This window comes from Globicephala melas, chromosome 1, assembly GCF_963455315.2.
Source record: "Globicephala melas chromosome 1, mGloMel1.2, whole genome shotgun sequence".
NCBI classification, from domain to species: domain Eukaryota; kingdom Metazoa; phylum Chordata; class Mammalia; order Artiodactyla; family Delphinidae; genus Globicephala; species Globicephala melas.
This window is the reverse complement of record NC_083314.1, coordinates 163067690-163129624: the sequence shown is the minus strand read 5'-3', so window position 1 is coordinate 163129624 and position 61935 is coordinate 163067690. Positions and strand designations below refer to the sequence as shown.

At 47.4% G+C, this 61935-nt stretch overlaps 2 protein-coding genes across 4 annotated transcripts; one reads left to right on the top strand and one right to left on the bottom strand.

Annotated features, from left to right (window-relative positions):
* Positions 1 to 29964: 29964 nt before the first annotated feature.
* On the top strand, positions 29965 to 41471 carry HCRTR1 (hypocretin receptor 1). 2 transcript variants are annotated; one of them, XR_009566006.1, is made up of 9 exons: positions 29965 to 30501; positions 31707 to 32044; positions 32234 to 32412; positions 33592 to 33835; positions 34232 to 34347; positions 36215 to 36441; positions 37370 to 37491; positions 39184 to 40312; positions 40418 to 41471. XR_009566006.1 is itself a non-coding variant. In XM_060308731.1 (8 exons), exons 2-8 carry the CDS (start codon positions 31846 to 31848, stop codon positions 39372 to 39374), a joined length of 1278 nt encoding a protein of 425 aa, XP_060164714.1. In that variant the 5' UTR covers positions 29965 to 30501; positions 31707 to 31845; the 3' UTR covers positions 39375 to 41471. The 2 variants fall into 2 exon arrangements, 1 of the variants encoding a protein (XP_060164714.1); XM_060308731.1 differs by having other exon boundaries at positions 39184 to 41471.
* A 787-nt stretch (positions 41472 to 42258) lies between these two features.
* Positions 42259 to 59396, bottom strand: PEF1 (penta-EF-hand domain containing 1). Of its 2 annotated transcripts, XM_030871524.3 has the most exons (5): positions 59122 to 59365; positions 50198 to 50516; positions 45609 to 45764; positions 44985 to 45128; positions 42259 to 43273 (listed from the first exon to the last, which is right to left on the bottom strand). In XM_030871524.3, the coding sequence occupies exons 1-5, from the start codon at positions 59143 to 59145 to the stop codon at positions 43044 to 43046; spliced, it is 873 nt and encodes a 290-aa protein (XP_030727384.1). In that variant the 5' UTR covers positions 59146 to 59365; the 3' UTR covers positions 42259 to 43043. The 2 variants fall into 2 exon arrangements, with proteins under 2 accessions (XP_030727384.1, XP_030727393.1); XM_030871533.3 differs by lacking the exon at positions 44985 to 45128 and having other exon boundaries at positions 59122 to 59396.
* Positions 59397 to 61935: the final 2539 nt, after the last annotated feature.

The window sequence follows — 61935 nt, the reverse complement described above, 5'->3', positions numbered from 1 at the left end:
TTTTTTTTTTTCTTTTCAAAAGTTGAAGTAGGACTTCTCTGGTGGCACAGTGGTTAAGAATCTGCCTGCCAATGCAGGGGACACAGGTTCGAGCCCTGGTCCAGGAAGATCCCACATGCCGCGGAGCAACTAAGCCCATGTGCCACAACTACCGAGCCTGTGCTCTAGAACCTGCGAGCCACAAGTACTGAGCCCACGCACCACAGCTACTGAAACCCGTGCACCTAGAGCCAGTGCTCTGCAACAAGAGAAGCCACTGTAATGAGAAGTCCGCGCACCACAACATAGAGCAGCCCCCGCTTGCCACAACTAGAGAAAGTCTGCTCACAGCAACGAAGACCCAACGCAGCCAAAAATAAATAAATAAAAAATTTTATTAAAAAAAATTGAAGTATAGTTGATTTACATGTCATGTTAGTTTCAGGTGTACAACACAGTGATTCAGATAAATATATATGTATATATATCTGAAATATACATATGTATATATATGTGTGTGTGTGTATGTGTATATATATATATATACATACATACATACACACATACACACACACACGTATATATTCTTTCTCAGATTCTTTTCCTTTATAGGTTATTACAAAATATTGAGTATATTTCCCGGTGCTATACAGTACCCAGTTTATTTCTTTTTTTTTTTTTTTTTTTTTTTTTTTGCGGTACGTGGGCCTCTCACCGTTGTGGCCTCTCCCGTTGCGGAGCACAGGCTCCGGATGTGCAGGCTCAGCGGCCATGGCTCACGGCCCAGCCACTCTGCGGCATGTGGGATCTTCCAGGACCGGGGCACGAACCTGTGTCCCCTGCATCGGCAGGCGGACTCCCAACCACTGCGCCACCAGGGAAGCCCCCCAGTTTATTTCTTGTAGTGTAAAAGTACCAGCTCCAAAAGATGTATCATGATTTGGTCTAAGCCAATTGTGGAATCTCATTTCTCTTGGTCAATGATTAGGGAAAATGTGCTCATGTGACCCAGTTCTGGGAAATGAGATGTATAAGGGAAATCTTCTGGGAAATGTTTCCGTCCTTTTCCCTTTCTCCTGCCTGATACATGGACACAATGTCTGAATGAGTAGCAGTCTTTTTGCCATCTTGACATAGCGCATGTGAGCACAAAGGCTCACAAGCTAATGCTGATGAAGAAGAAATGCAGAGCCAGCCTGGGTACATGATGGCATCACAGAACAGCTAAAATAATGCCAACAGGAGTCTAACTCTGGAATTTTTGTTGTTTAAAGGAAATATACCCCACTTTGTTTCAGCCTTTGTAGTTGAGGTTTGTTATTTGCAGCTAAATGCATTCCTAACAGGCACATCAGATGAATAATAAGCCAAAGGAAACTGGTGTAGCTTTAGAAATATCAGATGAAATGCACTTTAAGTCAAAAGGTATGATTTTGAGGATGAGAGGATCATTACATAATGGTCAACAAGTAAATGTTGCCAGGGAGATATAATTCTGAACTTCTTTGAATCTAACAGCATGGCCCTCAGATTATATTTTTCCTATGAAAGGACAGATAGTAAATATTTTAGACTTTTCAGGTAATACAGTCTCTATCTCAACTTATCTTCACAATAGTAGTAAGAAAGCAACCACAGATAACACATAAGCAAAAGAACATGGCTGTGCTCCAATAAAGCTTTATTTACAAGAACAAGGAGTGGGCCAAATTTGGTCCACATACCATAGTTTGATACAAAGCAAAACTTGAGACAATTTCAAAGAAAGATGAATGGATTCACAACCCTCCCAAGTATTTTATCTTTCCTTTCTCCATAGTTACTAAATCAAGCAGCCATAAGATTAATAGATATGCAGAAAATTTGAATAGCATAATTAAGAAGCTTGTTCAAACAATCAGAAAATTGACATTCTTCTCATACAATAAGGGAAATTTTATAACAATTGATCACATACTAAGTCATGAAGCAAGTCTGCCCACAGAGTGAAGAACTGATATTGTATAGGCCATCTTCTATGATTACAATAAAATGAAATGAGAAACCCATCACAAAAAGATAACCCTAAGTTTGAAAATTAAAATCATACCTCCAAATATTTAATAGGACAAAGAAAAAATACAAAATTAGGAATTGGCTGACAATGAAAGCATTACATTTTGAAATTTGAATGCAGCTAAAGCAATCCTTGAGGGGTTCTTAAATACATTTATTAAGGATTGCACATTAGTAAAGACTTCATATTAATGAGCTGAGCATCCAACTTAGGAAACTGGAAAAAAAACATAATAACATCCTCTCAAATAGCAGAAAACAGTGACAGACTCTGGGAGGGCTCATGCCAAGGAGTACTTCCCAGAACTTCTACTGCCAGTGTCCTTGTTCCCACGGTGAGCCACCGCCCTCCCCACTCCGCCTCTGCAGGAGACCCTCCAAAACTAGCAGACATTAGGAAATCATTGGTCTCTAACTGTGACAAACATACTTCATGCATTTGTCACTGGTCTCTGGCATTTGAAGATGCTGCTGCTGAGAATGGTTACCACCTACATGTGCAGTTGCAGCTACAAATTCTGAGCAGTGAGAGAAAAACCTCCAGGGGAATATTATTGAGAATTTTACACAATGGCAAACTATCAGGAAAGGCCAGTCCACGTTAAGGAGAAAGAAAACTGAGAAGAATTGTTGGAAGTCACTTCACAAAGTCACTTCACAAATTGCTGTGAACAGAGGAGATAATTTGAAACCAAGAGCTCCTAGAAAGAAGAACATTCTAAATATATGCACAGCCATCTCACCCTCAGGAGTCAATACTGAGTTTGAAGTGATTGAACAATTAGCCTTTATGAATAGCCTGCATGGAATAACCACAGATTCTCCAGAGGGCAGACAGCAGAAGCAAGAAGAACTACAATCCTGCAGCCTGTGGAACAAAAAACACATTCACAGAAAGATAGACAAGATGAAAAGGCAGAGGGCTATATACCAAATGAAGGAACAAAATAAAACCCCAGAAAAACAACTCAATGAAGTGGAGATAGGCAACCTTCCAGAAAAAGGATTCAGAATAATGATAGTGAAGGTGATCCAGGACCTCAGAAAAAGAACGGAGGCAAAGGTTGAGAAGATGCAAGAAATGTTTAACAAAGACTTAGAAGAATTAAAGAACAAACAAACAGAGATGAACAATACAATAACTGAAATGAAAACTACACTAGAAGGAATCAATAGCAGAATAACTGAGGCAGAAGAATGGAAAAGTGACCTGGAAGACAGAATGGTGAAATTCACTGCTGCAGAACAGAATAAAGAAAAAAGAATGAAAAGAAATGAAGACAGCCTAAGAGACCTCTGGGACAACATTAAACGCAACAACATTCACATTATAGGGGTCCCAGAAGGAGAAGAGAGAGAGAAAGGACCAGAGAAAATATTTGAAGAGATTATAGTCGAAAATTTCCCTAACATGAGAAAGGAAATAGCCACCCAAGTCCAGGAAGCACAGTGAGTCCCATACAGGATAAACCCAAGGAGAAATACGCTAAGACAAATAGTAATCAAATTGGCAAAAATTAAAGACAAAGAAAAATTATTGAAGGCAGCAAGGGAAAAATGACAACATACAAGGGAACTCGCATAAGGTTAACAGCTGATTTCTCAGCAGAAACTCTACAAGCCAGAAAGGAGTGGCATGATACACTTAAAGTGATGAAAGGGAAGAACCTACAACCAAGATTACTCTACCCAGCAAAGACCTCATTCAGATTTGATGGAGAAATCAAAAGATTTACAGACAAGCAAAAGCTAAGAGAATTTAGCACCACCAAACCAGCTCTACAACAAATGCTAAAGGAACTTCTCTAAGTGGGAAACACAAGAGAAGAAAATAACCTACAAAAACAGACCCAAAACAATTAAGAAAATGGTCATAGGAACATACATATTGATAATTACCTTAAATGTGAATGGATTAAATGCTCCAAACAAAAGACACAGGCTTGCTGAATGGATACAAAAACAAGACCCATATATATTCTGTCTACAAGAGACCCACTTCAGACCTAGGGACACATACAGAGTGAAAGTGAGGGGATGGAAAAAGCCATAATATGCAAATGGAAATCAAAAGAAAGCTGGAGTAGCTATACTCATATTATAAAATAGATTTTAAAATAAAGAATGTTACAAGAGACAAGGAAGGATACTACATAATGATCGAGGGATCAATCCAAGAAGAAGATATAACAATTATAAATATATATGCACCCAACATAGGAGCACCTCAATACATAAGGCAACTGCTAACAGCTATAAAAGAGGAAATCGACAGCAACACAATAATAGTGGGGGACTTTAACACCTCACTTGCACCAATGGACAGATAATCCAAAATGAAAATAAGTAAGGAAACAGAAGCTTTAAATGACACAATAGACCAGATAGATTAAATTGATATTTATAGGACATTCCATCCAAAAAGAGCAGATTACACTTTCTTCTCAAGTGCGCACAGAACATTCTCCAAGATAGATCACATCTTGGGTCACAAATCAAACCTCAGTAAATTTAAGAAAATTGAAATCATATCAAGCAACTTTTCTGACCACAATGCTATGAGATTTGAAATGAATTACAGGGAAAAAAACATAAAAAACACAAACACATGGAGACTAAACAATACATTACTAAATAACCAAGAGATCACTGAAGAAATCAAAAAATACCTAGAGACAAATGACAATGAAAACACGACAATGCAAAACCTATGGGATGCAACAAAAGCAGTTCTAAGAGGGAAGTTTATAGCTATACAAACCTACCTCAAGAAACAAGAAAAATCTCAAATAAACAATCTAACCTTACACCTAAAGGAACTAGAGAAAGAACAAAAAACAAAACCCAAAATTAGCAGAAGGAAAGAAATTATAAAGATCAGAGTAGAAATAAATGAAATAGAAACAAAGAAAACAATAGCAAAGGTCAATAAAACTAAAAGCTTGTTCTTTGAAAAGATAAACAAAATTGATAAACCATTATCCAGACTCATCAACAAAAAGAGAGAGAGGACTCAAATCAATAAAATTAGAAATGAAAAAGGAGAAGTTACAACAGACACCGCAGAAATACAAAGCAACCTAAGAGACTACTACAAGCAACTCTATGCCAATAAAATGGACAACCTGGAAGAAATGAAAAAATTCTTAGAAAGGTATAACCTTCCAAGACTGAACCAGGAAGAAACATAAAATATGAACAGACCAATCACAAGTAATGAAATTGAGACTGTGATTAAAAATCTTCCAACAAACAAAAGTCCAGGACCAGATGGCTTCACAGGTGAATTCTATCAAACATTTAGAGAAGAGCTAACACCCATCCTTCTCAAACTCTTCCAAAACATTGCAGAGGAAGGAACACTCCCAAACTCGTTCTATGAGGCCACCATCACTCTGATACCAAAACCAGACAAAGATACTACAGAAAAAGAAAATTACAGACCAATATCACTGATGAATACAGATGTAAAAATCCTCAACAAAATACTAGCAAACAGAAACCAACAACATATTAAGAGGATCATACACCACGATCAAGTGGGATTTATCCAAGGGATACAAGGATTCTTCAATATACGCAGATCAATCAATGTGATACACCATATTAACAAATTGAAGAAGAAAAACCATATGATCATCTCAGTAGATGCAGAAAAAGCTTTTGACAAAATTCAACACCCATTTATGATAAAAACTCTCCAGAAAGTGGGCACAGAAAGAACCTACCTCAACATAATAAAGGCCATATACGACAAACCCACAGCAAACATCATTCTCAATGGTGAAAAACTGAAAGCATTTCCTCTAAGATCAGGAACAAGACAAGGATGTCCACTCTCACCACTATTATTCAACATAGTTTTGGAAGTCCTAGCCACAATAATCAGAGAAGAAAAATAAATAAAAGGAATATGAATTGGAAAAGAAGAAGTAAAACTGTCACTGTTTGCAGATGACATGATACTATACATAGAGAATCCTAAAAATGCCACCAGAAAACTACTAGAGCTAATCAATGAATTTGGTAAAGTTGCAGGATACAAAATTAATGCACAGAAATCTCTTGCATTCCTATACACTACTGATGAAAAATCTGAAAGAGAAATTATGGAAACAATCCCATTTACCATTGCAACAAGAAGAATAAAATACCTAGGAATAAACCTACCTAGGGAGGCAAAAGACCTGTATGCAGAAAACTATAAGACACTGATGAAAGAAATTAAAGATGATACCAACAGATGGAGAGATATACCATGTTCTTGGATTGGAAGAATCAATTCTGTGAAAATGACCATACTACCCAAAGCAATCTACAGATTCAATGCAATCCCTATCAAATTACCAATGGCATTTTTTATGGAACTAGAACAAATCATCGTAAAATTTGTATGGAGATACAAAAGACCTCAAATAGCCAAAGGAGTCTTGAGGGAAAAAAACAGAGCTGGAGGAATCAGACTCCCTGACTTCAGACTATACTACAAAGCTACAGTAATCAAGACAATATGGTACTGGCACAAAAACAGAAACATGGATCAATGGAACAAGATAGAAAGCCCAGAGATAAACCTATGCACCTATGGTCAACTAATCTATGACAAAGGAGGCAAAGATATACAATGGAGAAAAGACAGTCTCTTCAATAAGTGGTGCTGGGAAAACTGGACAACTACATGTAAAAAAATGAAATTAGAACACTCCCTAACACCACACACAAAAATAAACTCAAAATGGATTTGAGACCTAAATATAAGACTGGACACTATAAAACTCTTAGAGGAAAGCATAGGAAGAACACTCTTTGACATAAATCACAGCAAGATCTTTTTTGATCCACCTCCTAGAGTAATGGAAATAAAAACAAAAATAAACAAATGGGACCTAATGAAACTTAACAACTTTTGCACAGCAAAGGAAACCATAAACAAGACAAAAAGACAACTCTCAATATGGGAGAAAATATTTGCAAATGAATCAACAGACAAAGGATTAATCTCCAAAATATATAAACCACTCATGCAGCTCAATATTAAAGAAACAAACAACCCAATCCAAAAATGGGCAGAAGACCTAAATAGACATTTCTCCAAAGACATACAAATGGCCAAGAAGCACATGAAAAGCTTCTCAGCATCACTAATTATTAGAGAAATGCAAATCAAAACTACAATGAGGTATCACCTCACACCAGTTAGAATGGGCATCATCAGAAAATCTACAAACAACAAATGCTGGAGAGGGTGTGGAGAAAAGGGAACCCTCTTGCACTGTTGGTGGGAATATAAATTGATACAGCCACTATGGAGAACAGTATGGAGGTTCCTTAAAAAACTAAAAATAGAATTACCATATGATCCAGCAATCCCACTACTGGGCATATACCCAGAGAAAACCATAATTCAAAAAGACACATGCACCCCAATGTTCATTGCAGCACTATTTACAATAGCCAGGTCATGGAAGCAACCTAAATGCCCATCGACATATGAATGGATAAAGAAGTTGTGGTACATATATACAGTGGAATATTACTCGGCCATAAAAAGGAACGAAATTGAGTCATTTGTTGAGACATGGATGGATCTAGAGACTGTCATACAGAGTGAAGTAAGTCAGAAAGAGAAAAACAAATATCGTATATTAATGCATGTATGTGGAACCTAGAAAAATGGTACAGATGAACTGGTTTGCAGGGCAGAAATTGAGACACAGATGTAGAGAACAAACATATGGACACAAAGGGGGTAGAGTTGCGTGGGGGTGGGGGTGGTGGTGTGCTGAATTGGGTGATTGGGATTGACATGTATACACTGATGAGTATAAAATTGATGACTAATAACCTGCAGTATAAACAAACAAACAAACAAAAAAAACCCAACAATACTAAACTTTCTTTGGGTTATTTGTATGGAAATATGTTAATATAAATGTTTCAGACATTACATGAAATTTCTAAAAATCTTATATGTTCCAGTATAATGTTATAAGTCATAATTCCAGTTATTACTTTAAACTGTATATTTCAGAAATAACTAAATTTCCTTGTCAATTGCATTATTATGAACTTTCATCAAATCTTTAACCGTGGTCATTTTTAAGTCTTTTGTCATTTACAGACAGTTCTGGGTGTATTCTGATGCTTTTACAAATATGTTCCTATAAAAGGGTTCCATCTTCAAGGAATTCATGGTAAAGACTCTGACAAGTACAGGTTTCTGGTAACTGACTATACTGCTGAACTGAATGAATAAGCATTTTCAGAACTCTAATGGAAAACTGACGAATTTATAAAAGTGCTAACAGGGCTTCCCTGGTGGCGCAGTGGTTGAGAGTCCGCCTGCCGATGCAGGGGACACAGGTTCGTGCCCCGGTCCGGGAAGATCCCACATGCCGTGGAGCGGCTGGGCCCATGTGCCATGGCCGCTGAGCCTGTGCATCCGGAGCCTGTGCTCCGCAACGGGAGATGCCACAACAGTGAGAGGTCCACGTACCGCAAAAAAAAAAAAAAAAATATGCTAACAAAAGATCTAGATGAAAAAAAATTAATTACATGGGACTGAGTGAACTGATGAGGATGATTATAATTTTTGTGACTTTCTGTTTGAATAATAATAAAAGAAGAAATCCCACAAGGACTCAGAGGCAAAAAATATACAAATCAATTTTCACTGCAATGTAAAGGAGCTGTTACGGTGGAGGATTACTGGACTGAATGTCAATATTATGAAATAGTATGAGTGTGTTTCGTGTTTGGTAATTGCAATCATTGTTGCTATTGTTGTGGTCATCCATTTACAATGCTTGGTGTCAGTTTATTTATCTCTTGTAAAAATAAAATACAGTATGTGTGTGTGGAAAAAAAGTGATAAAAAAACTAATATAGCGTTATCTGTCAATTATATCTCAATAAAAGAGCAAAGTAATAGTTATTAAAAAATAGCAGAAAATAGTAAAGATAAGAGAAAAATTGATAACAAGAACAGAAACAAAGAAACAATACAGATCAATAAAACAAGAGTCTAATAAAATAGATACATTTCTAGCAAGACTGATTAAGAAAAAAGAGAGAAGGCCCAAATAAATAATGAAAAGAGGGAATTAATTAGAGCAAGATTTTTTTAAACCATAAGAAATAATTTTATGCAAATAAATTTGAAAATGTACATGTAATAGATAAGTGTCTATAAAATATAGCATCAAAACTGACTTAAGAAAGGGAAATGAGAATAAATGACAACATTAAAGAAATAGTTGTTCAGATTGTTCTGTTTTTCAGCTTTTAAATCTCCCCTGCATGCGTAGTTATCATATCTTTTTCATTCTTTTTTTTTTTTTCTGCAGTACGCGGGCCTCTCACTGTTGTGGCCTCTCCCGTAGCAGAGCACAGGCTCCAGACACGCAGGCTCAGTGGCCATGGCACATGGGCCCAGCCACTCCGTGACATGTGGGATCTTCCCGGACCGGGGCACGAACCCGTGTCCCCTGCATCGGCAGGCGGACTCAACCACTGCGCCACCAGGGAAGCCCTCGTTCTTTTTTTTTTAAATTTATTTTTAACTTTTTAAAATTTTATTTGAGTATAGTTGCTTTACAATGTTGTGTTAGTTTCTGCTGCACAGCAAAGTGAATCAGCTATACATATACATATGTTGATGAACATTTGGGTTGTTTCCAGAAATGTGTTTTTAAATTTCCAAACATGTGGGAATTGTTTATTGTTATCAATTCTTAACTTAATTGCATTTTGGTCAGAGAATATGGTGTGTATGACTGATTCTGGACAGTAAGACTTGCTTTATGGCTTGGTATGTGGTCAGTGTTTGTAACTGTTTCATGCGTGCTTGGGAAGAATAAGTGCTGGGTGCTGAGCTGCTTTGTGTCAATAAATCAAGCTTGTTACTTGCGTTGTTTAGACCTTCCATACCTTTACTAAATTTTTTCCAGTTAGAAATATCAGTCAATAATGGAGAAAGGTGTTTTGAACTATCCCACTTCAAACTGTGTATTGTTGACTTACTATTATTACGAACGTATTTGAGTCTCCACCATTTTACCATTTGCTTTCTATTTGTCCCACTTTTGCTCTGTTTTTTTTTTTCTCCATTCTTATTTTTTTAAGAGTAGACTGAATTTCTGTTTTCTGCATCTTTATTCCCGTTTAATGTTTCTGACACCATATTTTGCATCTTTTTGTTTCGCATATGCCTTAACTACTTATTGTAGATATAGATGGTTTTACTACTTTTGTCTTTTAACCTTCCTACTAGCTTTATTTTTTATTTGTTCTATTCTATTTTATTTTTTATTTTTGGCTGTGTTGGGTCTTTGTTGCTGTGTGCGGGCTTTCTCTAGTTACGGCGAGCAGGGGCTACTCATCCTTGCAGTGTGCGGGCTTCTCATGCGGTGGCTTCTCTTGTTGTGGAACATGGGCTCTAGGTGTGTGGGCTTCAGTAGTTGTGGTGTGGATGCTCTAGAGCACAGTGTCAGTAGTTGTGGTGCACGGGCTTAGTTGCTCTGCGGCATGTGGAGCTTCCTGGACCAGGGATTAACCCGTGTCCCCTCCTTTGATAGGCAGATTCGTAGCCACTGTGCCACCAGGGAAGTCCCCCTACTAGCTTCAAAAATGGTTGATCTAGGGCTTCCCTGGTGGCGCAGTGGTTGAGAATCTTCCTGCTAATGCAGGGGACACGGGTTTGAGCCCTAGTCTGGAAGATCCCACATGTCGCGGAGCAACTAGGCCCGTGAGCCACAACTACTGAGGCTGCGCGTCTAGAGCCTGTGCTCCGCAACAAGAGAGGCCGCGACAGTGAGAGGCCTGTGCACCACGATGAAGAGTGGCCCCTGCTTGCCACAAATAGAGAAAGCCCTCGCACAGAAACGAAGGCCCAACACAGCCAAAAATAAATAAATAAATAAATAAATTTTTTAAAAAAATGGTTGATCTCCTACCTTTACTGTGTTTGCCTTTACCAATGAGATTTTTCGTTTTGTAATTTTCATATTTCTAATTGTAGTATTTTCTTTTCCACTTAGAGAAGTCCCTTTAACATTTCTTGTAGAGCCGATTTCGTGGTGCTGAACTCCTTTAGCTTTTGCTTGTTTATAAAACTCTTTAACTCCCTTTCAAATCTGAATGAAAGACTTTCTGGGTAGAATATTCTTGCTGTAGTTGTTTTCCTTTCATCACTTTGAATATATCACATCACTCTCTCTGGCTGGCAAAGTTTCACGAAAAAGTCATCTGATAGCCTTATGGGTGTTCCTTGTACATAACTCATTGCTTTCCCTTTGCTGCTTTTGAGATTCTCTATCTTTAATTTTTGCCAATTTAATTACAATGTCTCTTGGTGTGGACCTGTTTAGGTTCATCTTGTGTGTGACTCTCTGTGCTTCCTGGACTTGGATGTCTGTTTCCTTTCCCAAGTTAGGGAAGCTTTCAGCTATTATTTCTTCAGATAAATTCTCTGCCCCTTTCTCTCTCTCTTCTTTTTCTGGGACCCTTATCACGCAAATGTTAGTACGCTTGATGTTGTCCCAGAGTTCTCTTAAACTAGCCTCATTTTTAGAACTTTTTTTTCCTTTTCTCCATTCAGTTTGGGTGATTCCCACTACTTTGTCTTCCAGTTTGTTGATCTGTTTCTCTGTATCATCTAATCTACTACTGATTCCTTCTAGTGTAGTTTTCATTTCAGTTATTGTATTCTTCAGCTCTGCTTGGTTCTTCTTTATATTTTCTAGCTCTTTGTTAAACTTCTCACAATGTTCATCCATTCTTCTCCCGAGTTCATTGAGCATCTCTGTGATCCTTACCTTGAACTCTCTTTTGGGTAGATTGCTTATCTCCCCTTTGCTCAGCTCTTCTGGGGATTTATCTTGTTCCTTCATTTGTAGCATATTCCTCTGTTGCCTCATTTTGCCTAATTCTTTATTTTTCTTTCTTTCTTTTCTTTTCCTTGTCTTTTTTCTTTCTTTCCTTTTTTCTTTCTTTCTTTTCTTTTCCTCGTTTTTTTCTTTCTTTCTTTCTTTTTTTGGGGGGGCCATGCTGTGCAGCATGTAGGATCTTATTTCCAGGGATCGAACCCACGCCCCCTGCAGTTGAAGTGCAGGGTCTTCACCACTGGATCACCAGGGAAGTCCCTCTATTTTTATTTCTATGTGTTAGGTAGGTCTATTACATTTCCTGATCTTGGAGAAACGCCTTCATGTAGGAGACATCTTATGTGGCTCAGCAGCACCCTCCCTCTGGTCACTCACCATGTGCTCTAGTAGTGCCCCCTACGAGGGCTACATGGGCCCTTCTGTTGCGGTGGGACTGACTACTGTAGGCACACTGGTAGGTAAGGCTGGCCCCTGGACCCGTTGGCTGTCAGGCTTTGCCTTGTGTGGAGGCTGCTGGCCCACTGGTGGGCAAGACTGGGTCCTGGTGCTAATGAGCTAGAGAGAGGATTCCAAAATGGTCCTTGCCAGCACCAGTGTCCTGGCAGTAAAACAAGCTCCCCACAATGACTGCTGCCAGTGTCTGTGTCCTCAGGGGGAGTCCCAGCTGCCTCCTGTCTCTCCAGGAGGGTCTCCAAGATCAGCAAGTGGGTCTGATCCAGGCTCCTTTCAAATTCCTGCCTTTGTGCTGGGTCTTGAGCCCGTGAGATTTTGTGTGCACCCTTTAAGGGTGAAGTCTCTGTTTCCTATAGTCCTCTGGCTCTCCTGTACACAAGCCCTACTGGCCTTTAAAGCCAGATGTTCTGGGGGCTCGTCTTCCCAGTGGGAACACTGGGCAAGGGGGCCCGATCTTGAGCTTGGACCCCTTGCTCCTCAGGGACAACCTCTGCAATTGTGATTATCCTCCTGTTTGTGGGTCGCCTAACTGGGAGGTGTGGGTCTTGACTGTACCTCGTGTCCACCCCTCCTACAAGTCTCTCTGTGGTTCCTTCTTTATATCTTTAGTTGTGGAAAATCTTTTCTGCTAGTCTTCAGGTTGTTCTCATCGACAGTTGCTCTGTACATAGTTGTAATTTTGGTGTGCCTGTGGCAGGAAGTAAGCTCAGGGTCTTTCTACTCCATCATCTTGGCCACAGCCTGAGTTTCTGTTTCCTTACTCCACTTTTCCTGTCTACTGGCTTGAAAATTAACTCTCATTCCTTTGAAATCATTGACTCTATTCTTAGAGGGCTTATTTTTAAAATTTTACATTGCACACGTAAGAAAGCCTGAATTTAATATTCCAGCTCACTTTCCAAACAATACAAGAACCTTGGCATACTCTAACTGCAATGGCTGTCCCCTTCTACCTTGCAATCAAGTTTCATTTCAGTCTGTCCTTTTTTTTTCAGCCCACAAATTTGCCATCATGCTCATTATATTATAAAACATTCCTTTAGATTTATCTACATGTTTATCATTTTCTTTTCTCAACAATCCTCCTTGCATCTCAGGTTTGTCTTCTTCCATCATTTTTCTTCTTTCTAAAGTACATACTTTAGGGAATTCCCTGGTTGTCCAGTGGTTAGTGCTCGGCACTTTCACTGTCGTGCACCCAGGTTCACGCTCTGGTCAGGGAACTAAGATCCCACAAGCCACACGCTCCCCACCCCCCCAGAAAAAGTACACACTTAGACATTCTTTTAATGTTGGTCTGTTGGTGGCGAATTTTTTTAATGTTTATTTTGAGATAATTGTACCTGGGAACTAGGGAGAGCCGCTGACCTGAAATCACTTTAACACACTTCCAGGGTCCCTGTTCAAGCTGGAATCTCAGACTCAGGTCTCCCCACTTGCTACTGGCCCCATCTGTGCTCCTGACTGTGGTGTTGAATAGGCATTCACCTTTACCTATCACCCCTCCCTAAATGTGTACCCCCTCATAGATGTGCGTTCAGGTCACAATTTTGTTTTGTTTCATCTCCTTAGGGATTTCACTTGCTGGGTTATAAAATAACAAGTTATTGGGTTTTGTTTGTTTGCTTGTTTGCAGCATCTGGTTCTTTTGGAGTAGGAAGGCCTTCCAGAGTACCTAGTCCACCGTACTGCTGGAAGTAGATGTCCTATTTTTTTTTTTTGAAGTATAATTACTTTACAATGTTGTGTTAGTTTCTGCTGTACAACAAAGTGAATCAGCCATATGTATATATATATCCCCTCCCTCTTGGACCTCCCTCCCATGCCTCCATCCCTCCCATCTAGGTCATAACAGAGCACCAAGTTCAGCTCCCTGTGCTAAACCGCAGGTTCCCACTAGCTGTCTATTTTACACATGGTAGTGTATTTATGTCAAAGCTAATCTCCCAATTCATCCCACCCTCCCCTTCTCCCCCTATCCACACTTCTGTTCTCTACATCTGCATCTTTATTCCTGCCCTGGAAATAGGTTCGTCTGTACTATTTTTCTAGATTCCACATATTTGCATTAATATACGATATTTATTTTTCTCTTTCTGACTTACTTCACTCTGTATGACAGACTCTAGGTCCATCCACATCTTTACAAATGACCCAATTTCATTCCTTTTTATGGCTGAGTAGTATTCCATTGTATATATGCACCACATCTTCTTTATCCATTCATCTGTCAATGGACATTTAGGTTGTTTCCATGACCTGGCTAATGTAAATGGTGCTGCAATGAACATTGGGGTACATATGTGTTTTTGAACTATGGTTTTCTCAGGGTATATGCCCAGTAGTGGGATTGCTGGGTTGTATGGTAGTTCTATTTTTAGGTTTTTAAGGAACCTCCATACTGTTCTCCACAGTGGCTGTATCAATTTACATTCCCCCAGCAGTGTAATAGGGGTCCCTTTTCTCCACACCCTCTGCAGCATTTATCGTTTGTAGATTTTTTGATGATGGCCATTCCAATCAGTGTGAGGTGATACCTCATTGTAGTTTTCATTTGCCTTTCTCTAATAATTAGTGATGTTGAGCACTTTTTCATGTGCCTCTTGGCTAATTATATGTCTTCTTTGGAAAAGTGTCTATTTAGGTCTTCTGCCCATGTTTTGATTGGATTGTTTGTTTTTTCAATATTGAACAGCATGAGCTGTTCATATATTTTGGAGATTAATCCTTTGTCCATTGAATCATTTACAAATATTTTCTCCCATTCTGAGGGCTGTCTTTTCATCTTGTTTATGGTTTCCTTTGCTGTGCAAAAGCTTTTAAGTTTAATTAGATCCCATTTGTTTATTTTTGTTTTTATTTTCATTACTCTAGGGGATGGGTCCAAAAAGATCTTGCTGTGATTTATGTCAAAGAGTGTTCTTCCTATGTTTTCCTCTAACAGTTTTATAGTGTCTGGTCTTACATTTAGGTCTTTAACCCATTTTGAGTTTATTTTTGTGTATGGTGTTAGGTAGTGTTCTGATTTCATTTTACACATGTAGCTGTCCAGTTTTCCCAGCACCACTTATTGAAGAGGTTAAATCTCCTGCATTCCTATACACTAACAGCAAAAGATCAGAAAGAGAAATTACGGAAACAATCCCATTTACCTCTGCACCAAAAAGAATAAAATACCTAGGAATAAACCTACCTAAGAAGGCAAAAGACGTGTACACAGAAAACTATAAAACACTGATGAAAGAAATCAAAGAAGACACAAACAGATGGAGAGATGTACCATGTTCTTGGATTGGAAGAATCAATATTGTGAAAATGACTATACTACCCAAAGCAATCTACAGATTCAATGTAATCCCTATCAAACTACCAATGGCATTTTTCACAGAATTAGAACAAAAATTTTACAATTTGTATGGAAACACAAAAACCACGAATAGTGAAAGCAATCTTGAGAAAGAAAAACGGAGCTGGAGGAATCAGGCTCCCTGACTTCAGACTATAGTACAAAGCTACAGTAATCAAGACAGTTTGGTACTGGCACAAAAACAGAAATATAGATCAATGGTACAGGATAGAAAGCCCAGAGATAAACCCACGCACCTATGGTCACCTAATCTATGACAAAGGAGGCAAGAATATACAATGCCCTTCCCATTTGAGTTTTTATAATTTTGCTCTTCTTCTTTTATCCTTGAGCAGTTGATAGTATTGTTTTACTTATTTTTAAAACTCATATAAAGTTATCACATGGCACATATCGTTCTGCCTTTTATGTTCAGTATTACAGGTGAGATTTGTCCAAGTTAACACACAGCACCTCCCTTAGATTCAGGCCCTCCTCTAGGGGTTAAAGTGTCAAGGATCAACCAGGAGCCTTCCCTGGCCCTTCTAAACCACGTCTGGGTACCCAGGATCCTGGAATTCCCTTGCTCCAGGGGCCCAGAACCAGTTTCCAAGACCACAGCAGTCATTTCACTAGTTTTTCTCCTGAGGTTGACCATGAGGCCATGTACCCCCTAATCCTAAGGGGTGTCCAGGTTGGCTGTTTTGGAGGGATGGGTTTGGTGGACAGAGTTTAGACAAATTGACTGATGTGTGAGGTCCTTCACTGTGTGGGATGGAGCCAGAGTGAGAACAGAAGAGGCATGTGTCCTGAGCCTCCAGATTATTCTTGCCCTTGGCCTCATAAATGTTAGGGGCAGGCCTGTCAATAAATACATATATAGATTTTTCAGTGCATTCATCTTTATCTTCTTTTTTAGCTCTAATATGATTTAGTTATGCACCATTCTATTGTTTTTAATTTTTCACTACACACAGCATTGTAATGAACATTCTTATTCTTGTCAAGAGTTAGAATTTATTTCCAGAAGTGAATTGCTAGGTTAGAAGGTATGCAATGTTGAACTTTACTAGATTTTGCCATATTGTTTTTCAAAGTGGTTAAAAGTTAAACCCTCTTTAGCATTAACAGGAATGTCCATTGTTCCACACGCTCACCAACACAATATATTCAGCCTGAAAACGTTGCCAATCTTCGCATTACCAATTTGAGATATAAAATTATATCACATTGTTGCTTTAATTTGTATTCCAAAAATTTCAAGTAAGGTTATAAACATTTTATATATTTGTGTGGTTTGCCTCTTTATGTTCTTTACTCACTTTTCTTATGAGTTGTTTATAATCTTTTATTGATCTGTAGTTCTTTATGTAACATGGATACTAATGCTTTGTTGTATGAACCACATATATCTATATATATACATCTTCTCCCAGCCATGAGTCTTGGCTTTTAATTTTGTTTATATTTTTACTATACAATACTTTGGAATTTGAATGTAGTCAAATTTATCTGAGGGTCAATCTGAGGGTCATTCTCCTCACCTTGTATTTTCTTGTTTATGCTTCTTGTAGCTTGAAATCTTTACATCATGACATCTAGAAAAGATTTTCATTTAAAAGTTTAAAATTTTGGGGCTTCCCTAGTGGCGCAGTGGTTGGGAGTCCGCCTGCCAATGCAGGGGACACGGGTTCATGCCCCGGTCCGGGAGGATCCCACATGCCACGGAGCGGCTGGGCCCGTGAGCCATGGCTGCTGAGCCTGCACGTCCGGAGCCTGTGCTCTGCAACGGGAGAGGCCACAACAGTGAGAGGCCCGCATACAGCAAAAAAAAAAAAAAAGAATCTGCCTGCCAATGCAAGGGACACAGGTTCGAGCCCTGGCCGGGGAAGATCCCACATGCTGCGGAGCAACTAAGCTTGTGCTCCACAACTACGGAGCCTGAGCTCTAGAGCCCGCAAGCCACAACTAGTGAGCCCACGTGCCACAGCTACTGAAGCCCGCACGCCTAGAGCCCGTGCTCCGCAACAAGAGAAGCCACGACAATGAGAAGCCCGTGCACTGCAACAAAGAGTAGCCCCCGCTCACCGCACCTAGAGAAAGCCCGCGCACAGCAACGAAGACCCAACACAGCCAAAAATAAATAAATAAAAATTTTTAAAAAAATGTTAAAAAAATTTTTTCACATTTAGTATCCCTCTGCATTGACTTTGGTAACCAGAATGATAGGAGGGTGCAAGTCTCTTTTTTTCCACGTGGAAAACCAAATTCTCACCATTTATTGGAGGGAACTGGTTTAAATATTATCTCTAACATATGTTGAACCTCCAGTCTTCATGGCTCTGCCTCTGAGCTCTCAATTCTGCCCCATTTATTTATTTGTACATCATTCTGCCAATCTTTCCTTGTCTTAACTACTTTAGCTGTATAATAAGTCTTATTATCTGAGGGTCATTCTCCTCACCTTGTTCATTTTCTTCAAATTTGCCTTTGCTACTCTTGGCTGTTCTTTCATATGACTTCAGGATAAGCTTGACATGTTTCTGAATGCATTTTTTTCTGAAAACATTAATTTTTTTAAATAAATTCATTTATTTTGTTTATTTATTTTATTTTTGGCTGCGTTGGGTCTTCGTTGCAGTGCGCGGGCTTCTCATTGCCATGGCTTCTCTTGTTGTGGAGCACGGACTCAGTAGTTGGAGCTCGCGGGCTCTAGAGCACGGGCTCAGCAGTTATGGTGCACGGGCTTGGCTGCTCCGCGGCATGTGGGATCTTCCCGGACCAGGGCTCGAACCCGTGTCCCCTGCACTAGCAAGCGGATTCTTAACCACTGTGCCACCAGGGAAGCCCCTGAAAACATTAATTTTAAAAACATTTTATTTAACCCTTTGAAACTGAAATCGATTTATAGATTAATTTGAGGAGAACTGACATGTTTACTGTTGAGTCTTTCCTTCTACAAGCAAGTTGTACTCTCTATTGATCTATGTCTCTTGAATGACCACCAATCAAGTTTTCTAATTTTCTCCATAAAAATCTTGCACATCTCTTAGATTTATTCCTAATCACTTAAGAGTTTTATGTGCTTTTATGAATGGTATCTTTTATAAATAGCATTTTCTGTATGTTGCAAGTATTTAGAAATGAGATGGCAGAACTGCCAAGAATGTGAAGGGCCTGGGATTTCGCACTACTCAGACCCTTAGCTACCACTGTGTCCTGGATGCTGGCTGAAGACGTGAGACTCCTGGGTCAGAGACAAAGGACTTTGTTCCTTGTGGCTCAGCAAGCAGCATTAGCTTCATGTTTAAGTCAGTGGTTCTACTTGCCTTCGAAGTCCCACAAGGATGCAGCTCATGCAATGATTGCGTTTGCATAATTGCCGAGGACCCCTGAGTTGAGGGGACCCAAATGTCTGATCTTTGCTGCAGAGGGAGATATTATCTTCATTACACTGGACAGTAAGCAAATCTGCCTTCTGTTCCGGAAGGAGACACTTACTCTGTATTCCAAAGATGGTTGACATACAAACATTCTTAAAGAGATTGTCAAGAAAGAGACCAAACAAAGTGCCTCTGTTTGGAAGTCATCCAGGAATGCAACAGACCCGTGGAAAATTGCCTCTCAATGTGAATTCTCTCAAGTGTTTTACGAATTTGTCTGTAGGATCTCTTAGATTTTCTGGGTAGACAATCACATGACCTACAAATATATAATGACTATTTTGTTTCTTCCTTTTCAATGGTTTATACCATTTATTTACTGTTTCTTTTTCTTATTGCATAAGCTAAGAAAGCCGGTACAGCTTTGAAGAGAAAGAGGGATAGTGAACATCCTTTTTAGGTTTCTGACTTTAAAGGGAATGTTTTTTAAGTTTTTATCATTAAGTGGTATGTTTCCTGCAGGTTTTAGAACGATCCTTTATTATGCATCACGTTAAGGAAGTTCCCTCCTATTCCTAGTTTGCCAAGAATTTTAATAAATTGCTTAATTTTATCAAATGCTTTTTCTCCATCTGTTTTACATGATCATAGGATTTTTGTGTCTGTTAACCTGTTAATGCTGGGACTTAAAATGACAATTTTCAAATGTTGAAATATTCTTGCATCCCTGGAATAAACCCAACTTGGTCATTATGTTTTTTAAAATATATTGCTGTATTTAGTTTGATAATATTGTGCTTAGGGTATTTGCATCTATATCCATCATTGAGACAGACCTAAGACCTTTCTGTCTCAAACTGTCCTTGCCTGGGTTGAGTATCACGGTTCTTCTAGACACATAAAACGTAGTGGGTTGTTTTTTCTCTCTTTTTAAAAATTTTTTGAAGCAATTGGTATACGTTATGGACTCTCTGCTCTCTGAATATGTACCTGAGCCCAAGAAACTTGGCTGTCATAGTCACATGCCACTAAGAGTAAAAGGGAGAGAAAGAACTGAGACTCCGAGCCTATGACATGGGAAATTGGGGTCAAACCATCTATTCATCACGCAATGACGGCTGTGACGAGGATTCAGTTAGCAGATCCCTCAACTCACACCCTAAGCTGAGGCCTCCCACTTTACATCATCAACAATAAAAGTGATCTTTTGTCTCCCATAATTACTCTTTTACTTTATTCCCCAGCATGTCAGAATCAGGCCAAGGAGGAGAGGAACTCTTTAAAGGAGCCCCACTTGGAGACCCAAACTGGCAGGTACACAGAGAAGGCTCAGACAATTGATTAGAAGGTAATCAACATGGTAATTAAAGAAATATTTCCTAAAGTATGGTACATGCACCACTGCTGAGGATGATATTTAGTGGTAAATAAATAAACCTCTGTTATCTTTTTTTTATTTATTGAAGTATAGTTGATTTACAATGTTGTGTTAGTTTCTGGTATGCAGCAAAGTGATTCAGTTTATATATATACATATATATGTATATGTGTGTATATATATATATATTCTTTTTCACTATGTAAACTTCTGTTATCTTAAGAGTTATGTGCTTATTTTCATATAGATTAGAAGATATAACTGTATATATAACAAGCAATAAGAGATATAACTATAACATCACACTTGCAATTTTACAGGCATAGTGTAGAACTAGGACAGTCAATTTAAAGAAAAATAATGCTATAAGTAAATAATAATGTAGATAGTAAGAAGATATGGCAAAAAATGAGATGGTGTATGTGAATAACCAAAGTCTGGAAAATATTCAAGTAAAGGCCTGTTTAGTAAATAACGAGCCAGTGTCAGCTACCAGCTCTCCCCTGCAGATGCACTCACATCAGGAACATACAGGGAGAGTGACAGATTAAAAAGCGAGAGAGAAAGAAGACATACAGATGGCCAACAGGCACATGAAAGATGCTCAACATTGTTAATCATCAAAGAAATGCAAATTAAAAGCACAATGAGATATTACCTCACATCTTTTAGAATGGCTATCATCAAAAAGACCACAAATAAAAAATGTTGGTGAGGATGTGGAGAAAACAGACCCCTTGTGCACTGTTGGTGGGAATGTAAATTGGCGCAGTCACTGTGGAAGACGGTATGGTGGTTTCTCAAAAAACTAAAAATAGAACTACCATGTGATCCAGCAATTCCACTCCTGGGTATAGATCTGAAAATAATGAAAACACTGATTTGAAAAGATACATGCACCCCAATGTTCATAGCAGCATTATTTATAATTGCCAAGATACGGAAGCAACCTAAGTGCCTGTCAACATATGAATGGATAAAGAAGATGTGGTATATATATACAATGGAATATTACTCAGCCATAAAAAAGAATGAAATTTTTCCATTTGTAACAAAGTGAATGGATTTGAAGCGTATTATGCTTAGTGAAATAAGTCAGACAGAGTAAGACAAAAACAATACAATATCACTTATATGTGGAATCTAAAAAATAAAACAAACTAGTGAATATAACAAAAAGAAACAGACTCACATATATAAAGAACAGACTAGTGGTTATCAGTGGGGAGAGGGGCAAGATAGGGGTAGGGGATTAAGCGGTACAAACTACTATGTATAAAATAAATAAGGTACAAAGATATATTGTACAACAGAGGGAACATAGCCAATATTTTATAATAACTATAAATGGAATATAACCTTTAAAAATTGTGAATCACTATGCTGTACACCTGTAACTTTTAATACTGTACATCGACTATATCTCAGTTTTTATTAAGTAAAAAGTTTTTTAAAAAGGAAAAAATGACCAGGGCTCCTATTCAGAGTATCACGGTCTAGAGTAAATCCCTTCTTATTTGGCCCAGGGTGGGAACCCCGTGTCTAATTTCCTATCTGCCTCCCTTCCACAAGCCCTAAAGTGAAGCCTGCTGGTTGACCTCCCTGTTCAGTAAGCATAGAACAAATTAAAGACATTTTCAGACACACAAAGATTCAGAGGCTTTTCTCCCAGGTACCCCTTTTTAAAATGTTATTTGAAGATATACTCCAGTAAAACAGAGACAAAACCCAAGAAAGAGAGAGCTAATAGATTCATGAAAAAGTGGAATTAACCCAGGAGTGCAGCGAATAGAAATACCAGAGGTCCATAAAACCATCAGTCGAAATTAGAACAGGAAGTCAGAGGGTTTGGAGAAGAATGAACTTAAGAAGAAAATGGGCTTCATTCAACAATAATGTAATTAAGAAGCTGGAAGATTTTAATGACCTGATTAAAAAGGCATATGTTTCTTTTCACAAAAAGAGAAGAGAAAAGCAGTTAAAAACTCCGGGAGAACAAAAAGTTGTGTAAGAAAGTCATGGCCCAAACGTGAAGCAAATTAAAATATAACATGACTTTGAGTATCTGAAGGAATGTAGAAAAATACATTTGAACTTGGAGCCTGGAGCATTTCTTCTTCAAGAGCATTTAAACCATAAGATTATAGCTCCTTCTGTATAGGTCCCAGGATGCTAGTTAGCTCTGCAGAGAATAATGTTTACATAGTCATAATATTTTTTAAAGACACCTTATTGATTTTTCAATTCTTGAAGCTCAGAGATAGACAACACAAAAAAACAGAACATTTTAGTTATGGGTACAGGACCAGATGAAAATGTAATGGTTTAGCAAGAAGGGGGAGGAAAAGAGTAATCAAGGGCATCTCATCTTACACAGCCAAGAGTCAAGAGATACTGCATAAAATTAAGAACACAAAAAAGATGAGCTGGAAAATGAGTAGCTATCCAAACTCTGGGGGGAAAGTACCTTTGCTAAACTTCTCGTCTTTCAAAGTAGGACACTGTTAACTCCTCAATAGCCACCTTCCCTCCTTCCTTTAGTCCTAGAACCCCTACCTTTCAGCCGGACACATGGCTACTCAGAGAAAAATTATATTCCTCAGCTTCCCTTGCAGCTACATGTGACCAGGTGACCAAATTCAGGCCAACTGGATGTAACAGAAGTGATAGTCCCCTCTACTAGCTGGAATACGGATGGGACTGGCCATCTCTGACCCAAGCCAAGAGTTTTTCCATTAATAATACTAGCTAAGACTTATGTGTAGGCTTTGTGTCAGGCACTTTTCTAAGTGCTTTGAATGTATTAACTCATTTAACCTAATGAGGATGTGTATTTCCTATTGCTGCTATAAAAATTACAGCAGTGTTGCTCTAGAGCCCACAAGCCACAACTACTGAGCCCACACACCGCAACTACTGAAGCCTGCGCTCCTAGAGCTCATGCTCTGCAACAAGAGAAGCCACTGCAATGAGAAGCCCACACATCGCAATGAAGAGTAGCCCCCGCTCGCTGCAACTAGAGAAAGCCCGCGTGCAGCAACAAAGACCCGATGCAGCTAAAAAACAAATTTTTTAGAAGTTAAAAAACAAACAAAAAAAAGTATTAAAAAAAATTACGGCAGTGATTTAAAACAGAACTCTTATAGTTCTGGAGGTCAGAAGTCTAAAAGCAATGTGTCAGTTGGGCTCCTTCCATCTGGAGACTTAGGGAGGAATCCATTTCTTTGCCTTTTCAGCTCCGAGTGGCCACCTGCAATTCCTTGGTTCGTGATCCCTTCATCATATCACTACAGTCTCTTGCTTCCATCATTGCATCTCCTATTACTACTTTGATTTCCTGCCTTCCTCTTAGAAGGACCCTTGTGATTACATTGGGCCAACCCAGGCAACTCAGGATAATATCTCAAGATTGTTAACATAATCTCTTCTGCAAAGCCCTTTTTTGCCATATAAGGTAACACTCACAGCTTCTACGGGTTAGGACGTAGACATCTTTGGGGGAATATTATTCTCCCTATCTTAGAGTGGAACTATATTATCCCCATTTATCAGACAAAGAAATTCAAGCACAAAGTTTAGTATGTCCACGGTCACACAGCTCATAAGCAGCAGACCCATGATTTAAACCCAGACAGTCTGGCACCAGAACCTGTGCTCAAAACTGGGATACTGGGCTTCCCTGGTGGCGCAGTGGTTGAGAGTCCGCCTGCCGATGCAGAGGACACGGGTTCGTGCCCCGGTCCGGGAAGATCCCACATGCCGCGGAGCGGCTGGGCCCGTGAGCCATGGCCGCTGAGCCTGCGCGTCTGGAGCCTGTGCTCCGCAACGGGAGAGGCCACAACAGTGAGAGGCCCGCGTACCGCAAAAACAAACAAACGAACAAAAAAACTGGGATACTTTTCTGTCCTGGCAGAATTCTGGGTTTCTGATGATTGTAGGGTCACCTTGCCGGCCCTGGATAGCCTGCAGAGAAAAGTCAATGTCCATCTTTCTAAGGACTGTCATTTGGGGAATCTTTGTTATAGTAGCTATATTCTTATACAGGAACCGATAGCTACTCTACATAATTAAAAATAATGATTTTATGTTATTCTGAGTGGTTTGAATCTTTTACAAGGAAAACGTACTCTTTATTCATTTCAAATGTGTTCCAGTTGGAGGGTATGGCTGCCAATCTGCCCACATCATACCCCCACTCACAGCTTTCAGGGACTCCACTGCCTCTGGGATGGAGTCCGAGCTCCTCAGCCTAGACTGAAAGCAAGCCCTTCACCCATCTTTCTGTTTCTCGTTGGTTCTCTTCCTGGGATCACCCTCAGGCCAAACTAGCGTTTACTGTGACCCCAGAACAGACCTTTGGCCATGCCCACCCCTCATGCTGCCCCCTCTGCCTGGAATCCTGCCCTTTTTTCCTGTCTCACTCCTGCCCAGCCTGTCTCACTCAAAACCCACCTGTGAACTCCTATTCATCCTTCAAGACCTAGCCCCTAGTTGCCTCTGGAACGTTTTTGCTTATCTTGGTTTTTCTGTGTCACGTTTAAGATTTTCCTCAAATGTCTGGTGATCCAGGTCATAGTTAATTTGCTCCCCACCCCCAGTCTGCACACACACACACACACACACACACACACACTCACTCACTCACTCACTCACACCCCTCCCAGGAAGATCAGGCATCTCCTTCTTTTGCTTCTCCTTGTATGTTCCTGTGTTGAAATAACCACACCAGAACACATTTCCTATGATCATTGTTTATTACTAATATTACTTATTATTTGAGGAATTGGATCTTTTAACAGCCTCCAGCAGCAATACATGACTCAAAATAAAAACAATACCAAATAACGGGATAAGCATAAGGATATCTGGCAAAGTCCTGATTGTTCCCATGAAGACCCCTCTGATTTTTAAAAATACTAAATTATTTTTAAAATATCATATGAATGAACGTGTGGTTGTCTGTCTTGCTGGTGCCCAGCACTTGCTGCTCTGCACACCTGCCTGTTTGCAGTGAATCCTTACACAGCTCTATATGGTAGAGGTTCCTGTTGGTCTCATAACCAGTGAAATGAGGCACAGAGAGGTTGTATTATTTCCTATTGCTGCTGTAACAGATTACCACAAACTTAGTGGCCTAAAACAACATAAATTTTTTTCTCTTATGCTTCTGGAGCTCAGAAGTCCAAAATGAGTCTTATGAGGCTAACGTCAAGGAATTGGAAGGGCTGCATTCCTTCTGGAGGCTCTAGGAAAGACTCTGTTCCTCGCCTATTCCAGCTTCTAGAGGCTTGTGGACCCTTCCAGCATTGGCACCACTCTAACCTCTGCTTCTGTCATCACATCTTCTCTTCCTCGCCCTCTTGCCTCCTTCTTATAAGGACCTTGTGATTATATTGGGCCCACCTGCGTAACTCAGGATACTCTCTCCAACTCAAGATCTTTAACTTAGTCCCATCTGCAAAGCCTCTTTTGCCTTGTAACTCATTTATAGATTCTGGGGATTAGGACATGGATATCTTTGAGGGTCATGACCCAGCCCACCAGAGAAGTGAAGGGACTAGTCCAAGATCACACAGTATTAAGCGACAGAGCCAGGACTCTAGCCCACGCTAACTCCTTCTGGCTCCAGAGCCTGTGCTCCAAACCTTCTTTCAACACTAGGCTTAACAGGCTGAGGGGTCTGTTTGTTTTTTCTTTGGGTCCACGTGCACTATCTGTTTTTGGTCCCAGCCCCATCCTACCCCTGGCCCTGACTCTACAGGCTCCCACTCTAATGCATTTGATACCCACCCCCACCCAGGTTTACATGGGGTCTCCCCAGCCTAACCAGGAGGGACCCCAGCTCTGCAACCTACCTGCCACCAGTGCTTGTTGAGTGGGTGTATGAATGAGTGAGCAGACAGAAGACTGCTATCTCCAGCACCTTCCCTCTAGCTCCTGCCTCTGGCTTGAAGATGCTCCCTAGCTTGTGGAGCCACCGAGGATGCCTGACCTCGGGACCTGGGCCCCTCATTCTCCTGGTGGATGTTGGTTCCCTTCCAGCCACTCAAACCCTGAAGGAGGGCCAGCCCTCCCCCAGACAAGGGGCACAAAAGCTGAGTGCCTGGCCTGGAGCTGGAGGACATGAGGTCCCTCAGTCCATCCCGTGGGCACGGCACTTTGTCAGGAACTTCCAGAGGCCAGTACTGTTGGGCTCAAGGACCAAAACATCCCAGTTGCCTCAGTGGCTTGCCTGGACTCAGCCCTCAGAATCCCCCTTTCTGGGCTCACAGCCCAGTCACTGCTGGCCCACACCTCGCCCCACCCCACACTTCTGCTTGTTTTCTGATCTCTGTTCTTCTAAGAAGCACCTCTCTCCTGCCTGGGGTGTTCCCATCCCCATCCTGGGCCTGCAGCAGCCGTTAGCAAGTTGAAAACGCAATTACATTTTGATTATTCTAGTGCTGGCCAGACAGAGGTTACTGTAAGTCACGATGGAATTGGGAGGGAGGGGGAGGCAGCACCTGGGGCCAGTGCCTGGGCTGACACTTGAAGATGGATGTGACAGGGACCTGTAGCTCAGAGGCTCAGGATTAGATCAACAAGGCTGGAGCTGGCTGGTTCCAGGAAAGAGGTCGTGTGGTCTCGGTTGACCCTCAGCTCAGGCAAAGCAAGGGCTTCAGGCTGGCCCTCCCTGGGAGAAGGAGATGCCAGGCTGAGGGCCCAGCCTGGAGATGGAGGATATGAGGTCACTGGGGTCCCTCTCCTGGGCACAGATGCTTTGCCAGAAGCTCCCAGAGTCCAGGGCTGTTGAGCTCCCAAACCAAGCAACTGCAGCTTCTTGTGGGTCTCCAGGAGTGTCACTGGCCCCCTTGGGACCCCAGGATTTTCTCTGAGCAGGCATACCAGGGTCTCTACCCCATGCCCGCAGAGGACAAACAACTGGCTTCTCCTACTCTCAGGCCGTGGCTAAGAGAGCCAGACTCAGGACCTGGGGACCCAGAGCCTCCTCCCTGGCCAGGGTCTGATAGGGGAGGAAAAAATATCTGCTGCTTCAGGGTACAAGGAATCACTCAGGTTTCTTTGTCCTGGGGAGCAGCCATCTCTGGGGTACCAAGGGATGAAAAGAGGGTTTGGCAAGTGGGAATCCTCTTAAGGGGAGACAGGACTGGTTCTGTAACATTGGGCTTTGCGGGGGTGGGGGTGGATTCTCCGCCTGACTCCGTCCCCACACAGACAGGTGCACCCCCATTATAATGACTTGGGGGCACCTGGGAAGCCGCTTGATCACTCCAACCCAGGGTGTCTGGGAGGCCTTGAATCATGGCACTCTGAGCCCTGGGCTGGGTTCTAAGCCTGGTCTGTGCTGAGCTCAGCTGGTGCCCACCACCCACACAGGCACAGAGGGGTCTGTACCTTTCACACCGCCGGCTGCAGCTGTCATTTGACTGTCCGGCGCTATGTGCCTCCCCTCCCCGCGTGTGCCGCGGGCCCCTCCCAGCCCCTAGCAAACAGTCACAGCTCTAGGTGGGGGGTGGTTCACGTGGGGGATTAGATGAGTCATCCCCGTGGGGGCAGACATACTGAGTTCCACGCACGCACGCTCGGTCGCAGAGCCATGGACGCAAAGGCACACCACACTCACATTCCCACACTCACAAGAGAACACACTGGGAGGCCAATGCTAGTCAAAGCCACAATCACACACCCAGACACACTGAGAGACAGACACCCCCCAACACACACACACACACACACACACACACACACACATCCCTCACAGACACAAACACCAGTACACACAGAGACAAATCAAGACCCATACAGACATATCCCACCCAGGATGCCCCCCAGTCATCAGCCCAGAGCCTGTCCCTACCCACATGCAGGCTCAGAGACACAAACACACACACAGCAACACACTGGATTCCCCAGACACACAGTCACAGCCCTTACTTCTAAATACAGACACTAACTCCATTTCTCTCTCTCTCTCTCTCTCTCTCTCTCTCTCTCTCTCACACACACACACACACACACACACACACACACACACATCCCTCATAGACACAAACACCAGTACACACAGAGACAAATCAAGACCCATACAGACATATCCCACCCAGGATGCCCCTCAGTCATCAGCCCAGAGCCTGTCCCTACCCACATGCAGGCTCAGAGACACAAACACACACACAGCAACACACTGGATTCCCCAGACACACAGTCACAGCCCTTACTTCTAAATACAGACACTAACTCCATCTCTCTCTCTCTCTCTCTCTCTCTCTCTCACACACACACACACACACACACACACACACACACACACGTCCCCTGATCCATTCCCTTACCTCTGCCAGCACCTAGGGCAGGCAGGACAGAGTGTTGTTACTGCAAGGATGCTCTGACCCATCACTCGCTGCGCGGATGCCACCCAGGGACAGGGTTCTGCCCTAGGGCCAGCCTCAGTCCTTCCTCCTGCCCTGGGCAGGTGAAGGAGGTCCCTGACCCGTCCCCTGGGCTGCCCCAACTTCCCTCCCACACACTCTGTGCCTAATGGTACATCTCTAGCTCCTTTGGAAAAAGGCTTTGGCTGCAACAGGGAAGATGGAAGTTCCATCTCAGGAGTCATCTCCCAGGAGGGAAGGGGTGTGACTCTCCGAAGGTCAAAGGGGAGGGTGAATCTGATGTTTTAGGAAGGTCCCATCCTGAGACAGATAATAGCCAAGGTGATGGCTTGATGCTCAGAAGGTCACCCTTCACCGACTTGTGACTCCTGGAAGGGCCAACCTCCTCACCTTTGCCCCTGTTGTTTTCTTTGCCTTGAATCACTGGCTGCAGGCCTTCCTTCTCATTCTTTAGGTCTCTGGTGTGTTCCTGCTGTAGGAGGCCTGTCCTGACACCCTGGTTGGATCAATCTGTCCTGTGCCCCCCAGCTCCTGGGCCCCCTGGCAGCTCTCCTCTCTATAGAGGACTTGCCTGTTTGTGAGCCCACCTGGCTCCAGCCAGCCTCCGTCTGGCGTGGGGGGGAGGTAGACCTGGAGAAGAGTGCAGGTTTGAGTCCCATCTCGGCCTCTGCTGTGTGACCTTGGGCAAGTCACTGAACCATGTGAGTCCAGGGTCCTTATCTGTGAAATGGGGATGGTAACAGCTGCCTCACTGGGTTGATGTGAAGATTAAGTGAGATTATGCACATGGTGGGGACTGTATAAATGGCAGCTGTATTATTCTAGCTCACTGCCTGGCACACAGCTTGGAAAATGTTAGTTGAATTCATCAGCCCTTCTGGTGCCCCCCCTTCCTGCCCCCACCTACCGTCCCTGTCTTGGGAGGGGGGAAAGTAGGTATGAACAAAAAGGATTGGAGGGCAGATGGAACAGGAGGCTGGGAGAAGGGCGATCAGGGCCTTCTGGCATCGCTGGGAGCTAGCTGCTCCAGCAACAGCCGGAGCCTGGCTGGAGGCGGTGCAGTGACCCACCTGTGCCCTCATCCTCATCAGCTAGGTGAGGCAGCGGGAAGAGGTGGAGCTGGGATCCACCTCTACATTGTGGCTCTTCAAAGCTACCTGGGGCCCACCGGCACACAGTAGGTGCGTTCTGAAAACAGAGTAGTCGGAGGCAGAAATGTTGAATGAATGCGAAAGGTATGAATGAACGGATGGAAACATGAATGGAGGTGGGATGGACGCTTGAAGTCTGGGGCGAGGAAGAACGAGCATCTCCCTCCCGATCTCTGGGTTGGGAGACCTGCAGCCAAGACCGGCCCGGGGCTCCCTCCCCTCCCTGCCCCTCCCGCCCCGGCCTCCCCCCTCTCCGCGGCGCGCAGCCTGGCGGAGCCCGCGCCCAGCCACAGCCCGCGTCGGAGCCAGCGCTCGCGCCCAGCCGAGAGAGCCCAGGCAGCGCATCCTTGGGAGGGGGTTGCCCCGGCCCCCTCCCCTCCAACCCCAGTCCCCGGAGATCGGCCTTCGGGGCGGGGAGGCAAAGTCCCGGTGCAAGATCGGGGGACCAGCAGCCGAGGACGCCGGGGAACCGCAGCCAACAGGTGCGGGGCTTGGGGGACCCCCGGGCTCGGGGTGGGGGACTTCAGAGGACCCTCGGCGGGAGCCAAGAGTCTCGGGAGATAACCTGGGTGCTTGGAGGCTGGGTCCCCGGCATGCTCTGCCCTCCTCCCGGCAGGCAGGCTCCTAAAGAATGCTTCGCGCCCTCGCTCCCCGCACCGCAGCCCGCACAGCCCCAGAGACGCAGGGAGGTCCCGCTGAGGAAGCGGGTCCGCCGGCGCCCGCTGGGGGTGTGAAGGAGACCCCTCATGCTCCCCGGGGGGTCTCCAGGAATCGGCAACCCTCCTACATACGTCCGGGGTCCTCCCTTCTCAGCCGGGGAAAGGACGGGTCTGAGCGAGCGAGGAGGGGCGGGGTGCGAGGCCGGATTTATGAATGAAGAGGGCAGCCCGCACGCCGGTCCAGCGACCCCTGGCGGCCACCGGGGCGCATCGCGGCCACGGGATTCAAGGGGGGACTAGCGGGGGCTGGGGGCTGACGGGCCCAGCCCCTGTGCCTGGGGCTCTCCCCTCGCTTTCGGAGAGGCTGTCAGTTCCTCCCTGCACCTCTACCCACACTGTGTGCGTGCGTGTGTGCGTGTGTGTGTGTGTGTGTGTGTGTGCGTGTGTGTCCCCACCAGGGAGGGTCTGGCAGGTCTTGTTGGCAGGGCGTGGGTCTTCAAAAGCCTCCCTTGACCAGTTTTTCAACCAAAAATTCAGGCCTGTGAACTGACTCAGGAGAGAACATTTAAATCAGGATGGCTTCCCCTCTCCAATCTGTGGTGTTTGGTGGACTCAGACAGACCTGGAATAACAGCTTTGTGACCTTGAGCAAGGGGCTCAACCTCTCTGAGCTTCTATCTCCCCCTCTGCAAAGCAGGGCTCTTAATAGTGGTAACCAGCAATGACCGTGAAGCCGGCTTCCGGTGCCAGTTTCTGGGTAAAGCACTCGGCATTCATTAGAGCTCATTATTCCTCAGCGAGGCCCTGTGAGGCTGGCTCAGTTATTACTCCACGGGATAGATGGGGAAACCAAGGCTGAGAGGGGTGAGGTAAGTTACCCAACTGGTATGAAATTGGGAGGCAAGGCAGATCTGTCTTTCTCCATCGATTTCAGGCTCTCCATAACCCACATGACTGTGAGAATTAAGAGGAAGCTCATCTGCAAGTTGCCTGGCACTCTCCCTAATGTTCCCTTTTCCTTCCTTCAGAAGGTTTCAGGCTGGGACCACAAACACCTGAGTGCAAGACTCTGGGTCCCCTGAGGGAAGTGGGCTAAGGCCTGGCCCAGGGGCGCCCCTCCCTTGGGGGAGCCTGGGATGTCCATCAGCTGTAGTGGCTCCTGAGCTCATGGAGCCCTCGGCCACCCCAGGGCCCCAGATGGGGGTCCCCACTGACAGCGGGGAACCGTCTCCGGTGCCTCCAGACTACGAAGACGAGTTTCTCCGCTATCTGTGGCGTGACTATCTGTACCCGAAGCAGTACGAGTGGGTCCTCATCGCCGCCTACGTGACTGTGTTCCTCGTGGCCCTGGTGGGCAACACGCTGGGTAGGTCTCTAGGTCCCTGTGGTGCTTCGGGCTTCCCCTGCGGACTGGGAGGGGTCCTGGGCCTTGCTTCTCTCCCCCTCCCCCAAGTCCCTACTGGGTACTGTGGGGGAAGGGTCTCACTGATGGGACCCAGCTAGACTGGGCGTGGCTCTGCCACCGGCCTCATCTCATCCTGCTCCCACCCCGCAGTCTGCCTGGCCGTGTGGCGGAACCACCACATGAGGACGGTCACCAACTACTTCATCGTCAACCTGTCCCTGGCCGACGTTCTGGTGACGGCCATCTGCCTGCCGGCTAGCTTGCTGGTAGACATTACTGAATCCTGGCTCTTCGGCCATGCCCTCTGCAAGGTCATCCCCTATCTACAGGTGAGCTTTGCCTGGGTGCCCCTCATGACCCCCCTGTCATACCAAGTACAAAAACCATGGCCTTGCGTAGGTCTCAGTGACCCTCAAACTTGCCTTTTAGACAGGACATGGCTCAGTACCTCGGCAGTGTCATGCTCTATTGTTAGCAAGGGCAGGCCGTCAGGCAGGACACTCAAGGACACAGACACAGACACAGCCCCATATACTCATACAGAGATACCCTCCAGGTCACACTCATAGACATTCACAGAGGCATGTCCGGACACATGTACAGTCACTTCCAGGTACACGGGCACACAGTGCAGGAGAGAGGCGCAAGCCCACCATGACAGAGAATGGGCCTGTTCCCTGACCCCAAGGGGGCAGCTTTGAGGTGGCGGGCTGGCAAGAGTCTCCTCCCCGGCCCTTCCGCTCCCGGCTGGGGCCTTCCCTCTCCCAGTGGTGGGTGTCAGGCTGTCCTGTACGGTTGTTGGGCCAGAAGGAGAGCTGGCCAGAGGGTTGCATCCCTCGACCCTCTCCCTGTACCCCAGAGGGCAGGGGGCACTCCTGGAGCCAGTGCCCCTGCGTCTCTGGCCTAGGTTCATCTCTGCCTCCCAGAATGAGGACTCTTTCCTCACAGCCTGGGGAAGGGATGGGATCCCAGGGCAGAGAGAAATGCCTCTTGGATTTCCCATTATTTGGAGGTTTCCCACTCAACCCATTAACTTTGGCAACCCTGAGAATAAAGACAGGCAGGTGAGGAAATCCACCTTAGGCAAGTTATTTAATCTTTCTTGCTTCAGTTTCCTTACCTGTACCTTGGGGGTAAGAGGACACACCTCAAGGGTTGTTCTGAGGATAACGAGAACAGTGTCCGGCATGTAGTTATTTCCTAAAGTGTAAATTATTATCCATAGTAGGGGAGCACCTACTATGTGCCCGGTCTCAAGCTGGACATTCTCGATCCATAATTTCATTTATTCTCACAAGAATCCTGCCAGGTGGAGGATACATTCCCATTCTGCATACGAGGCTCAGAGGGGGTGAGTGATTTGCCCAAATCTACACAGGCAGTTAGTGGTGGAGTCAGGATTTGCACTGCACCTGGCTGCCTGGTATTTCTGGGCTGTGAGCTCCATCACTCACCCCATGTCTCTGGGTGGCCCCCAAAAGGACTGACACTGTGTCCCCATGGGGCAGGCCGTGTCTGTGTCAGTGGCAGTGCTGACTCTCAGCTTCATCGCCCTGGACCGCTGGTATGCTATCTGCCACCCCCTGCTGTTCAAGAGCACTGCCCGGCGTGCCCGTGGCTCCATCCTGGGCATCTGGGCCGTGTCGCTGGCTGTCATGGTGCCCCAGGCTGCTGTCATGGAATGCAGCAGTGTGCTGCCCGAGCTAGCCAACCGCACCCGGCTCTTCTCTGTCTGTGATGAACGCTGGGCAGGTAACGGCGGGAGCCTTGGGCAGGTGTCCCTGAAGTGGGCACCTCCGGGGCACACACCCCCAGAGCAGACATCTATCAGGGCACTTTTGGGGTGGGCACCCAGGGGTGGGTATCTCTTGGGAGGATACCCTAGAGCAGGCATCTAGCAGGGATACCTCTGGTGTGGGTACCTTCTCTAGTGTAGACATCTGCCAGGGGTCCCTCCAGGATGGAGACCACTGGGCTGGGCAACTCCAGGGTCTCTCTGCCATGGCGCCTGTACGGGGCCCAGCTGCTTACTTTGGCCCTAGTCAGGGCAGGGTGGTATTGCTAAGCAGGGCAGGGTGGTATTGCTAAGCAGGGCAGGCCGGGGCTTCCCAGACTGAGCCCAACCCCTGCATCTCTTGGCCCCTGCAGATGATCTCTATCCCAGGATCTACCACAGTTGCTTCTTCATTGTCACCTACCTGGCCCCACTAGGCCTCATGGCCATGGCCTATTTCCAGATCTTCCGCAAGCTCTGGGGCCGCCAGGTGAGGCCCACTCTGGTGTCACTGTGTGGGCTGGGAGGGGACAGGGGTACTGGTCTGAGGGAGTAGACAGCCCTCTGCCTTCAGAACATGCCATCCTGGCTGCAACCAGAGAGGCAAGGCCTAGGCATGCGTCAAACTCAAGGCCGAAAGTGCTAGTGCCGGCCCTGGAACCGAATAGTAACTGGCATCCTTCTAATATCAGTAGCTGCCAGTTACTGCATCAGGCACGCCCAGCTAGTCTTGCACCCCCTTCACCACCATCCGTTATCCCCTTTTTTTTCTTTTTAATAAATTTATTTATTTTATTTTTTTTGGCTGCGTTGGGTCTTTGTTGGTGCACGCGGGCTTTCTCTAGTTGCGGCGAGAGGGGGCTACTCTTTGTTGCGGTGCGCGGGCTTCTCATTGCGGTGGCTTCTCTTGCTGCAGAGCACGGGCTCTAGGTGCGCGGGCTTCAGTAGTTGCAGCACGGGGGCTCAGTAGTTGTGGCTTGAGGGCTCTAGAGCGCAGGCTCAGTAGTTGTGGCACACGGGCTTAGTTGCTCCGTGGCACGTGCGGTCTTCCCGGACCAGGGCTCGAACCCGTGTCTCCTGCATTGGCAGGCGGATTCTAAACCACTGCGCCACCAGGGAAGTCCCTATCCCCACCTTAATATATGAGAAAACTGAGACCCAGAGAGGCAAAGCAACTTCTCCCAAATCCCTCACCAGCGAGTGGACGATCAGGGACTAAAACCCAGGTCTGTGGGGTTCCAATGCCCGGTTCAGTGCCACAACAAGAATAACACCTCCGTGTTGCTGTCCAAATTAGGCACTTTGCTTGCAATGTCTTCACAACTATCTAACCAAAGAAGCAATATTACCCACTTTACAAATGCTGAGTAAGGGCAACCAATCTGCCACGGCTGATGAGTGGCAGAGCCTTTCTGGTTCCAGGGCCTTCCTTCTTTCCTCTATTACACACTGACCAACAGCAGGGGTTTTTTTTGGAGGGGGGCGGTTTGCCATGGGAGGGCATGCTCAGAGGCCTTTGGTACTAGCGGGGTGAGTCCTGGATCAGCGCCCGGGCAGGGAGAGGAGGCTGGCCGGAACACGAGCAGCCTCACGCTCCACCAGCGCTCGCCATCTGCTCCTCACAATGCCCCGGGTCCACAAGGCAGGAGTCGCTATCCTTATCCAACAGGAAAAGCAGGGCTCAGGAAAGAAAAGTGAGTTTACCAAGGTCACATAGCTCTTGAATGGCTGAGCTGGCCCTAGATCCCAAGTTTCCTGAACTCTAGCCCCATGCCCTTCTGTTGTGGGGTGATTCAGGTGTCCAGTGTGAGAGAGGCTTTGAGAATATCTGTGGCTGCTCCAGGTGCCTAGAACCACCATAGGCCTATCGGCACTGACCTAGGCTGGGACCTATGCTCTGAGGCCCAGGCCATTCCACGCTGTCCACCTGCACGCCCCTTGCTCAGGCCTCCCAGGGTCAGGCAAGGACCGGGGGAGGCACGAGTCATCCAACCACCCCCGTCGCCACAGATGCAGGTGGTGATTTAAGGAAGATGGGTGGGTAGCTGGAAGGATGTTCAGGCCCCAGGCTGTGACCTGGGGGCTTGTCAAGGGTCCCCTACTTCATCTACAACTAAGGGTGAATAATACCGTCCCAAGAGACATATTGTGGGTGGTCTCACGATGAGCTAATGGAACACGGAAGTCCACTCAAGTCCAGAGTGTTGGTCTTTATCATGGATATTAGGCTCCTTCCTGCTGCAAGGGTTTGTTCCCTTGCCCACCTCCCCCTGCCCCAGGGTCCAGCAGGCCCAGCGAAGCAGAACGACCCTCCCAAGGAGCTGTACCCACCGCTGCTGTCTGTGTGTGCTGGACAGATCCCCGGCACCACGTCGGCCCTGGTGAGGAACTGGAAGAGGCCCTCAGACCAGCTGGAGGACCAGGGGCAGGGCGTGGGCGCAGAGCCCCCGCCTCGGGCCCGTGCCTTCCTGGCCGAGGTAAAGCAAATGCGAGCTCGGAGGAAGACGGCCAAGATGCTGATGGTGGTGCTGCTGGTCTTTGCCCTCTGCTACCTGCCCATCAGTGTCCTCAATGTCCTCAAGAGGTGAGAGCGCGTGGGGAGTGGTTGGGGGTGGGGAGAGGTGGTGGGGTCAGAGGAAGGAGCTCTCTCTGCTTCAGAGAAAGATCTGGCTCCACCGCTCACCCACTGTGTGACCTTGTGGGAGTAATTCTCTTCTTTGAGCCTCAATCTCCTCATCTGTAGAATGGGAATAACCGGCCTGCCTCCTGGGGCTCTCGTGAAAATTCTCTCATCTGGCCACTCAATCATCAGGTTGTTAGGGCTGGGAACGGAGTGAACGAGTGCACGGGACAATGTCCTGCATTCGTGGAGGCGACATCTGACGGGAGAGAGAATGGACATGTACTACAATGTCAGCCAGTGATAACTGCTTTGACGAAAAAATAGGGAAAGGGGATAGAGAATGACAGTGACAGAGGTTGGTGGGGTTAAAAATAAATGTTTTTTAGATGTAATGGTTAAAAACAAAAAAGCCTCTCTGAGGAAGTGACATCTGGCAGAGACTTGAAGGAAGGGAGCAACCACACCCACAGGGGTCTGGGGTGACCTGTGAGAGGCCATGGGGTGGGGGTGGGGAGGGGGGCAGGGCAAGACCCTGGGCTCTTTGCCATGAGACAATCTCAGTGTGTTTGTGCTTGGTCACTTCCTGGCTGTGTGATCTTGGACATATCACTTTGCTTCTCTGAACCTCAGTTTCCCTATTTAAAAAGTGGATGATGTCTATGACTCATCGTGCTGCTACGGGGATGGATGATAAAGTGGAGGGGGAGCCCCAGGGGGTCACACGGCTGGTGACTGAGCAGAGGTACCCTGGTCTGAGTTTTCCTGTCTGGACAGCAACTGCTGTCTCTGTCTCTGTCTCTCTCTCTGTCTCTCTCTCTGTCTCTCTCTCTCTCTCTCTCTCTCTCTCTCTCTCCCCCCCATCTCTGAGTGTCCTGCCCCCTGGTCCTAGGGTGTTTGGGATGTTCCGCCAAGCCAGCGACCGAGAGGCCGTCTATGCCTGCTTCACCTTCTCCCACTGGCTGGTATACGCCAACAGCGCCGCCAACCCCATCATCTACAACTTCCTCAGTGGTGAGTGGGCTGGGGACGCAGAGTAACTGAGGGTGGCAACAGTCCCCAGGACAATGGTCTCCCCATCTTCAACCCAGGCTGAATAAAGCATGTGGGGAAGAATACACCTGCTGCCTCCTGGGGATCAGGACCCTGCTCTGGGAACTCCCACTCAGGGGGAAGACTTGTCCCCGCCCAAGAGCCCTGGTCTGAGTGGGCGACAGGCCACACTCCCAATAGTGGCCAAAGAAGGTGACCAGCTCCAGGATCCAGTTTTGCAGATTATGCAGACCACTGAGTGGGGGGGAGCGCAGGGGCTGGGCCAGCTCACCTCCACCCCTGCGTGATGCACGCACAGCAGGACTGCCAATCAGCCAGTCTGGTCAACACAGGCTCCAGATGGAGCCCCTGCCTGAGAAGATGACTGCATAATCGAGGCATCAGGGGGAAGGGAGGGCCACCAGCGAGGCAGCCCAGGGCCAGGAAGCAGCTTCCCCATGCCCAGCTAGACACGTGCTGGCAGAGTGGCCCGAATTTGGGGGGGCTACCCCTGAATCCACCTGCCTCCAGCACCAGCCCTCCCACTCTCCCCTCTGCAAGTCCAGGCATCCCTGGTCCCCTGCCCCCCACCCCCCGCCCAGGCCTCCTCTGTCCACTGTCCCATAGCCCCCACCCCCTTCCACTACCTCCCGGTCTCAGGGTGGAAAGGCCCCACCCCGGGCCCCCGCCTGGGCTCAGCAGAGTGTGACTCACCAGACCTGACTCGGACCAGGCCTAGAGAACTGACCAGATGACTGCTCAAGCCTGGACAATCTTTGAGAAAAGGCTGAAAGGTTAAAGAAGGGGCTGGGGTCAATGCTGTAACCCTCACTGAGACTAAAGAATTACTCAACAGAGGCTAGCCGGGTGGTTTCCAGCTCAGAGGGGAGAACAGAAGAGACGAGCAACGGCAGAGGACACGTCAGGCAGACTTCCTGACGTGCATTTCTTCGTTTGGTCTACATTTACTGAGCGCCTGCTGTGTGCTCGGCCCTCTGCTGGGCACCGGCCAGGCTTGCGGGGCGATTGAAACATGGTTGTTCAGTTCCAGCACAATCTGTTGCCTGGTGTCCTCTGACGGTACAGATGGCTGTGGTGATCCCTCCTTCCCCACTGTTCCCTACCCTTTAAGCGAAGGCTTTGGAATTAGACCGCTGGTGACCTTGGGCAAGCCACTGCACCTCTGTGGAGTGAGGCTAGAGGACTCCAGGTCTTCAGGGTGCTGGGGTGAGCTGGGCGACAAACTCAGGTGCCCGGCACAGTGCCTTTGCAAGGGCTGCTGCCGCTGTATTTTCATCACCATGGGGCAGAGATGGGGAAAGCCTAGCCACAGATGGTGAGCCGTGAGCCCCTCCACCTGCCCGCCAACGAGGGCAGAGGTGACCTAAGCTCCCTGAGCCAGACAAAACGTTTTCAGCCAGGCTCAGAGCCAGAGCGCAGTCAAGGAATCAGATGAAAATTGCATTTCTCCTTGGGAACCTGCTCCAGGGCCTCTGTCCTCACTCTCCCTGGCAGTGACGAGGTCGCCTTGGGGCTCTTTCCTGCCCAGCTCTACCCTTCCCTCCCACCCCCTCACAGGCAGCTTGGCTGGACCTGCGTGGGTGTCCCTGGGCCCAAGGCCCCTTCCTGCTGCTTCTGTCTCCTTATGGCTGTGTCTTCTGTCTCTCAACCAAGGCAAATTCCGGGAGCAGTTTAAGGCCGCCTTCTCCTGCTGCCTGCCTGGCCTGGGTCCCTGCGGCTCTCTGAAGGCCCCCAGCCCTCGCTCCTCTGCCAGCCACAAGTCCTTGTCCTTGCAGAGCCGGTGCTCTGTCTCCAAAGTCTCGGAGCACGTGGTGCTCACCAGCGTCACCACGGTGCTGCCCTGAGCGAGGGCCATCCTGGTGGCAAAAGGGGGTGCAACCTATCCCCTGCCTGGGCTGCTCCTCTGGCTACTGGGGGAGCTGCCCCCACTCCTCATGGAAAGACTGCTGGTTGCAGTGCGAGGCCGGGGCTCCTCGCCTCGTTTTCTGCCTGTTTAACTCTGGGCAGTGTCACTTCCCTTCTCTGAGCTGCGTCCCCTAAGCGGATTCATGTGAGGATTAAGCACGCTCAAGAAAGTGGAAAGCTCTCTGTAAACTGTAAAGTGTTAAGGACAAGATTAACGTTGTGTTCCTCTCACTTGGCTATACCGCACAGTACCATCCATCACTATCATCCTTCCAGAGCTTGGCCCTCCTCCCAAAGACCCCTCTCCTACCCAATCATAGGTCTTCCCTGCAGTCTGCTATAAGGGTCCCAGCAGGCATTTCCATCTGGTCCAGGGGCTCTAAAGCCCAGGCTGCACTTGGCAGCGCTCCTTGAGGCCCATGTGAACTAATCTGAGCCCAGCCCCTCCCCAGTGGGAACAGAGCCCCACCCTCACCAGGTGCCAAGCGCACACACCACAGACTGGACCCCGTTGGTTGTGCAGTGGTAGAACACTCTCCACGAGGCCATTTGGTATGGAGGCCAGCAGCCTGAAGCAACTGTAATTAAAAGCCTGGCACTGAATGTTCCCTCTCCTTGTCATTGCACAAAATCTGTGCTTCTTAGGTTAGGAGTGAGAAGGTGGGGAGGCTGGGGGAGGAGAGAAGACAGTGCTGAAATGCAGCTATCTGCTGACCCCTCCCACCTCTCGTCCCCTAACACACGGGATCCCAGATGGCTCCTGGGCAGGTCTCAGAGCACACGTGCTCCTGCCCCCTCACGTGGCTCCGATCCTCTGATGCCAGGACCTCGATCCTGGCCACATCTGTCTGCTCATGAGCCCAGCAGTCTATGGAAGGTAAGGGGGGTAGGGTGGGCAGACAGCAGGGTTAACAGACCAATTTACTGTTATCTTCACCTTCTTGGAAATCAGGGCTTGCATTTATTTTCTATGAACTCACAGATTAAAAAGAGAAAGCCAGAGACTGGGCTAGACGTGTTCCATCTGCCACCAAGATGATTAGAGGGCTGCCAGAGGCCCTGATCCTTGCTGCCAGAGCAGGAGGTGGGAAGCAGTCTGAAGGACTGTCTGCTGAGACGAGCGGGAGACATCTGGCAGAGGCCAGCTCGGCCATGCGCACCGCTGGGTCTGCTTAACCTGATTAATGACCTCACCCGTCAAGAAGTGGGGCAAACCGCAAACCGCGGCTCCTGCCAGGGGCCCAGCCCAGGAATGCTTTAGCTCCCCTCCTCGTAGGCAGAGCAGGTGGAGGGAGTGGTCTGAGCATGTCATCCTGCTCTCCAGATGACTCGCCAGCCCAGCTCACGTGAACACTGCCACAGATGTGCAGCTGTTGCCAGAGGGTACAGGGTGTCCCGCCCATTCTCCACTCCCTTCCCGCTAGCCTTAGGATCCAAAGCTGTTTGTCAAGTTTGTAGCCAGGCTTGGAGGGGCAGTGTGTGGAATGAGGTGTGAGGGCTGACGCCCAAGCCCAGAACCAACCATGTCCACAAGGAAGAACCCAGGTCCTGGGTTCCTCAGCCCCAGCTGATCACAAAGGTGACAGAGTATGATTGACACTGTTCTAGACACAGGTTTCAGTAAACACTTGGCTCAGTGGGAAGAAACCACAAAAGCTTCCCCTAATGGCTGCAGTTCTACTCTGTCCTCTGCGGGTTGAACCCAGCACCATGGTGGGCCTCAGGCCTCTATTTTGGGGGACTCAGATGGACTCACAGGATGCCATGGAATGAAGCTCAGTGAACAGCTTCTGGAGAGCCTGGGACTATCTGGCCTAGGGAAGGGAGGACCTGGGCGAATGTGGTGGCAGGTTCCAGATATCTAGAGGACTGGCATGCAGGAAGGGGTGGAGTATGTTCTCGGTGGCCCAAGAGAGAAAACCATAGCCAATGGGTAGTGTTTTCAAGGTGGTGGGATTTGGAATCCACAGCAGGAAGAAGTCCCTACTAGTCCAGGAGGAAATGGGCTGCCTGGAAAGGCACTGAGTTGTCATTGGAGGTTGGCAAGCAGAGGCCAGACTCAAAGTGGGGTAATGGAAGGGGTTCTAGCTCTGCATGGGGGCTGGCCTCTGGGAACTGGATTCCACCTAACTCTAGGATTCTAGCACGACAGCAGCCCAGAGGAGAACCGGGGCTGAACTGCCTAAGCCTGACATAACCTGCCAGGCCTCACTGAGCTGCTTCCCCAACCAAGCAGGGAGGAGAGCCTGTTTTCTTATCTTCATCCCCCAAAACAAAAGGATTAGCTCACCATTACCCATCATAAGGTCCCCCAATCAAACCAAAACGTCTGGTGTCTTGGCTTCGGATTGAACTTTTGTCAGATCACTGTCGACGTTTGGTATAGACTGATTATCAAGCTGATGTGAAGATCCAGCTGGCAGATGTCTGCACTTAATAAAAATGGGGAGAAAGTTATGACTGCGTAAATGCAGTTTGTCTGGAAGATTAAAACTAGGGTTTGAGATAATAAAAAGGCCAGGCTGTGGAAAGTCTGGGGTGGCTGCTTCTAGCCCAGAATGCCAGCCCTAAAACTGTTATAAAACACACGGTCAGCTTCTTGGACTGAACCTGGCAAGGTTAGACTTAACCTGAAGTTAAGTTACACTTAACTTCAACCCAGTAAGTGAGAGCAGCCCTGTGGAGGCATGTCCCCCTGAGCTGTTTCTTTCTGCATGGCATGGTATATACTATGTACTTAAATATTTGTTGAACGAAAGAATAAATGAGTGACTGAATGGATAAGCATATGAACCTGTAACTGGGACGGTGTGGTGGAAAATGTGGAACTCCAGAGTTTTATTCTTGTATTGAAGCTTACAGTTGCACCAAACTTTTGGCCCCAAATGAAAACAACCACAAATAAAAAAAAAAAAGCATTGGCAGTGGGAGGTAGCAACTTGTCCCCTGGGGACTGAAGCCAAGCAGAGGATGGCAGGTAAGTATGAGGGGTCCAAGCTGCAGAGGGGTAGCCTGGCCAAAGATGCCCAGAGAGCAGACTGCCCAAGCTCCCTGAACAGGCAGCTAGAAGTCAACACACACGGACTTGTGGGGGGTGGAATCCAAGCCGCTGGACCCATGGGCAAATCTCTCACCCTGGTCAGATTCCATTTTGGAGAAACTGGGTTCATCTGACAAGACAGCATGGGTGAGGGAACACAGGTGCTAATGGTTAAAAGGCTGATGAACACTTACCGCTGGCGTCAGGGCACAGAAGGAAAAGCTAGAGTCTGGAGTCAGCTGACTGGACACTAACTCCATTGCAATGACCAGCATCTCTGGCACCTGGCGCAAGGCTGTGCCATTTAAATACTCAGGGATGTAAAAGGACATTCAATTTCCGGTCCTCTCTTAGGTCAGGCCCCTACCTGTGTGGCCTCAGCCCAGGTCCCCACTACCTGGCGGCTATGACGCAGACTCCCAGCCCTCTTTGTGAACAATGCTGAATCAGGCAGGGGAGAATTCTTTTTCTAGGAAGGGCAGGAAATGAAGAGAGGCCCACATGCTTCTCCCACCCTAGGAGCCAGGAAAAGTCCCTTGGTGCACTCCCCACTTTACAGATGGGCTGGTCATAGCATCCGAGAAGCTGTCATGGTGACGAAGTCCTCGAAGCTGAGCCGAATGTTGCCCTGCACAGCTGTGTCCTTCTCCCGGAAGGCCTCAGTCAGCACCTGCAGCTGGGTGCACACCTGGATGAAGCGATCTAGCTGCATGGCAGGACTGGCAGAGCGCGGGCAGTAGCGGGAGATCAGGAGCTGGGTGAACTGGGGGCTCAGATTGTAGCCCATCTGGGACAGAGCTGGAGAGGAGGGGCACACAGAGCAGACACAAAAACCTGCCGTGAGCACCGCCATCAACCAGCTCCACGGAGTACAGCAGTTCAGGAACTTCAAGGGGACTGGCACCAAAGCAGAAACAGGACAGATGTCCCGAGGGGCTGTCCAAAACGGCAGGAGCACACAGGGGCTCTGGATGCTCCCCTGGGCTGGAAGGCCCCCATCCCTCTTTCTCAAAGTCTCTGTTGTCTGTTCAACTAGGGGCCCGCAGGGTCCCAGAATGACACCAGTCTGTCCATGCTCATCTCTGACTCGTCTCTATTACAGACAGGAGCCTGAGCCCCCTCGGGTCACCCTGCCCCGAGCAGACACACACGAGAGGTGGCTCAGCGTGAGGCTATGAGGGCCTGCTCTGGAGTCGAGATTGCCCCTCTGCAAGTTGCTTATTAACCCTTGCTAATCCTCTGTCTTATCATCTCTAAAATTGGGATAATACTTACCTTGTAGGTTCTAGTAAGGATTAAAGGAGGTGATCGTGCAATGGATTTGGTGTAGTGCCTGGCACATAATAAGCACCCAGTAAGTGTTATTTGCTAAAAGTTATAAAATCATCACCATCTCCCCAGGCGAGGCTGCTGGGCAGTTCCAAGCCCACAGCCTCCACGCTGCTCCTCCTGTCCCTCCACCTGGGATGCTTCCTTCTTCCTCTCTGTATAATCTACCAGCTCAGGCTAAAGTCTCAGCTCCCCTTTTGCTATGTGGCCCTTGGGCAAGTCACCTAGACTAAGCCTCAGTTTTCTCACCTGTAAAAGGGTAATAATAAGAGATCCTTCATCTAAGCGTGGGGAATAAGAAGCAGTACCGATCACATGCAGAGAAAGAATGATGTAATATATGAAAAAAGCTTATTACAGTACCTGGCCCATAGCAAGCATTCAATAAATATTAGCTTTCCTGTGATAATATCACCCTTACAAACATCCATTACCGGACCATTACCTGACAACAGAGTAGGTGCTCAGAACAGGTCACCTCCTTTCCCTTCCACCAGGGAGCTCCCCTTCCCCCTGCTCCCGCCCCCAGGCTCCTTAGTCTGATTGAAATCCATGGCCAGGGCGAGGGGCTGGGTTCTGTGGGGAGCCCTTTCTCCCTCTCAGGTGGCAAAGCTCCCCGTCCAGTTCTCATCCCCACACTAACCAACCATCCTCTGGAGTCAGAATTGGAACCAGACCTGGAGCTGTGGCCTCAGGTCATCTTACCCAACTGCAACTTTTAGAGTGGTCTGGGTCCCAAAGCTGGGAATGAGATTGCCTTCTAGTAGGGCTGGCAACAGAAGCCACCTTTCTGAGCCCCTCTACAGGGCTCTTTCCATTCTGCATGCTAGAAACTAGAGAGGAAAGAGCCACACGAGCCACATGGACCAGTCTCAAAGTGCCCTCGGCTGCTGAATTTCCATCCCCAAGGCTCCCTGACAGCTGCGCCTGTCTCACCTAGTGCTGCCAGGAATCCCATCGCCAGAGAGTCCAGCCCCGATCGTTTCCCTGCCCTGGACTGGGCTCACGGCCCAGCCAGGTCACAGAAGGGGTGGGGAGAGGGCCTGTGCTGAGGGCAGCGTTTTGCAGTGCAGTTGGACACGTGGTAGCCAGAGGCTAGAGAGAACCCCTTGCTCTGTCTTAGGGGGCAAAGAGAAACATCCGGCTGTGCCTGTGCGCTGAGTCCCTGCCAGGCCCTCACCTTGCTGCAGCTCTGTGTAGCTAATGGAGCCCGAGCAGTCCCGGTCATACTGCTGGAAGAGGTTCTTCCACTGCTGGATGCACTTCCACAGGGCTGAGAAGCCGTAGACATCAATGTGGCCTGACTTGGTCTTGTCAAACATGTCTTGGGTGGGGGAGGGAAAGAAGGCTTCAAGACTAAGGGCCAAGGGTCCTCAGATACCACTGAGGCTCCCTTCTCCCCAGGCTGGAGTAGGACACTCCACAGAACCACAGGCCTGAGGCCCAGATGCCGGTACCCAAGATGCTCCCTCATCAAGTACGATACCAGCCTCCACCCCTGCCAGAACTGCATCTTCTCCGCAGGCTTGGCAGCCGACCCCCACCCTGCCATCTCCCACCAGGACAGGGAGTCCCATTCTGCAGAATGAGACACTGAGCTGGCCTATGATTCAGCAAGGTCTAGAACTTGAGCAAAGAGCTAAGGAAAAGAGCTCTCTAAGGGATCTCACCTTGAACCCAGTTTCCTGTGAGAAATCCTCCCTGGCCAAAAGATTTCTCCTCAGAATGGCCTCCCACCCACCTACCGTCAGACAGGAGGTGGCTCTGCCCCAGCCGGAGCCCATGAGGAAGGGCTAGGACTCACTTATCATCATGAGGCATGTCTCGTCGTTGAACGAGGACCAGTTGGAGTTGACCAGGGCCTGCTTCAGCTCCTTGATGGAGATATAGCCACTGTGATCGGAGTCCACTGACTGGAACCAGGAGTAAGCCTCGGGATCCACATTGGGAGGGGTGCCACCTGCAGGAAGGGGTGCCAACCAGGGGAGTCAGACGCAGGCCTCAAGACCAATCCACAGAAATGCTGGGAAGGGTCAGCCTCAGTGCCCCCCAGCTACCCCAAAAGTCTCACAAATCTGCCTACCCACTCCCTGTCTTCCATCAAGACAACATCCTTGCTCTAATGGAAGAGGACCTTCTGTGTAAACTCACGAGTATTTGTGGTTGATTTCTACTCCACAAATCCTTCAGGTTTTTCCTACAGTGCTCCAGCCACTTCTCTAGTTGATTTTAAGTTTCTAAGGAACAAGGACTTGTCCGGCAGATTAAGAATTCTCTGAAAAGGGGGATCATCTCTTCCCCAAAAATGTTTGCTGAGCACCTAACATGCACAGCCCAGAGACAAGCATTTTGAGAGTCAGGCAGCAGGGAGCTCTCTGGGGTGGGAAGCAGGTCTGGTCCATCTCTGGCACCAGGAGAGCTGGTATATTCTATCAAGAGCTACCAGAATGTGGGTGGCCACAGAGCTCCACGTCTCTTCCCTCCCCATCACCTCCGATGCCTGTCCCCATCTCCAAACCTCCCTGCAGACATCTGTGACACGTCCTCACCCCACACACCCAAAGAGCTGCCTAGAGCTGCCAGTTCCATACACAGGTATCAACTCCTCCCTGTTCCTACTGCACCTGCCCTGATTCAGACACCTCTCACCTGACTGCGGAACAAACCCAAAATCCTAACCAAATCCTCATGACAGCGACTCTCCACCACTTAGCACTTGTTGCCGAGTAATCTTTGTAAAATTCCACTGTTCTCACCAATTTCCCCCCACCTCAACTCAAAACTCTTCAAAGGCTCCCCACTGTCTACAAAATAAAGTCCAGCATCCCTAAAACAGCATTCCAGTTTCCCCACAATGTGGTCTACCCCCATCTACCTGTCACTCTATCCCCACTCTGTCCCCCTCCGCCTCTGTTCCAGCCTAGGTGCAGTAAGTAAGACACTTGGTCCTACCCAGACCTTCACAGCTCCCTATGAAGCCTTTACTCACCTCACCAGGTGCTCTCTGTCTCATACCCTCTTCTCCCTCATCTCTTTGCATCCATTTCCCACCCACCCTTCAAAACCCAAATAAAATGCTGCTCCTTCTATAAAGCCTTTCCTCTTCTTCCATCCCTGGACAGGCCTCCTTCCTCTCTCCTTTGTACTCCTCTCTATGGCCCTGATCACTCCACTGTGTACATGTTTTTTCCTACTCTTTCCAGGTTACACTTGGAGCAACTTGTGGGCAAGATCCCAGCCTAACTCATCTCTGAATTCCCAGGGGCTAGCACAGAGCCGGACACAGAAAGGGGAGGTGCTCAATTCATGCTAGAATTGGCCTCCTGGTTCAAGTCCCAACTCTCCCATGTGCGGCCTTGGTTAAGTTATTGAAGTTCTCTGTGTTTCAGTTTTTTTATCTGTGAAATGACAAGCACAACAGCATCTACTTCATAAGGTTATTATAAAGATACAATTAATAAATGAAAACCCTCAGATCAACACCTGGCACTATCCAAGCACTTTATACCTGCTGATTATTAGCGTTGCTGTTGTGGTTCAAAGGGCTTTGTGTGTCTGGGAGCTTTATGTGTACGTCAGATGGAAGAAAGGATCATTCATTTGGAAAGACATGCAGGGTGGGCTGGGGGTGAGGGGAGAAGGTGACAGATGAAAGCAGAGAAGCACAGAAGACCGTCTTGGGAAAAAGCCAGAGTTACACAGTATTGGTAAACCTGCTGAGTTGACTGAGGGCTCCTTCACACATGTAAGTATCAGAGACAGCACAGAAACCACTGTCCAGTCCCCAAAGTAAGGCCAGAAGGATAAAGGTTTGCCTGACTGAGGGACTAGTCTGACCTCCTCGGATGGGAAATCCAGACAGGCCCCACCCTCCTTCCTAAAACAGCTGCTGTGCCATGGCGGAGAGGAGGTCACAGCCACAGGCAGGAGAGTCTCTGTAATATGTGGTCTGCGCAGTCAGCATAAAACAGCTCAGGCTCTGGAAGCAAAGAGAGCAAAGATCCTTACTAGCCTGTGTGGTTTAGAGGAATTGTTTCATTCTCTGAGTACTGATTCCCCCATTTCTAAAATGGACCTACTTCCCAGGGTTGCTGTGATGATTAAATGAGATAACAGCAAAATAAAGTTTTCACAGAGGGCCTGGAATGTGTGCAGTCACATTTTCGCGGAGGAAGGCCTATTTAAACTGGGTCTGAAACGATGATTAAGAGTTACGATGGGGAAAAGAAAAAGCATGTGGCAAAGGCACAGAGTGTGTTCAGAGTACTCCAAGGGGTCTGGGGTTGATGGGAGAGAGGGTCTGGAAAGGCCCGTTGGGAATCGAGTGCCCTTAGGATCTTCCCTGTGGGCAATGAGGCACCTTTAAGGGTCAAACCTCTCTTGCAGAGCATGGTGTTCAACATTTAGACCCTGTATTCAGCGGGGTTAAGTTAGTGGGGCCTCCAGGTGACTCCACTGCAGGCGATATACGGATCATACTTTAAGAAGCACTGCTCCAGGGACTTCCCTGGTGGCCCAGTGGCTAAGACTCCGCGCTCCCAACCCAAGGGGCCCGGGTTTGATCCCTGGTCAGGGAACTAGATCCCACACGCATGTCACAATTGAAAAAAAAGATCCTGCACGCTGCGACGAAGATACCCTGTGCCGCGACTAAGACCTAGCACAGCCAAATAAATAAATATTTAAAAAAAAAAGAAAAAGAAGCACTGCTCCAGGGGCTCACGGGCGGCACTGGAGAGGAGAGAGGAAGCTGCAGAGGGTGAGCAGTTAAGAGACTAAAGCACATTTCTCCTCTCCACTGCAGCCCCATTATCTCTGGCCTCAGGCCCTGGAGGGATAAGCCTCACAGCCAGGGGTTTCTTTCCCTGCAGTGACCTCACGTAGGCTCCGAAACAAAATTTTAAAAGGAGGAGGAAATCCACCAGGAAGCTTCTGAGCTGAAAGCAAACAGCCAGCAGCCCCAGCTCTGATAAGATAAATGCCACTGGCTCACAGTGTTTAGAACCCCCAAGGTCTGAGCCTCTTCCTCGGCCACCTGCTGGGTGTGTATGCTAAGATGCTACAGCTTCCCAGCAGCACCATTCCCTGGAGGCCCTTCAGGTGCACCAGAATGGTTCCAGGCTGCCTCGCTGCTGGTGTGGTCTCCTGGGAACAAGCACTGCGAAGAGGCTGACTGAATGAGCCTGGGAGGACACAGGGGTCTGGGATCTCACCTTCCCCAACCCCGTCTGAAATCATTCAGAAATCTTCACTGAGCTTGAAGCCCCACCTAAGATTCTCTGCCTCCACTGAGCTGCCAAGCCCCCTCCCCAGCCCCCATTTGTCCAGTACCTCAGCTTTACAGTCTCTGCTCTTTATCCTTCCCCTATCTCATCCCATCACTCTCCTGCCTGCCTCGGCATCTTTCAGTGGTACGGCCCTTGCCATATCTGCTATCACATTAAATGCCACATACCTCTTTGCTGAGAATGCTCCAGAATGAGTCCTCTCACAGAACTCTGTTTACTAAGCCCCTCCCATTTGCCATACCCTGTGCCCAGCGTTTACCTGCAACTTCTCATTTAATCTTTATTAACAAACTTGTGAGGTAGTGACATTTACACATTTTACAGATGTGGACACTGAGGCTTAACGAGATGACGTCATTTGGTCAGGTCAGTAAGTGATCTGATCTCAAGAGCCCAAGCTTTCAACAACTATGCTATCTTACCTTTCTACATATAGCAGTCAGTCTCTCTTACACAGAAATGGGGTTTCTCCCCACGGTAGACTGTAGTATTATCTCCAATCATTTGCTAATCCACTCCCTCCCCTGCTTCCCTGCAAGAGCATGGTACATCCTCTCCACTGCCTGACGGCCTGCAGAGCCCCTCCAGTGAGAGGAGTATCCATTCCCATCCTATTGATGTCAGGCTTGACCAGAGGATGTGGTTTGGCCAATAAACGTGAGTGGAAGAGGTATAAACTACTTCAAAGCAGAAGCTTTAGGGGACATCGTGCATTCCTGCTAGCTCTCTTACTCTTTTTGTCTGCCACAAAAACAGTATATCCCAAATAGGGGCTGCTCCTCCAGCCTGGATCCTGGAAAGGAAAGACACGTGGAGCAGAACTTCAGCAGCCAAGCCTGCAGCTGCCGACATGTAACCAAGAGTAAATAAGTGTGAGTAAGGAACAGAAATAAACATTTGCCACTGTAAGCCAGAGATTTAGGAGTTGTTACCACAGCAAAGCTAACTAACAGACTTCTCATTCTACTAATGCAAGCTAAGCTAGAGACAAGATGCTAAGGTGCCGGAGACCAGGCTGCCTACACATCCACAAGGAGGGCAAGGAAGGGCCCTAGATAACTCAGAACAAGGTCAGAGGCACTTGGAGTCCAAGGTCCCTACTTACCTGGAGGAGGTGTTCCCTGTCCATAAGGCCCGGGATGCTGGGCACCATAGGAATTTGGAGGTGGTGGTCCATAGGGGCCCCCTGGGGCCGCACCACCATACGGTCCTCCTGGAGTTCCAGAAGGGAGCCCCCCAGGGTTGGGGTGTGCATAGGGCCCTCCACCAGCTGGTGGTCCGTAAGGCCCTCCAGGGGCAGGACCTCCTCCATATCCGCCACCAGGGGGTACCCCGCTAGCATACTGCCCTCCAGCATGGGGGAGTCCGGGGTAGTAGCTACCCGGAGGGGCTCCGGGTGCCTGTCCTCCAGCTCCTGGGCAGCCCTGCAAGAAGAGCAAGATATCAGTCAGAATGACAGGGCCAGAAACCAGCCACAGTATGGAACTTTACAGTTATAAGGCACTGCCACTGCCTTTCTTTCAACTGATCCTATAGGCTGAACTGGACTGGAATCATGACCCCATTGCTCAGATGGGGAACCTGAGGCTTCTGGAGGAGATACAACTTACCCAAGGTCACACTGCCACTGACCTGCAGAGGTAGGGCTGGAACCCTGCCCTCCTGGCTGCCCTTCCCTGCACACCAAGGGGCTCCACAGGGGCTGGTATCATGTCTGGTTTGCCACTTTATCCCTTTATCCCCAACCCCCAGTGCAGAACAGATGCTCAATACATATTTATTGTATGAATGAGTGGGCAAATTAATCAAACTGAATTCCAAATCCACCCCTGTGGTACCCCCATCTCTATCCGCAGAATTCACAGTGCAAATGTGATCTCCAGCCCATGCCCCTGACCCTCTTCAGTCACAAATGATGTATCTAGAGCACGGATTCATCCACAGCATGTCTTCCTTACCCTACTCTAGCTCATGATGCAAAACCATTTCCCCAGCCTCATTCATGGCTCTGTGAGACAGGTAGGCAAGACCCTATTCCTAAGGCAATATAGCCCATGGTTAAGAGTGAAAAAGACCAGTTCAAGCTTGCGGTCTGCCACTTACTAACTGGTCTAATGACTTACCCTCTCTAAGCCTAAATATCCTTGGCTCTAAGAGTGCCTGCCTACCTCCAGGTTAGTATGTGAATGAAATGAGGCCGGTCACGTAAAGGGCTCTGACACAGGCCCTCGCACAAAGTAAGCACTCAATACCCAGTAACTACTAACAGTAGGACTCTTCTATGGAGGAGGAAACTCAAGTCCAGAAAAATCACACAACAACCGTGTGGAGGGGCTGGGGCCAGAATCCAGGTCTCCTGGCTGCTAAGCCCAGGCCATGTAAACAGTAGAGCATACATGGGAGCACTCCTCCCTCTCTTGTCCCTGTCCCCACGCCACTAGCCAGGGATCCCTGAGGCTCAGAGTGTTCGGCTCCATCTCCCTAAATGGCCTAGTGGACCACAGCCTCCACACATCTGCAGTGAGTTCAAGGGCACAGAGAGCAACTGCGCCCGGCTCCGAGCATTGTGAGGACAGTACCATCTGGACACGTTTTAGATCAACCTGTAAGGCACACCGGTGGCCTAGCCAGTACGAGCCTGGATTTCCTCTTTTAATTGCGTTTGATAGCTTCCAGGACAGTTACCCTCAAGGCTAAGGCCAAAGTCACACTTCATCTCAAGAGAGTCTGCTTGCTCGGGGAGGAGAGGCTTCTTGAGGGAGGGCAGGAAGCACGCCCTTCCACCTTCCCCACTCAGCATTGTGGACCCTCTTCTGCCCTGGAAGCTGCCACAGCTCGTAGCAAGACTCCTTCACAGATAATGAAGTCACAGGCAAATCTCAATTCAAAACTCTGCTCTCATCAGCTGAGCTCATGCCCATGGGTCAGTGGCCTGTTTCCTCACAAGTAAAATATAATAATCCCTTCCTCACTGAATTGTTCTGCAGACTACAAGAAATGTATACAGCAGAATTTTGTTAGTTAAATTTTTAGCTAAAGAACCCCATCCGCCCCCCCCCTTTTTTTTTTGGCCACGCGGCTTGCAGGATGTTAGTTCCCCAACCAGGGACTGAACCCGGGCTATGGCAGTGAAGGCGCCGAATCCTAACCACTGGATCACCAGGGAATTCCCTAAAGAACCTTTTGATGAATAAAAATATTTAAAAACTGGCAAGAGAAAGTTGCTCTGGTTGGAGGTGGGAGTCCCAGAGCCCTGACCACATAGGCCCCTCCCCTGCTAGGCTGTGAGTGAGCCCTGCAGAAACCCCCCAGTGATTCAAAAGGCAGTTTGAAAACCATTAATACAAGAAACAGTTCTTACAACAGCGTCCAGCATAAATCGTAGCTCTACTGTTATATTAATTATTATTATTGCTATCAGCAAAGCCCTAGGCCAGGTAAACTCTTGGGGCGGGGGATGTGTATAAAGGAGAGTGAAATGTTCAAAGGAGCTCAGTTAATAGGAGAGGCACTGAAACACACTCTGTAACATTTAACAAAACAGCATAAGGAAACAGGTGTTTAAAATGGACACATAAGCCATGTGCCATGGGACCACAAAGGAGAGTGAAACCGGGGAGGGTTTCCAGGAGAAAGCAGCATTTGGATTAGGACTTAAAGAATAAAGACTCCCAAGGGAGCTGGAGAGGTGTGATGGGAGAGGTGCCCAGAAGACCTCTTCAACCTAACCCCTTCAGTTTACAGACGGGAAACTAAGGCCAGGTGAGGGGAAGAGACTGGCTTAAGAAACACTGTGAGCTGAAGGCAGAGGCAGATCACTCCCTGTCCATATCCCAGTCCACTGACTCCCACCATCTCCTGCCAGGGTGCTCTTTCCTTAAGCGACAGGGCACAGGATTCCAGTGTAGGCTAGAAAGGGGGATGGGGACTCTGCAGAGTCTGGGCACACCCGAAGAACAGGCTGGACACCAAGCCAGGAAGTTGCTGCTCCACAAGAAGTCGTGTGAGCAAAGCCATCAACTGTTCCTGGCTTACGACACCTGAGGCACAGCCCTTCCCCCAGGAAACAACCCCACGACAACCAAGCTAGTGCTGCCGGCCGGTCTTCTGACCTTGGTCCTATCACAATCCAGGGGTCTGGTGCAGCCTGGCCGCAACTAAACCCTTTCCTTTCTGCCCTGCATTAAAGCCCTTACGTGTACAGTTTACAAAGCACTTTCACATACATACAAATGCTACTGGCAAAATTCTGCCAACAATCCTCCAACAGAAAAAAGGAAGGTATTAGTAGGCCTATTTTCAGATGAAGAAACTGAGGTGCACAACTGTAAAAAGACTTCATTCATTCAGCAAGCATTTACAGAGCAACAATGTTGTGTTAGGCTCTGTGCTAGGCCAGGGGACACGAAACTAAACAGGGCCTGGCCTTGAGGAGCCCCAGATAATTATGATACAATCTGATCAGTGTCATCAGAAAAATCTACTTAAATGCTATTAAGAAGGCATGGGCAGAGGAATTGTTTCTGTTTGTCAAATGATAAATGAGCAATCAAATTAACACATGTAGGCAGTGGGTCAAGGAAGGCTTCCTGGAAGAGGCAGGAGTAATACTGGAACTGGCACTGAAGGATACACAGGCATTCTCCAAAAGGAAGGCAGTAAAGGACATTCCAGACGGAAGAAGAAAGACAAACGCACAGACCTATGAGTGAGCATGGAGTCGTCAGGGAGTGGGCTAAAAAGCAGGGGGCTGGGGCAAGAACACAGAGTGAACTCAGAAAGGCAAGCTCTTTACATGCTCCTTGTCTTATCACCTGTCCTGCTGCATTTCAGTTAGCTGGTGCATCTTAGAGCAGTTTCTCTCTGTCACACAGCAGTGAGCTCCCCAGGGGCAGACAGTGGGCCTCATTCATCACGGTAGCCCAGGGTCCAGCACAGAGCCTGGCACCGGCAAGCCGCCATAAAAATGTGAACAAATGAATACCACTCAAAAGATTTGGAGCTTTATGCCGGAGGAAACAGAGCGCTACAGAAGGGTTTCCAACAGGGAAGAAACGTGATCGGGCGTTGTTTAGAGAACTAAGCAGCGTTGGGTGTGAAGGATGAACTAGTGGGGGAGACGGCAGCCCAGGTGCTGGACAGGCAGGGCTTGAACCAGACAGCAGACTCAGAGAGAATGGGATGGATTCTGAAGCTATTTCAGAGATAGACTAGACATGACTTGGCAACTAATTAGGTTAGAGAAGCGATGGAGGGGGCAGTGAAGAAAGGGAAGTGTTTAGAATGACTCAGGTTTCTAGCTTGCACCAGAGGGGGAAGAGAGTAAAACCACAAGAATCCAGGCTGAGGAAGAGGGTTCCCAGGGACACTGAGTTGTTAGTAAATGTCTGAACCAGAAATGAAAACCAGAGTCCCTGATTCCATGTTCTTTTATACTACTCCATGCCATTTGCCAACCCTCTGAAGAGTTTTTCCAAGAGCATTTCATGCTGATAAACACAAGATTGTCAAAAAAAAAAAAAAAAAAAAAAAGACAGGAAGAGTTCAGCAATCATGGTTTCCAAAACATTACAGAAAACTAACCCTAGGTCTTTACTGATTGCAAATTACATTTGATAAATTTGGATGGGGGAAGGGGCAATTAACATTTTATTAAGGCTCTCACTGATCCTCAGTCCTATGAGGTAAGTGCTATGATCCCCATTTTACAGATGAGAAAATTAAGGTGCAGAGTTTAATCATGTGCCTGTGATGACGCAGCTAGAACTGGTAAGCTTCAAAACAGGGTCTGCATGACTCCACCACTCTACCCTCTTCTGGGTGTTCACCAATAAATGAGTGAGTGTCTACCACATGCTAGTGCCAGAGACTGTCCTAAATATATGTGTCAGATATGATGGATTTCTACAGTGGAAGGGGTTGAAGGGGAAAGGGTTGGATTAGGTAATCTTTCAGAGGCTTCAAGCCCAGAAATTAGGGAGACTCAGAAGAATCTTATTCTGTTTTCACCCCCGCACCTAGACCCAATTCGAGAGCCACAGTATTGTAAGAGACCCCAAAGACCTCCCAGTCCAACCTCTCAGTCGATGATGGAATCTCTGCAGCACCATCTGGAATCTCTGTTTACCTTCCCGCAAGTGGTGGGGAGTTCACCCCCTCCCAAATAACCCACTCAGAAAGTCTTACATTTTCTTTTGGCTCTGAGGGCTCATTCTTCTACCCCAAGACCCTTGTGAAGCCCAGAGGTGTCAAAGTTTGGTCCATGCTGAGTACTGAGGGGAAACACAAGCCTGTGTTTCAAACACAAGCCTGTGCTCTGGAGCTAGCCCCCAGCCCGCTGGAGGAGGTTAGAGCCCATTCTAAGGGGTTAAACAATCACAAGACTACAGAAGGAGTGGTCTGGGCATTCACCAGCAGAACCTCTTAAAATATTTCAAGGCCAGAAATCTGCAGCCAATAAACAGCGAGCCAAGAACTGTCCCAAGACTTCAATTACCACCTCTGTGCTGACACTCCAAAATCCTTCTCTCCAGCTTCATCTCTCATGAGCTGCAGACCTCATATCCAACAACCTCCTGGACCTTCCAAATCTATTCCTCCTTCTGTGTTCCCACTGCAGTGAAGGGAAACCCTGATGCCCTCCTGGACACCTCCTCTTTCCTTTCCTCCGTCACCTCAATTAGGCACCAAGTTTTCTCACTTCCACCTCCCAGCTCCATGTTCACCAGGTCACTGTTCTCTCACCTAGATTACTTCAACAGCTTTGAAACTGGTCTTCCTGCCTTGTCTCTCCTGCTTCAACACCCCGTGACAGTGCCCCACGGTCACAGCTCAAAGCACGAATGGGAGAAAACTCTTCAGGAGCTCCCCAACAACTCTCAGGATGAAGTCCACACTCCTCAAAAAGGCACATAATGCCCTTTAGGATCTGGTCCTTGCTTGCCTTTCTGGTCTTGTTACCCTTTCCCCCGCTCCTCTTCACTACAACTAGACTGATCTCCTTAAATTCTTCCAAATACTGGGCTCTCTTACTTGCTTCCGGGCTTTGTGAATACTATTCCCTCCACTGGAATACCATGCCCTTCTTCACCCAGCTAACTCCTACTGGAGATTCGGTTTTTGGCTTAAATGTCACCTCCTTTAACAAGACTTCCTTCCCTCAAGACTAAGTTAGGGGTCCCTCCTGTGCTAGCCTGACGCTTACTCCCATTTAATACTCATCGCACAGATTCTACAACGTACGTGTCTGTATCACTCTTCCCCTTGGAGTATTTACTATATGCCAAAACACCATATCAAGCACTTCATGTGGATTATCTCATTTAATCTTTGCAGTAACTCTTGAGGTAGGTACTCTTATCACCCCATTTTTAAAAAGGGGGAAACCGAGCCTCAGACTTCTGCAAGAAATTTCTGCAAGGAAATGGCAGAGCAAGGATTTGAAGCCAAATCTCGCTGGCCTCAGAGACCAAGCTCTTAAGCACTGAAATCCATCAGGCTGGCTCCCCCACAGGAACAAAGGGTACTTGAGTTTTACTCCTCCAACACCCAGTCCATGCTTGAGGACCCTGGGGCAGGATGCAGCAGAAAATTACAGGAGTTTTGACTCCTAACAAGAGGCTGGAATCCTCCAGGGCTATGTACTGGGTGGAGGGGAGGCAGCACTGACTAAGCCTTTGGATGCTTTCAGACAACCCACTTCCTTTCTTGGAACACTGTGGACCAGGAGCTGGATAGGAGGAACGAAGAAGGTATGATGGGAGACAAGCATTTCTTCCTCTACTAGAGACACATTCCTCTCTGTGCTCCTTTTCAACATTTCACTGAGCATAAGCCCAGGCAGCACGGCATGATAACAGTGACCCCAGCAGCAAGAGCTATGCCACCACACTCTGGCACACACTAGGTATCAGCAATGCGCCAAGCTCCCTACAGGCTTTATCATATTTCATCCTCTTTTCAGCCCTATGAAGTACTATTCCTCCCTCTTTACAAGTGAAGAAACCGAGGCTCAGAGCCCTTAGATGATTTGTCCAAGGGTGTATAACTATTAAATAGAATTAGGATTCTAGCCCAGTTCTGTCTAACCTGGAAGTTCAGGCTCTTAATTTCCAAGTCACTGCTTCTAGGATGCATACAAATTGTCTCCAAAAGCTTATTAAAATGTAGATGCATGGGCCTTTCCTGGGTACAGAACAGGTCTGAGGTGGAACCCCAAAATGTGCTTTTTTAACAAGCTCCTAGGTGATTCTGATGTAGACCATCCACTGAGAAACAAAGTACTATGGCAATGTTTTCCCAAACTGTGTTCCTCAAGAATACCAGTGTCACCAACATATGACCAGACTTATGTCATATAAGTGGGGTGGGGGGTTCCATAGTTAAGTAAGTTTAAGAAACACTTCATATTCTATCCCTCTCTGGCAAATTTTGCCTCTCTGGCAAATTTACAATGTCTATTAACAAATTAAGAATTCTGAGATGGCCTGTGGTTAACAGGTTAACAAAACTCATTAAGCTGTATTTAACAGTGTATTTCCCAAAGTTATTTAACCACAGAATACTCCTTTATTAGCAATACTTACTAACATTCACAAGCCTCAGCAAATGCAGCTGAGCTTGGGAAACACTGCTAGGTTATACTTCCTCCTAACCCCAGCCCAGGCTGGCCTCTCTCCTTCCTGCCTCTGCTAAGTATGCAATGACAGAAACTCTAAGTTCTAGCATGGGCACTCCCTCACTTGCCATGTGTGACCTTGGGCAAGCCACTTAACCTCTTTGGGCTTATTCCTCAGCTATAAATTGGGGGAATAATCCCTGCTAGCCTGCTTACAGAGCCTTCATGATTGAGATAACGGATGTCCAAATACTGTGTGCAAAAACTGTACAGGGCTGCACTCCCTACGAGGGCTCTTGCCACATCTTCTGATATGTGATTACACTCAGCCCAGCGCTTAGCAATATCCCATGGGACCTCGTTTTCCAATTTTTCCTGCATGGGTTTTATCTCCTAAATTAGTGTGATCTTAGGCAACTCAGGAGCCCTCTCTGAGCTAAAACGAAGGGACTCTTCTGAGGGCCCTTCCAGCACTGGCCTTCAAGGAATCTAGTAAAAATCAAAGTACTAAAAGGTAACACCTGTCACACTCTTCATAGTACCAAACGCTTTACAAGCATCACTCCATTACTCTTCATAACAGCTCTATGAAGTAGATCCTATTATTTGGCCCTATTTTACAGAGGAGGAAACTTCAGCTCAGAAAGGGCTCAATGGCTCAAAACTATTTAAGTGATGGAGCCAAGGTGTGAACCTTCCTCTGACTCCAGACTGCACTTCACTACTCTAACGCTCTTGTTAGCCAACAACGGATTCTGGCCACAGAATCGCCTTGCTGTGGTGTTCTTGCCTGGATCAAGATGGGCTGGCAAGTGGGGAAAAGGCATTTGCTGACAGCTCCGGGCTCTGCTGCCTAACTGCCTGGTGACTTCAAATAAATTCCATGTCTCCTTGGGTTTCGCTTTCCTGTGTGTGAAATGGAAGTGTTGGACTCAGTCAGTAGTCGAACAAGCTCGTTTGCGCAGCCTGCTAAACCCACAGGTTCTCCTGATTATTCAGATGCAGTACGTCAAGGGTGTACTTTTATCAACTCCCCAAAAGATACCGACAGAACCAGTGCTCTAAACGTTCTGTTGGCGTTGATGACCCCGCCTGTGGCCCCAGCGGGATCCTGGGAAAATATGGGGCCCAGGCGAAGCCCAGTCTGACTCTGTGGGGTCCAAGAACCCCAAATCTTCCCGTGCACGACGTCAAAGGGGGCGCGACACGACCTCCCAGACGTGCAGTCCTGCGTGACGTGAGCCAGGCGCGACCGACCATCCCTTTTCCCTTCTCTCCTGCGCGAAACCTCGTTGAAGCCAACCTCAGCGTGGGAAAGGCGCAGAGGAGGCGGGGAGAAAGAGAAGCAGGGGATCCCGGGCCTGGACTTGGCGAGGCACCCACTTGGATTCGCCCGCCCCTCACACACTCACCTGCCCGTAGGGGTAGCTGGCCATGGCGACTCTGACGTCCCACGTCGCCGTGGGGCGGGACTTTCCGTCTCAAACCCACCTCCTCCTGGGCGTGGGGGCGGGACCTATTCTGATTGGATGTCCGCAACTACCAATCCTAGGCGCATGGGTCGACGGAAGTGACGCTATAGGGCGGCGATTTGGTGCCTCCCAGAGACGCCAGAGAAGCTAAGGATCCGGAGGCGTTCCCAGAAATCTTCTTCGCTGTACTGGCGCACCTGTTCCTCTTTTTCCTGCCCTAGAGTAGGCTCCAGGGCTGGTCGGGCCCGGGTATTTAGGGCGAAGCTTGGGTGGTGTGTTGCAGCGGTGGCCATGTTTTAACCTGGCAAATGGGACGCATGATAGTGGCGTAGTTGCTGTCGTCACTCAAAGTTTCCAGCTGAGGAAGGCCCAGGCGGTTACCGTGACGACGGGGAACAGATGGAGGCCTCCGGGGAAGGCTAGAGGCAAGGGCGAGAAGTTACTGCGTTCTAATGTCAGGCACCACGTGTCAGTTAGCAGCTTTGGAGTGGGATCTATGGTGTTTGGACAGGAAAATTGCAAACCGTCAGAATGGGAGGGAAATTAGATCATCTAGGGCCCCTTCTTTCATAAATGGGGAAACTGAGGTCCAGAGAAGCAGTGACTTGCCCTAGTTCAGTATGGGTTAGGGGCAGAGTGTAACCTAGAACTGGGGTCAGTGAATGTCCCAGTTCTCATCAGGGAAGTCTTGAGGACTGGTGCCAAAGTAAGTAAAATCCTGGTGACTAAGTGACCTCATAGTCATGTACTTGCCTGTTCATGGTTCAGGCTCTCCACTTGTTTGCATGCTCATTTAATTTGTTAGTTCTTACATGCGGGCACAGATTGTGTCAGGTTTTGCTTGTCATTACATCTCCAGGACCTGTATTTTTAAAAAATTAATTAATAGTATTATGAGGTGCTTTCCATTCTGGCCCATCTAACCATCTCGCCAGTGTCACCTACAGATTGGCACTTGCCAACTACCTCTACAAGGATCAGATTAAGAGCTGCTGTAGCTGCTGACCTTCAACACCCCCTGAAAGGAGTTCAGAGTGGAGATCAGGAATGAGGCACTCTGTGCTCTGGGAAAAACTGGCAGAACGGGTTTTCAGATAGAGGAGACGATTTTATGAGCCCAATTCTTCATCTCCTCGTATCTAGAAAAGCAGGAAAATCCTCCATGGTGACATCTTCCCCTCATGACTAGCAGTAACCTTCTGCAAAAAACATGTGCTTGACCGTGTGTACTCCCCCTTCACCAAAATCACATGTATACTGATCTTCCCCCCAATCTCTTTGGAGCAGTTTTTCAGATCTATCTGAAATGCTGTCTCCTGGGCTGTAGTCCTCATTTTGCCCCGAATAAAACTTAACTCACAACTCAAGCTGTGCATTTTTTTCAGGCAACACCAGGCACTTTCCAGAATCACAGTGCTGATCATGCTCCTTGCCCACGGGAGAGCCTACAATGGCTCCTCTTCATCTCCACCTGCAAAATAAGGCCCAGCCTCTGCGTCGTCACCCCAGGCCCTTCACAATTTGGCCCAACCTTCACTTTTTCAATCCTGTCTTACAGTCCCTGTCTGTCTGCTGCTCTGTGCTCCTGTGTTCAGTTCCACCATTCAGCCCCCTTTCTTTGGAATGGGGATCTTGATTTTACCCCTTGCTAACTCTATGACCTTGGGCAAGTGATTGAACTTCTGAGTCTCAGTTTCCTCAGCTGTCAGAAACCAATATGTAAAGAGATCCGAAAAAATGAGCTTATGGCACCTGTTCATGCCCAGACTTATGCTCAAACCACTCCTTTCCCGGAACCAGCAGCCCTCCCAAGTCCAGTCCTTCAAAGGTCAGTTCCAATCCCGTCCTGCATCTAGCCGCCCCACATTCCCCGCAGCTCCAGAGTTAGCCACGCTCTCGCCTGCCTCCCAGTGCCCTTGGTACTGTCACTGTGCTATATTCTAGCCTGCCTGTACACGAGTTCTCTTTGATATGTTTCCCAAAACCTGTTCCTCTCCTTCATCTCCAAAAATCCACCCAGCCTCTCAGGCCAGAAACCTAGGATCATTCTTGTGTGGCCTCTGTTTCTCCACATACTCTCCCACTTCCCTGTGCTCTAGTTCAAAAATAGACCCATATCTGCTCTTTTCTCCAGGTTTGCACTGTCACCCTAGTCCAAGACACCGTCATCTGTGGCCTGGATCATGACCATAGCTTCCTGATCCACGTCCCTGCTTTCACTCTTTCCCCCACATTCTATTTTTCACAGGGCAGCCAGAACGATTGTCTTAAATATAAATCAGATAATGTCACTCCTGGACTTAAACTCCTTCAGAGGCTTCCAATAACTCATAAGAACATCTAAACTCATCCTTATGACCTTCATGGCCCTACATAACCAAGACCCTGCCTGCGTCTGCAGCCCCACTTCCTGCCACAGCAGTCCTCAGGTCACTCCAACCATGCTGGCCTGGTCTCCACCCCTGGAACGTACCAAGCTCATTCCCACCTCTAGATTTTGGATTAGCTCTTCCTTCTGTCTGGAATGCCCTTCCCTTGGCTCTTCACTGGCTAGCTTCTCCTTGCCATCCAGGTCTCAGTTCAAATATCCCCTCCTTGCGTGGGGGAGGGGGACATTCTTTGACACCACAAATACAGTAACATTGCCCCTACACACATTCTAGTCATCTATGGTATCACTATGTCTCATTCTTTCATAACACTTGTCATTACTTGAATTGTTCTCTTTAAAGTTTACATGTATATCGTAGGATT

Coding starts and splice junctions, on each gene's coding strand:
- HCRTR1 (XM_060308731.1), top strand. CDS start 31,846: ATGGAGCCCTCGGCCACCCCAGGGCCCCAGATGGGGGTCCCCACTGAC. Junction 32,045..32,233: donor CCTGGTGGGCAACACGCTGG/GTAGGTCTCTAG, acceptor CCCACCCCGCAG/TCTGCCTGGCCGTGTGGCGG. Junction 33,836..34,231: donor CTGTGATGAACGCTGGGCAG/GTAACGGCGGGA, acceptor TGGCCCCTGCAG/ATGATCTCTATCCCAGGATC.
- PEF1 (XM_030871524.3), bottom strand. CDS start 59,145: ATGGCCAGCTACCCCTACGGGCAG. Junction 45,765..50,197: donor ACAGGGAACACCTCCTCCAG/GTAAGTAGGGAC, acceptor CCCTTCCTGCAG/GTGGCACCCCTCCCAATGTG. Junction 45,129..45,608: donor GACATGCCTCATGATGATAA/GTGAGTCCTAGC, acceptor CCCCCACCCAAG/ACATGTTTGACAAGACCAAG.